The sequence below is a fragment of the Sceloporus occidentalis genome, unplaced genomic scaffold (genome assembly GCF_023333645.1).
Source record: "Sceloporus occidentalis isolate IW3139 unplaced genomic scaffold, rSceOcc1.0.p SCAF_144, whole genome shotgun sequence".
Lineage (NCBI taxonomy): Eukaryota > Metazoa > Chordata > Lepidosauria > Squamata > Phrynosomatidae > Sceloporus > Sceloporus occidentalis.
In genome coordinates this window covers 649,911-721,999 of record NW_028317124.1, presented here as the reverse complement: position 1 = coordinate 721,999, position 72,089 = coordinate 649,911, and positions in this window count along the sequence as shown.

Genomic DNA, 72,089 nt, shown 5'->3' with positions numbered 1-72,089 from the left:
TCGTATTTCGAAAACTCCATTACGCCCCCCAGATTTTCTAGTGGATTAAGTGCCTGCTTGATTTAATATTTTATTTTGTCGCCATCTTCATTTGAAAGGTCATCTCAACCTCTCGATAGACAACTCACTGAATTTCATATTTTCTTACCGTAAATGTTTTTTTTTTGTGCCAGTAAAACATATTTTTTCAAGTAACAAATATTAATCTTACCCGCTCCGTTGATAAATTGAGCAACAAGGAGATCCCCCTATTCATAAAAATCCTATGTGTGTCATTGGTAATCATGTCTTCTGTATGCTCTGTTTTTCCCAAACTTCTGATGATGATCATCCAAAAAGTATTTTTTTCATGGAAAAAATATGCTGTTGTTTACATTTTTGTTTTCCTGGAGGCAGCTTTGAATAAGCAAAGAAACCCATTGGGGGTCTATTCACTAAAGGGACAGTTTACAGGAGAGTTGTGTTTGGGCTCCTTGACTTCACTATAAATAATGAAGATCCACCCTAGGGGGTTTCTGCTTGTATAATGTAAAGGTTAATCAATGAGATGTCTTAATCCATTGAATTATGCATAATACAGCTTTGCTTTCTTTCTGGAGAAACACGCCAGTGGTGGCCAATGTTCCCTTTGATTTTTAGTAGTTGGCGTGTGCAGAAATCTTACGTTGTGTATAGGTTTCATGGCATAGATGTAATAAAGAACACATGAAAACATAGCAATCCATGCAGGCCAGGACTGGGACAAAAAATAGGCCCGGGCATTTAAGCCTGAGCAGCCCATTTTTATTTATTTATTTATTTATTGTTAAAGCCCACCCTTCATGTACCATCTTTGCATTTACTCATTCACACAAATCATTAACACATTCATTAATGCAGTCTCACAAATCATTCAAGCAATTCATCCACACATGAATTAATTAATTGTCATACGCATTCACATAATTCATCCACACATTTATTCATTCATTCTCATACGCATTCACACTACCCCTTCTCCCCATCTTATCTGCCCCTTCTCACTGTTCCCCCTTTTCACTATGTACCCCCTTCCCCACTTCTCAATATGTATCCCCTCTTCCCATTTCTCACTATCTAACCCCTCTCTGCCCCTTCTCACTGCACCCCCCTCCCTCACCCTACTTACCTTGTTGCCGGAGCAAGCAGCAACTGCAGCCGGGCCTGCGGCAGGGCCGGATTGACTTAGGGGCTGATGGAGCTGCAGCTCCAGGCCCCTACCTTAAAATGGGCCCAGTCAGGACCGAACTGACTGGGCCTATGTGGCCTCTACGGCCGCATTAACGCAGGGCCCCTTAAGCCCGCCGCAACTGCGACCGGGTCCGCCACTCTAAGGGGCCGGGAAGCCCCCACCAGGGCCGCACAGGGTTTAAATTAAAACATCGGGGGTTTTTTTTAACTTTATTTAACATCCTCCATGTTAAATAAAGTTAACAAAAACTTTATTTAACATGGAGGATGTTAAATAAAGTAAAAAAAACCCCGACGTTTTAATTTAAACCCTCTGCGGGTTTCTCTTGTTTCTCTATACCTCGCTCTTTCTCCGTACCACTGCCCTCTTCTTCTTCTTTCTCTTTATCTCTCCCCTTTCTTCTCATTTCTTCTTTCTCATTGTCTCTTTCTCGATTTTATTACTCTCTATTCTATGCTATCTATCTCTCCCTTTCTCTTAATCTTATATTGGTCCTGTGGTGAGACCCTACCGTCTGTTCTCCTCCACTGGAGGATAGATCATGGATCTCCCTCTAACCGGCTCAAAATAAAGTGTGAGGTATGTTTTTACAGACCTTGCGTTTCACTGGTCTCTCACCATTGTGTGAATAAACCCAACTGAATCTATTTCATACCACCTATGAATTGTAAGATTGCTTGCGTCTCGAAAAAAAATAAAAATATTTTTGATATATACATTTGGTTTTTTTTAGTAGTTTAACTTTTTGATTGAATAAAAATAGTTCTCAATCTTCGGAAACCCTGTCATCTGTGACTCTAACAACTCAATTATGACAATTCTCACTTTTCTTGCGCAATTACCAAATTGCCTTTTTTCAAACGGATCGAAAAAATACCACTTTATAATAGGGTACCAGCTCAACACGTGCACGTAAAAAAAAAAGGCGCACCGGGCTAAAGACAATGACAGGCTCCGTGACAGCGTATTAAGAAAAGTGCTGAGCGGAAAACAGATTATGTTCTTATACTCTGTCTCAACTTCTTTGAAACATGACATTTTAATAAATAAAAACATTTCATGAATCATACGCTGTCTACCTCCCTGACCTTTTCCTCTCCCATTTATTGTCATATATTTTAGCTTTCCTGCTTTTATAATTTGATTCTATAAACCATACTAATGCTAGTCCTCATACATAAATTGCCCATCAAATTTTTTTTTTCACCTTTCCAACCCGCATTTCTTTCCAAATTGCAGCGATATGTTTTTTCTTCGAACATCCTTTCATTATTTTGCGGTCGGCCGCACGGATCTTCTGATCGTAATATCGTCTTTGTTTGTCGTGAGGCTTGTTCCGTTGATAACACGCGCCGCAGTTAGATGGCTTGCGGTGACCTGCATTATGTATATGCGAGCTGTCTGTGCTAACAGGCTCTTGGAATAATATAACGCTTTGGGGTTCTGTAAAATATTTTATTTACGCCAAATCCCAAGGACTTCCATAATAACAATTTTTGCAATCATTTATAAAAAAAAAATGTCTTAAATACCATAAAGACGAAATTAATAAAAAAAAAAATAAGCATGATTGTAATTTAAAGGGACATTGATGCATATTTATCCCACCCAAGGAGTAGATGGAATGCCACACATGGTCCCAACCATAATACCTGCGCAACAATAATATGGGATCTATAGAATGGCCCAACCTCTCTTCCCTTTTTCGACAAGTGGATTGGATGATTGGTCTTCCAAGCAATCGGAATGGAAGTATTCATTATACACACCTACTAATTGTCCCAGTTCAAGGAAGACATGGCCCAGACTGGCCATCGGGCAGACCAGGCAGATGTCCATCTGGTGGACCTTACTGATGCTCCAGTAGTGGTATGGAGGCATCAGGGGAGGAAAAGAGGTACATAGGTTTGGCTCTCGAACCGCAGGGCCAGAGGGGGCTTGACTGGATGGCCCTGGCATTTAAAGGCCAGTGGCCACTGAACGACCATAACTGAGAACTTCAAGAAGCATGCTACTCGGAGCCGTCCTTCTTTGGCTTCCAGCCTGCCAAGCTCTCATAAAAAGAGACGATTGGGGGGTATGTCCTTCCTCCAAGCTTTTGCTGGGGCATTTTTCAGTTTTATTGCTGGATACAAAAAAAACAACATAGTGTAGTCATTCCAAAATACGCTGCTTAAATGCATCACACCGTAGACAAAATCTGCATGCGTAGCTATTTAGGATACCAAGGAGCTAGATGCATATTTTTCATTTTGTAAAATGCAATGTTTAATAACACACTCACCAGAAGCTATCTTTGCAAAATTTCCACATAGCCCATCATTCTTTATTCATTTCAACAAAAAAAAATTGTGCTTATTTTCCATTTGATGAATAGTTTAACCTAAAGGACATGCTTAACTAAAGCAGAATTTTCTGCCGACTGGTGTGTGCTTAGCACAAAATAATTTATTTTATTGTTATTTAGTTCATCACCACAGTAACCTCTGCATGGTATTGCAATCCGATTTACCTTAATATTAGAATATTTGTTATAATATTTTAATAGGTGAAGAATGACGATTTAACTCATTACTGCTTTCTATATATAGTTTTTTTTTACTTATTTGGTAATTATTCATAATTCTGACATTCTTCCCTGTATCAAGATTAAGTCATATGCTATCTATCTATCTATCTATCTATCTATCTATCTATCTATCTATCTATCTATATATCTATCTATGCAGCTGGCAGAGTAAGATTGGGCCTTACACTTTAAGGCTGTTGGTTACCATGGCTTCTACCCATAGGAGTGTGGAAGGCATCCATTACCCCCTCGCTTAATTTAATTACAAGCTGCGGTTGGTGGGGTACTGTGCATAAAAGCCACCTAAGTCCCCTGCACCTCATCCATTGCCCTTTAGGATGACTGCTTAAAGAGTATTTAAACCTTTGAAGAACACTGTATTGAAAACAATAAAAAAAAATGTTTAAACCTTAAACCTTTAAGGAGATATGTGCACACCATCCATCGCTATACACAACTCCAAAAACAAAATTAAAAAACCTGGATAATTACTAACAAGTTATGAAAAAATTGGCACTCAGTGGCACCGGATTGATAAATGGCTGCTGATTATATGTTTATATATACTGTCATGCAACAGCAGCCCCCAGTGGTTGGTGGATGTATTGCATCCCACTACTTACCACCAACTCCAAGGTTGTTTGCAACAAATTTGCATCAAATCAGCTGTGCTGCAAATGAATGAATGAGTCATGTGCAGTTTCTTCAAACTCATTTTTTATTAACTTGCATGCGCTCAGATGTGGTTAATGAACCTCTTTACATCTGCCATGTATAAGAGCGCCAGCCATCTGCAGACTTCTACCATATGCCTTTGTCCCTCTCCCCAAATGCTACCCCCCCCCAGTGCAGGAGTTTCAGCGCCCCATGCGTATGTGCAGCAAGCGCTCTCATTGGTTGCCTTTCTGTCCCTGATTGGCTGCTAATCAGGGGCAAGAATTGTCATGCCGCAAAAGAGGAGGCAGCGACAGTAATAGGGCTGCAGCTTCTGTTTGAGGTAAGTAATTTTATTTTTATTTTTTTGTTTGGAAGAACTCACAGATGATTAGAGTTGACTTCAATATGCATTCTTCAATAGTGGAGGTGTCATGGTCATTAACCCCTTAAGGACAATAGGCGGTCCCTTTGTCATTAAGGGGTTAAACTGTCCCTTTAACACACCCCGCATAGGAAACTGAACAGACTGCCAGCATAGCAATTCATCCTTATTGAAAAATATTCCGAACAAGGCCGCATCATAATACCAACTCGGTTTTAAATGAAGCCGCTGAAGTTCATTAGGATTTTTATATTGTCGCTCAGCTGAATTTTTATGGTTAGCAACATTGTAATTCTTTAGCGCTTCATATACTTATTGCTTATTAATACAGGAAACTATTATAATTTAATGTTGGAAAGGGCATTCAGTAAGTATTGTGCAATGAGTTCAGGGCTATAACAATGCAAAGTGTCCTTCTAGCGTAACTGTTCCAACATTAAGTTGCCACACTTCATGAATTTTACTTCCGAAAAATCTCTTTTGATGTCAGAGATCCATTTGATGTATCCACATGGCTTACCAAGCACTTCTATCGTATCTAAATATTTGGTGAAATTACTCTTAATCTTTTGAACATATAGTTTTCTTGGATGGATGCACTAGGCAATTATTTTTAATCTAAAAACTAATTCCAATTCTTTTATCTGAAATCTGCAAGTGCCAAAAAAAAAACAAAAAAAACCACACACACAACCAACAACAATGTGTTTTGATCTCTCGCCAGGTCCAGTGTATGGTAAGTATGTATATAGTCTATGTCTCTATATTAAGGAGATGTTTTCAGTAAATGTTAAACTTCATGTGGGGAAAAAAGCTTAATAATGGAATTGTATGCTTTAATGATGATTTAACCCTTTCGAGTGTCGGGCCACTTTTTTTTATTTTATTTAGCAAAACCTATGTATTTTTTTTATTAAGGACAAATTCATATGTACCTGGGTTAAGGAAATCTGTGTATCTGATCACATGATATGGAGGTAAAAAAAAAATAAAAAATTATTGAATTTAACCCTATTTAATGGGTGCCTAAACGGTCACCTACATGGTCTATATGTGCAGGGGGGGCAAGTACAACGAAATCCCCCCTATCCTCCATAACATATACATTTATACTTCACACACTCATAACACTTGCACACTCTCTTCCGTACATACACATCCACTCTAACATACACAGTAATACACACTAGTGAAATTTAGTATTTTTTCCCCAATACATGTGTTTGCTCATACATGTACATTACACATGGGCAGGGGTAGCAGGGCCCAATGGGACAATTGCCCTTGAGCTGTTCCAGAAAAACTTCAAACAGGTGATGGCTCCAGGCAATGTAAAGGTGTGATGTGTGATATACAGAGTAGGTTTTATTGTGTTTGTGTTAATGTGTGTGTTAATTTGAGTGTGTATTACTGTGTATGTTAGAGTGGATGTATATGTACGGATGAGAGTGTGCAAGTGTCATGAGTGTGTGAAGTGTAAATTTATATGTTATGGAGGATAGCGGGGGATTTCGTTGTACTTGCCCCCCGGGACAGAAGGTGCCAGCCTTCCCCTGCACATATAGACCATGTAGGTGACCATCTAGGCACCCATTAAATAGGGTTAAATTCAATAATTAACCTAAAGACACAAAAAATAAGAAGAAAATATACATGGCCACGAGCATGTGAACCTTTTTGCACCACTAGCGTACCCACATTTGAGGGATATGATTAGTCAACGAACACTCATCATCCCATTTTTAATTGAGAACAAAACTGAAATATGAGTTTTCAAGTGGAAGCTCTGGAAAGAGTTTCAAAGGTTTTATTTTAGGTTGGTGGACATCTTTGTAACCATAGGCTAGGTAGTAGACTGGACCCAGGATCTAGAAAGTGTAACCGTAGACAAGGTCATACCAAAGCAGGGTCCGCAACGGTAGCTGAATCAGCTGAGCTGAGGAAGAAGACCCTTAGCGGGAATTGTAGTCGAAATACGAGCCAGGAGAACACACACAAACATACTAGTCCTCAGTTGAGGAGGACCAGCTGAGGAGGAGTTGAGGACCAGCCAACCATGGGTGATGAACAGCGTCCCCATATGGCTTAACCGGGACAACTACTGGAGTTAAGTGTGACAATACCGTACCGCCTTCCAGAGAAAGCGGTTGGAAAAGGAAAACTATTCCGGAAATCTATTTTACGGAACAAAAAGACAGAAAAACGTGTGCTAACCGTTAGCCAGTTATCTTTTATTTGCCAATATCGTTTAGATATATGAATCAAACTCCCAAACAGTTTTTATCTGCATAGCTAATTAAAATCTGCATTCATTAAAGAAAATTATTATTATGGACGACAGTAGAATTTTATTAAATAAAGACAAGATTCTTAGGTTAGAAACCATATTTTATATTTGAAATTGGAAATATGTAAACTCACGGATAAGCTAAATAAAAAAGGTATTTTTAGATGTTATTTTAATATGGAGATGATGCTGTTGAATTATACTGCCAGTAGCTGATAAATGATGCCGTGTAATGCCATACCCGATAGACTATTATCTTTATTCAATCGGAGCTCGGCCGCTATGTGTGTTAGTATGATTACCGATGAGACGATGAGGCTAGGAGACATTTTTTTTTTTTTTGCCAGTTGCCACCAAAGCCAAGGTTAACAGCATAGAAATTGTGTTTCTGTTCTCTGATTGCAATGACACTTAGTCTCTAGAAGAAGATACACCAAGTTATTTTTTTTCCGAATGCGTCTAATAATGGCAAGCCGTCTTCACCTTTATTTTCAATCCCGTGGGGCATCGGAGGATTTATTCAAAACCATGCAGCTCCTAAAATAATCATTATCTGCTATATAATGGATAACATTATAGTCGCCGCACTTTCACTTACAGGCATGTCTGTCAAAAGCTCAATTTTTCAGCCGTACGGCTCCTATGACTCTTTCTTACTTACTCTGCCCCAAAATGGAAACAATTTCTCTTTTCATTATGTGCTGTCACTTTTTCATCTTGGCATCCGATGATAGACTTTCATCCATCTTCAATATTACCTTGCCGGGGACTTTTGACACTTTGTGACATGATGCAAAATGCGAGGCATTTCCAAACATATGCTAGGAACACCAGGGAATATCTGTTTATTCTAGATATTTATTTTGAGGGTGTGCGTTGGGAAAGTCAAACTCGATCTGGAAAATGTTCAAGAAACTTTTTTCTCACCACTTTTTCGTAATAAAGAAAGATCAGAGATACAGAGATAGAGGAAAAGATGTCGCAACGTGAATAATTGGGCCCAATGGAAAAAACATCGGTTTGGACCACTTTTGTAGACCCGATAGGACATCATAATTTAAAACTAGAGTGATTTAGGCTTAGATATAATATAAGGAGGTTCTACTCTACTGTGATGGTGGTCATTCAATAGTGCCTCCCTACAGGATAGGTAGAGGGTCATACAGTGAGGGTATTAAACAAGCATGGGATAGACATACGGCTCCTTAACCTAAGAAGAGACCAACGGCTGATTAAGTCGGCAGAGTCTATGTTTTTATGATCTGTGTTCATGTATTTAAAACCTCGGTGCAGATGAAGATATGATAAGACATGGTTAGTTTATAAATCATTTAATAACTAGCTTTTTAATTTTTTTACAAAATTACTGTACAAGAATGAAGAGTGTTCATAGGTGATTCATGGATGAATAATGTTTCTGCCTACAGCCAGTCATGTAATTTGCATGCCTTGTTTCAAGCAGTAGAGTTGGTGACGGCAATGAGACCTACGAGTTATACTAGTTATATACAGCACTGTAATGCTATGACTTTACCTATACGTCACCCTCTACTTCCTAGATTGAAAGCTCTGTGGGGGAGAAACTATGTATTTCTAATGTACACATATCTTGCCCCGCTATATAGGAGGTAAACGTTTCAAGTTGAGAGAAATGAACCAGTGAGCATTCAAAATGCACCAATGCACCAATCCGCGCTTAAACAGATACAATTACAATTCTTAAAGGGAAACTCACACAGGTTTCTTTGGGGTGGTATAGTTCTGTGGTCAGGAGGGTGCTTGGTTTTGTGTGCTTAGTAAGTAGGTAACACTCATCTGATGTCTTCCATGGGTGTCCTTGCTTGCCGGTTCACAATGCACAGGCCGCCATTTTTTTATCTCCAGCATGGCTTCTTCCAGCCGGACCTCGGACCAAAGCAAGAGGTGATCTGTGTTTAATATCCAGGTAAGAAATACTTTATAAAAACGTTATACTTTTATAAGATAAAAAATGGGCAGGATTTCCATTAAAAAAAAAAACATTTTAAAGTAAAGTTTTAGATAAAAGAAGCTCTGCTAAAATGATTCATTGGATCCAAAAATCACGGACCCCTTTAATCGTCATTGTAAATATCCCAGAAGCCTCAAACCTCTTTATTAAACTGATTGTAGCTGTAAGAATACACAAAAAAAACCATTCCAACACACATATCAACGCAGATTGAAGATCGTGTTGAAGGTAGAAAAATAAAGCAAAATAAACATAAATTTCAACCTTGAGCTAAAAGGCTTGATGTCTTTTTTATGCAGTCCCATTTATTGTCTGTTTCATACCCCTGGATTTTTATTATCTACTGTATTTTTAACAATGCTCTGTCGCGTCAAGATGACTTTTTCTAAATAGCAAGGACATTGATAATATAACATACGCCCGTAGCCTTAACTTTGTAGCCAACTGTTGCACCGATACCATAAATGCTTAAAAAAAAGAGGATTCCCGTCGGCTGATAGAGAGATAACATATTGTAATCAACATGTTTGCTTCATTCACGGGCAAATTAGACAGATAATTTCTTTCAAGGCACAGCAGGGTGGAGTATCCCAGTGATATATAGTTGACGATAAAGTGGAAGTTGTCTTTTCGCAGTAGAAAACCTCAAAAAAAAAATCATCTTTGTTTTCTCGCATATTATCATACGCCTCGATGTTTGTTGAAAAAAGTATGTGAATCCCCTCGTTGACAAATAAAAACTGAATATAATTTTTGGAATGCAGTCAAAAAATGTCAACTTGTGAGGATCTCTGTGGTTTCTGTTTTTCCATACTCAATGGGTTCCAGTTGTGTTGAAAACATGTTTACAGAAGTAAGAACTTCATAGTAGACCCTGTTGCCTCCCTGCTCCCCTTTGTCATCCTCATTAGCGCTCTTGGACTGTTACACGGGACTGAGCCCTCACAGCCCTCTAATCGTGTCAGGGCCCTTGTGGGCTTTGGGGCCCAGATGGCTCCTTACTTAGATTGGGGCCGGTCGGACTCGTTGAAAGCTTTAGAGCCTGGTGGCCCCTGCTAATAGCTGGGCTGCAAGAGGAGCAAGAGGGGTGTGGGTAGAAAATGGGGTGAAATGGGACAGGAGAGCCTTATCTTTAGGTTTGCACCAATATTTCTGATGAAAGTTCTGTCTCTGGGTCAGTTTCTTCTTACTTCTAGCAGGAGAGCTGGCCACATTAACTCCCCACCAACTTTCTTCACACTACCTACAAACTAAAGGCCATCTCTACACACAGATAACCCCACTCACAAATGACTATCCTTGCCCATTCTAGAAGCCGCTCTCCCAGAAGAGGGAGAGCTCCAGGTAGACTACCCTTGGAAGTCCCCATGTATGACTATTTTACTGGATATTGCCACTCAGTTAAATGGCGGTGAATCATTTTACATTAGATGTATAACTATTTCAGTCGTTTGGTATTATTCGTTTAACAACGAGAAAGGTAAACCTGTTTTCTCAATGTTTAATGAAAAAACTTTTATTGTGTTGTACAGAAACATCTTGAACGTTATGGAAACACGTGAGCTTTTGGACCATAACTGGAATGTTATTAATTTAATATATTTATTAAATAGTGTTTTACATGAACTTTCCAATCTTAGAAATATTAGGACCCGTGTGAAATAAGATGCAGAGCTCCATGGCTCCTCCCCCGCTATCACGATATCTTGGCTCAACCACCCCACTTGGCGGCAGCAATGTAGGCGCCATTGTCTGGTGGCCTAGAATACAATTGCCCGGCGCGCTAGACGGCCAATCAAAGTCTTTTTAACTCTAGTGTCCCAATGTATATTGCGCTTCCATTGGTTTCTGTGGTTTTCTTTTGACAATGGCTTCCAGACACTGTGAGATGTTCAGTTATAGAACTTGGAACTTGAGTCAGTCAAAAGCAGGATTGTTACTCTAAGCAAAAGATATTTGGACTTCCTCCAAACTGGCTTTCTCATCACTATCTAATGACTCTTTTTAGAGGAAAAAAGTAAGGAGAATTGATTACAAATAAATAGATCTCTCTATAATGTATTTCAACACAGAAAAAGTTGGCGTTTTCCAGATGCTCGTCTGCAGTAAGTGATTCTGGCTGGTAGTTCTAGTAGGTCATTACCACATTAATTTGGTGGTTAATTAAATGCCTGTGCAGCAGACCATGTATTTGTTATCTAATATTAGCTTTACTTCTTATCAATTAAATGCCAGCTGGGGGCTCGATTCGCATACTTTTTTTTATGTGTTCTTACATCTTCTTTACAAACAAACCTGTTCCCGGAGGAATACATTTGCTGGAAATGATAAATAGGTTGTTGTTTTGCCGTCTTGGGTCATCGTATATGTAGATATTAAAGACAAAAGCAACACGAGGCAGGACAGGCGACTCGATAATTGGAATATAAAATGGATATTGCCGCCATAGGGAAGAGAGAGTCCAAAGACGGTAATGATACCTTTTAGTGAGTTGAGTTGAGTCACGTAAGCTTTCCAGACCCTAAACATTCCTGAAGACAGGACTTGAGGTCTTAAAACAAAGACATAGACTTTAACGGCAGATGAGAACCATTTGGCCCATCTATTCAGTCCATTTCCCCCGATGGGGGAATCAGTCCTTGGTTTTAGATTCTGAGTAGCTTTACGTCTATCCCATCTATGTTTAAATGTCCTCACTGTATTAGTCTCTACCACTTTTTCTGGAAGCCTAGTCCAACTTCTCAACCAACTCTCTGTAAAATAAAAATTCCTTCCATCCCATCCAAGCCTCTGACTCTCTAGTTTTAGATTATGACCTCTTGTTCTAACATGTGACTTCACCTCTTTGCATCACTAAAAGCTATCACACATGCGATAGTTGGAAGATTGGTTTTAAAGGGGACTTTCACCAATTATTTTGAATTACCAGGTTGTTGTCAATGCCAACCTGTATTACTGTATAAAACTCTGGATTTTTCTTCCATGGAACTTCCCCTTTAAATTACCACAAATTACCACAATTTTTTAAGTGGATCTGTCATTTTGTCCCTTTAAATCTTTCATTTTGCGGGTCTGTTCACTAAATATGCAGTTTTTATGCATTAGGAACATGCCTTAGGTTTACACCTAGGGTCGGCTGCCAGACTCTCCACTGTCTCTGGTGGGTAGGGCTGCGATCAACGCACAGGATTATGAAAGAAGCAAACTCTGATATGATTCCATTTATTTCAATAAATAAGTGAGGATCATAAAGCTAATTGCAGTATATTGTTGTCACGTTAAGAGACACTCAGGAATCTAGTCTCTATGGTTGGCAGCCATTTTGTTTTCTATGTTACTGCTGGTTTCCTCAGTGTGGTTCATGTGCTCTTCGAGAAACTGTTGTATCTTTAATTGTGGAACGTTCCTACCTATAACACTAAAGGTGCTTTTTAGAAACATACCATATTGGCAGAAGTATTTTAATTGCAAGTCGCCTTAGAAACAGTATAGTAAAAAAAAGGGTGAATTTAAAGCATGCTTAGGCCATCAGAGTCTCTAATTCAGTGCGTATGGAGATATTGTTATGATGACGTTCTGCAACGGTAATAACTGCTGGTCCTGTGCCTAGAACATGTATGTTTGAAACATCAGACACTGGATATTAAATGAGTAACCTTCTAAGGAGAAACATTTATGACCAAGGCAGCATTGGGATAGGCATATGGTTCCTGAATCTAAGACGAGACCAACGATTGAAGGTTTGAGTCGTTACAGCAGGAGAAACGGACAACTAGATGGGTCCAAACGGGTCTGATCTTCCGGCAAATTCACCGTGGAGTAAGGTTATGTCAGCTTTAATGAGAGATCAAGACTTTATATTAACCATTAATATTAATTTATAGAAATGTTTACAAAAATGGCATTTTAAGGGGTTGGCAAGATACATACATGGCCATTTTTATTACAAATACATTATTAAAACAGCTGAAATATTTATTACATTAATATTACATTCCGCTCTTATATATCATATCTTCCCCAGGTTCCACATTATTTAAAAGACTTGTTAGTGGCTTTTGGGGGATTTAGGTAGCTTTATAGCTTTATAAATTGGCAGAAGAGAGGAAACATTTTCTATTTTAGATAAAGATAAGATATCATGTTCTTAAAGGCACCCTCCTGCCATCATAGCCTCCAATTTCCCATGCTAGGCCTACATGCTAAGTTGAAATAACAATAAAGACACAACAACCAGAATTGTGTTTGAAAAGGCCACAGCCAATTTATTCACCAACTTAGGGAAGCACATACCCTGATGCCTAGACCCAAGGTTCCATACTTGACCTGTCAGGAACGTGCCACCAAGTTTACCACCGAACGCTCTCACCAAAGCACGAACCCCTGGATACCCGGAAAGCTTCCGCCCCACAACTGTGACGAGACATAACTCCACCAGAGCCCAGTGAAACAAACAAGAAGGGCGGGAGGCACAAACAAAATGGCCCCTACATTAGCAGCACATTTCCTTAAATAGCCTCCCAGTAACTCCACCTCTCACTTTAAAAAAGATGCCACCAGGCCTCCCTCTGCTCGACATTCATGTCCCCAGGATTTTGGAATCGGGCTTTTCCTGTACTGGTGCCGCTGCTCTCTGAATTGGAAGTCTCATGCTTCAGTGGAGGTATACATCCCCACATAACCTAAGGGTTAATAAGTTATTGCCCCCCATGGCATCTGAATTGTTAGCTTTCTTGTTAGCAAGGATTTAAAGAAATACACACCCCAAGTAATTGCGGAAATATCCAACGTATGAACCTAAGGTAAATCTTTTATCTGGTTCAGCTGTTTGTATTTGTCGCTATTTGATGCTCATTGATATTTGCTGTCGGTGTACAGAGAACTTATTTGGGGACTATTGTGGTTTCAGGAACCCTGTACCACATATCCATGCAACTTATCTCTATTGTGTTGTGAGTTGTGGTTTTAACGCTCTTCCCTTACTATTCTTTATGAAGGACCAGTGCTAACAAGTTTCTCCACCATGAAGCACTGAGCTGGCCCTCTATAGTTCATACTTTTTGTGGATTTAGCTATACATTATCCAGAGCCAGCCAAGCCAGAAGCACACTTTGCTTGGACCTTCATAATTTATAGTGAAATATTTAATAGTGAAACATTTGCGTTGCACATGACAGTCCTGGTTTTGCCACTCTATCCCGCTGTCTCGCGGAGCTCTACCTTTGCCCCTCCCTCTTCAAGGACGCCGGAGAATCCATACTGCGCAAAAGCAGAATTGTGTCAATGACGAGTAGTGCCGCCATTTTGAGTGACACTCTACCTCCCAAGCTTTTCCCCTACTGGGAATCCCAATATGTTGAAGGAAGAATTTGGGAGGTATGGCAAAGTGAAGGAAACACAACTCTCCCACAAACTCTCCTGACAACTCTCCCTTTAGTGAAAAGACCCCAAAGTGGGGACACAGTTACAGGGTCTGAGTTCCCAACATTTCCTGCTGTTGCCATTCATAAGGCATTGTGAAGACAGTGAGCTAAAATGTTCAGCTCTTCTGCCAGTTTCCAATATAGTGAAAAATCTCTTTAATTTTCCTTAAAAATATATTTTTTTGTGGTAATGCTCTTGGCAACACGTTACAAAGGATTTTACTTATTTGAAAAAAATACAGAAGCACGAGGCAGTAAAAATATCACACTAAGGGGTGGAATATTTTAACTGTGATAAAGTGATAACTGTTTCTATATCTTAATTATGTACTGACGCCTAATGGGATATCTAGTGCTTAAGTAATAAAAACAATAAATGCGTGTGTTTAATTTTATTTCTCTTGGCATGGCCATTGAAATATAATGAATTATTATGTTTACTGAATTATTTATTATGCGTAATGGCTTTAAAATGAGGTTATTACTATAATAGCAGAAAATGTAACATATACAGCTGTTTTATCTAAAAAAGAACAATGTTTAACGTACAAATCATGTCAACAAACAGTGTGTGCCTCATCTACAGTTTAATACCCGAGATCTCTTGCTCTGTATTATTTAAGTGACTATGTTTCTCGATTTTGTGCGTGATATGTGGTAAAGCAGAATTAATACCTGCCCAGCTTATCGTCACTGGTTGATTGTCGAGATAATGGAAGCTCTAACGATTATGAAGGTTAACGGTGGGCCACCTTCAGAAGTTCTAAGCTTGGAAGAAACTTCAGAAGAGCTAAGGTGGGACAAAATGTTATTTACTAAGGAAAACATGTTGGATGGGTAATATTTTGTTAGAAATTGTATTTGTTTAGAGGTCCATGGGCAAGAAATTTGTCTAAATTAATTTGTGACTGTCCATTTTAGGTCAAGACAGTATCAACAACAGGTCTTTGGTTAGCTGTTCCTACAAATATCCAGATTTTCAGCAGTCAATGTTTTACTTGTTCAGAGACAAGATAGGAATTTAGAGGGGCTATAGGAAACATGAACTATGGCTTTCTAGGCAAACTGTACTTCTGGTTCTGTACCAGCCCTGGTTGCCTTCTAACAGCTGAGCACTAGATTTTTCATTTTTCTAACAAAATTTCTTGAAGAGGAATTCACTCATACTCTCTCATGCTCTCACATTCTCATTCACTCTCTCTCTCATGCTCTCTCTCAATATCTCCGTAACCTTCTTCGCAGACCACTTTGGTGTCTCCTTTTCCGCAGCTCTGCTTTTTCCCTTCCTCTTCTTGTTCTTCTGTCTTCTTCTTAATCTGCTTCTCCTTGGTATCAGCTCTGTTATCCAGGTACTTCTGCAAAAGGGCGGAGCCTCTGCCCACACCGTTTCACCCAATTGAAGGAGCACAAAAGGGTGGATCCATGGCACGCACCCTGGGGACAGTCTCTTTCATGTTTCTCCAATCAAGGGAGAGAGTGTTCACCCTTTTGCGAAAGAACCTGGATAACAGAGCTGATACCAGAGAGAAGCAGAAGAAAGAAGGCACAAGCAAAAGTAGAGGCAAGAGAAGAAGAGGAGCTGCAGAAAAGAAGACAGGAACACGGAGAGCAACGAAAGCAATGACATCAGAACAAATGCTTGATTTCATTTGGGGTTCCTCCTCGTTTTTGGCCATTCGTACGGACTAAGAAAATTGCCAATGTTTGCTAAAATGAAAAGTCGTATGAATCCGAATGTTCCAGTCTATTTTGTACCCAAGTTTGCCAAGTTTGTCTATGTGGTAAGGCTGGTGCTGCATGGTTGAACCAGGCCCCTCTACTGATTACGTTTACCAGAGTGGATAAGAAGTGGGTAAATAAAATGTGTAGATATTAAAATAAAATTAACCCCTTAAGGACAATGGGCGGTCCCTAACCCCATTGAAAACAATGCATTTTGAGCCCGTACATCCCGTACGGGCTTTGTCATTAAGGGGTTAAAAAAAAAATAACGAAAGCCCTATGTCCATTGCGAGTGTTTTATATAATTATGTAATGGTTAAACATGTTTATTTATCCATGAATGAGAATATATATCTCAGATTCTTTTTTTGCAAACTAAAATAAAAATTAATCGCTTTAACCTTTGCATAAAATAGGAAAGTGCTAACATAATTTTTAATCTCTGTTTGCTCATCCCTCGTCCCAATCCTTCAATGGTTTTTAAAATGAGCCAATCATCTGCATAGCATTGTATAGCATGAAAGTTGTCAGCTAATTAAATTATTATTACTTTTTCATTTGTTTTAAGCAAATCTATTACCATAGTTTTTGGGGTTTTTTTAAAACAGCTTTTTATTGAAAACATTAAAAAAATGTAAAATTATTGACAAATATGGCAATGATCCCAAACCTTTATATTGAAAAAAAAAAATGAATATTATCTTTGAACAATGCATTAGTAAACTTCTTTTACACCAATTCCGGATAATTTCTTAAACATATTAGCTCTCTCTTCTCACGGTGTACTTTCTGTTTCTAAAATTATAAAAATTAGCCACACATAGAAATTGTAAACAACTTTGGGTTTCCACATTTATTCCGTCTGATATAAAGGGAAAAAAAAACTCGAAGAAGGAATCTTTTTTTCAAAAAAATTCTCTTTCAGCCTTAAAGAGTTCAACTAATGCTCCATGAAAAACGTCTTAATAAAACGTTATTGCAAAGCTTCAGGCCCTTGACAGATTAAGTACTATTAAATCACTTTGCTTTGAAAGAACTAAAAGGTCACTAGATATATTACCTTAGTCAGTGTTTGCTTGGTCCTTCACACATAAAAAGCCCAAAAGGGAAAAAAAGAGGGAAAAAAAGGAATTAGGAACCTTAAAACAGCTTCAAACTAAGTAGCTGTCACATGTAGGCTGATGGACAGTAGTCGATACTTCGCAAAACTATCTTATTTTAACACTTCTGAGCCAGAAATAGTCTCTAAAATCCTTTGAGATAGAAAAAAAATATTTTTACTTTTTTTATATTTAATAATTAGCAAATAAAATTAAATAAATACGAAAACTTTTTTAATTTTATTTTTTGTTAAAATGTCAGTGCAAATAAGATGAAATAATATAAAAGCATACGGAATTTAAAATGAATTACAGTAATTTGAAAACTATAAAACATTTATATTTTAAATTTTAAAATACCGTAAAACTTTAAAAAGCTATAAAAGAGGATCATTTGTAGAAGTGTCTTTTTTATTTCACTCTGTTGGAAAAAAAGTGTATCCTTATTATTTGATATATAATAATTAGAATTTGCCCCTGAATACGATAATAATACCGGAGTTTATCGATATTTGCGGTACTACATTGTTGATTTTGCTAAAAAAGTCTGATAATTATAGTACAAAAATGTTTAGTTTTCCTTCTAAGCTGACAAGAAAGTCTATGGAATGAAAAGTGCTGTTGGGCCAAGTTTGAAGCTGACATATGTCATCATGATCCTTTGTGTAAGCTACTTTCTGCTGATTTGGCTGACGGTACACAAAATAACGCTGAGTAGAAAATTGGTGGAAATTGAAAAAAAATTACACAGTTTCTCTCACTTATTTGTAAACAGATGTTCGGAGGAACACATCTCCATTTGGTGATTCAAACGGCCAAGTTTTTGGAGGTTGCTGGATCAAATTTATAAGCTTTTTAGCTTTGCCATGCTGTGATCCAGAATTATGTTTTATTAATTTTTATTGTAACTTTGCACTTAGTAAATTAGAACTATAAAAAAAAAACATTTAAAGAAAATCTACAATATTTTTTAAAGATTTTTTAATATATAATATATACAGTCATGAAAAAAACCGTGATGTAAGATTATTTTCATCTACTTTTTTGTATTAAAAACTTTTTTTCTTGGATTAGTCAGCAACAGTGTCATGTACTCTTTTGAAAATAAATCTAAAAGGCTCTGCCTCTTCTTGCTTTACAAGGAATGTCTGCATAATTCTTCAATTGATAAAATATCACTAATGTTGCATTGATATATATATTTTTTTTAATGCTGTCAAGGTCAGTGTATCACAGGAGACTCTGGTGCGGGGTAAGACATGGTGTCCCAACAAGAGAAATGCCTTCGGTTCTTCGCCAACCAACCAGTTCCCCCTCAAGGTTGAGCCTTTTCGGCTCAAACTGCTGTGGGACTTTCTGATGCTCCTCGGAGATGGGACAAACTCTAGTCAAGACAAGCCCTACTCAGGAAGCCAGAGTTCAGGGTAGTTTATATCAGAGCAGTGGTCAGGTAGCCGGAATTCAGAGTAGTCGTATAACAGAGAAGATCAGTAAGCCAGAATAGTCTGGGTCAAGCAAGGTCAAACACGGGATCAATACTTAGAACCCACAAGAATAGGATGCTGCTGTGGGAGGATCCACCGGACAGTGTGGGGCACAGGATGGAGGTTGACCCTGATGAGGTGGTGGAGGAGCAGACCTTGTAGCACCAGATGGACCAGGGGGGTAGGTGACAATTACTTGGTAAATCCTTACTAGCAGCCTTATTATTTATTGGATGACCATAGAATTAATAAACCGCAAAATATTAATATAAATAAAACGTGTTAACTGCACATTATTAGCTGGTCCTCCTTCTTAACTAGTAAGGTGGCCGCTCATAGAGACATCTGGACAGTCATTCACAAAGAGACACAATAGTTTGGTTAGAATATTGATATATATAGAGAGAGAGAGACCAAGGACTGATTAAGATTTGGGACCTTTCCAGCAGGAAAATGGGCAGACTAGATGGTTCTAATCCGCTGGTAAATTGGTTTTTATGACCATGGGAAACTGTTACTTACAAAATGTTAATTGTTTTAATTTGTTATAATCCTTTTTTTTATTTTATGATTTTCCATATCAAAACGACAAACCACAGCTCGAAATGACATCAACGTTGGATTCCAAACTGGTGAACAATAGAATTAAAATTATATTTGATTGTGACAAATCAGTTTAATATAATAAATTAAACTCATATATGGGTTTGTAAAACAATCAGATAAATTATAATTATGTATGTGATCTAATGCTTGGCTATAATTCATAATTATTCCATAATTATGTTTTATTAATTTTATTAAATAGAGTTTGAAAAAAATAGTTAAAAAAATTAAAAAGGCCTTGGTCACAGATTTTCACCATGCCCGTAGGGAATAAATAATTTAATACGGTTACTCTCAGATTTTACTTATCTTAAACAAAAAATTCAACATAATATTAAAATAATAATAATATGCTCAGTGAATACAAAAATAATAATGTTGTCTCTCCAATGATAATATTTGATTTGGTTATTGCTGGCTGTACAGCAGTTGAGGTTATTTTTTTCTTTAAATACATGTATGTAAAGAACATAATAACCTTACCTGAGAACCTCCCACGCCAGGATATTCTCTTCCGGTGGGGGCAGGGCCAATCCATTAAAATGCTATTTTTGTAAATGTTCTACAAATTAATATTAATGGTTAATGTAAAGTCAGATTCTCAATCACTCGTAAAAGTTTTTTGGGGGATGATGTAGGCGGGATCAGGGGGAAAGTGGGCAGGGAATAAACAGAACATAAGCAAGGAGTGGCGTGGTTATAAACCACTCCCCTGAGGAGTGTTTCACCCAGAGACTCAGAATCAAAAGAGATATTTTTTGGCAAATAGTAGCCATTTATAATTAGTCAATTTTGCACCGTGCCCTTTCTAATTATATCTTTGATTCCTTCTTTATATTACGCGTCTTGATGTCATACAACTAGTATAATATAAAAATAACATCCCGTACTTAATAAAACAGATCAAGGAGCTTTTACATAACAGTTAAGTCTATATTCACAAAAAATGCAAGCAGGTTCATTGTTAAGGAAGCTAGAGATCTTTGCCTGAGATGCGCATGAGTCACAGACATTTTTTCCAAGATCTATCAAAAAAGAAAAAAAATTGAGGAAAGCAAACGCTTCTCATCACTGACACTAAAAGTCAATAACCATAAATAAAAATATTTTTTTTAATAAACAGGAAGAATACTTAAGTACACTGTCTCCACATTCGTTGTAACACTCTCACTGAGTTCTTGTTGAGCAAAAGCAGCCAATCACATGGTTTTAGTAATCCTCCTTTTAGTAGAGGCAGTCAGGGGTAGGAGGAAAAAAGGAGAGTATATTGGGATAAAATGCACTGGAGTCCATGGGAAATGGACTTCGATATGTATTTTAACTTATGATGAGAGCCGTCCTTTAAATAAAATAAGATCTCCAGAATCCCCTAATAGGGGTATTTTTCCCTGCCTCCCACCTAGTTTGCATTATGGAGGAGGAGCTAGCAAAATACATTTATATTCAATATTTAACATTAATTAGCTTTAGTATTAACTATTTCATTAACGTCAATTAAGTTCTACAGGTTATTCGTAAACTTGTATTTACCATCATTTATAGTTGAACTTTTTATCGAATTATAATTCCTGCAATTGCAATATTATCTTTTTTGAGGTCTCAGCGTAACTCACTTACCTGGAATAATGTTCGGGAAAACAACCCAATGTTTAACTACCGATATTTTTCCTCCCGTCATATACAAAAATTTGCTGCAAAACATCTTGACGATAACATTCTACGCGCTAACCGTCTTATGTCTCTGAGCATTCTAAGTAAATAACAGACATTTAATGCAAGATTGTGCATTATAAGTTACAGTATTAACAATTTTATTAACATTAACTCTGATTGCCTTCCATTAGCTCGTTGCGTTCTAATAAAAATGATAGTGCCTTTCAGGAGTACAATTTGATATAAAGTGAAGTGATTAAACCCTGCTTGGATATCTATGCCTGTGTCTATTCCATTTCAACAATAAGGCTGCAATTTTATGCATGGGTAGCCTCAAATGGCATAAATTGTTATAATACTGAAAATTATCAGGGCGAGCTGGCTGGTGGAAAATTAGAAATAGGTTAGAATCAAATAATTAGGATTTCTGTGCATGCCAGAGGAATGCGTACTGTACGTTCAATTTTCTATTTCATTAAAAATATATGCATTGGAATTAACATTAAATGTTCTGCTCAGCAAGTCGGATGCACAAGATACCTGCTTATTAGAAAAAAGTAAACAGGCAGCGTTCTTTTTCTTTTTTTTTTTTGTCGTATAAAAGTGCAATTCCGTAAACAACACATTAAAAGAATGCTAGATAAATATAATGGACGGAATACCAAATTGCATTTGCTGGAATGGATAGGGTGCTTTTTTACAGCTTATTTCTCTATTAGGATGTTACAAATGGTTGGAGAAAGTTATTAGTCTTACGTTACGCTATATATATATCTATATATATATATATATATATATATCTATATATATATATATATATATATATCTATATATCTACAGTATATGTAGATATATATACCGTATATATGTATACATTGTGTATATATATATATAAAATATATTGCATAAAGTAAGGCGAATTACTATATATATTTATATATACACCGATCAGCCATAACATTATGACCACCTGCCTAATATTAAGTAGGCCCTCCTTTTGCCGTCAAATCAGCCCTGACCCGTTGAGGCATGGACTCCACTAGACCTCTGAAGGTGTGCTGTGGTTTCCAGCACCAAGACGTTAGCAGCAGGTCCTTTAAGTCCTGTAGGTTGCGAGGTGGGTCTCCATGGATGTGTTCTCCAGGTAAGCGACGCTCCCGGCCTTCTTCCACTGCTTCATAGTCTAGTGTTGATGCTCACGTGCCCTTTGTAGGCGCTTTCGGCAGCGGACGGGGTCAGCGTGGGCAGTCTGACTGGTCTGCGGCTACGCAGCCCCATACGCAACAAACTGGGATATGCTGTGTTTTGACACCTTTCTATCAGACCCAGGAGTAACTTTTTCAGCAATTTGAGCTACAGCAGCTCGTCTGCATCAATGAGCATTGGCCGCCCATGACCCTGTTGCTGGTTCACTGCTTTTCCTTCTTGGACCACTTTTGATAGGTACTGACCACGGCAGACCGGGAACACCGCACAAGAGCTGTAGTTTTGGAGATGCTCTGACCTGGTCATCTCGCCATCACAATGTGGCCCTTGACAGAACCTCTCAGATCTTTACACTGCCTGTTTTCCCTGCTTCTAACACATCAACTTTGAGGAAATGTTTACTTGCTGCCTAATAGATCCCCCAACTGACAGGCGCCATGATAACAAGATTATCCGAGTTATTCACTTCTCCTGTCAGTGGTCATAATGTTATGGCTGATCGGTGTATATATATTTATCGCATACTCATGCTAGAATAGAAAAGGGCCTTCCCCAAAGCAAAGAATTGACCAAAATGTCTTTGCATGCTGAAACATTATGATTTCCCATCACTCTCTCACACTCTCAGTCACCCACTCTTATTCATACTCTCTTAACTCTCACTCACACTCTTACTCTCTTATACGCTCACTCATACTCTCTCCTTGCGCTCTCACACTCTCAAACTCTCACTTTTAGGCTCTCTCACTAATGCTCTCAAACTCACACTTGCTCTTTCATTCTCTAACACGCACTCTCTAATGCTTTCACTCACTCTCTCATACTCTCTCACCATCGTGTTCCCACTCACTCACTCTTATTCACTCTCTCACACTCTCACTCATGCTCTCACACAGTCTCATTCTCTCACACTCTCGTTCACTCACTCATGCTTTCACACCTACACTCATTCATTCTCTCACATTTCACACTCTCATTTACTCTCTCACACCCACTTATGCTCTCTCACGTTCTCACTCGCTCTCTCACACTCTCATGCTTTCTCACTCACACTCTCACATTTACTCTCTCTCTTTACTCTCTCTTTACTCTCAGTCACTCACACTCTCACTCACTCTTACTCACACCTTCTCTCATGCACACTCTCTTACACTCTTACTCACTCTCTCACACGGTCTTACTATCCGTGTACCCATCTTTTTTCCTGCAGCTTCACTTCTTCTCTTAACTCTTCTTCTTCTTCTGTCTTCTTTCATCTGTCTTCTTTCTTGTTGGTAAGTATGGAATTGGGTTCACATTTTCGTCATCACCTCTTGATTACAAATAAATGCAGCTTATAATGTGATGATTGATCCAGGGCATATAACATAACATAAAATGCAGTCTGCTTTCTTATACCATGGATATGTTAGTCCAAAAGGCTCCACAAGCTAGTAGGCACGCTAATTCTTTTAAAGACTAGTTAAAAATCCATTATTTTATTACTTCTGTTTGCCTCGTAATAGAAATAAAGTGATTCTGTTCTTGAAGATTCCGTATTCCGACAGCTACAGTGCTTCGATTTGAAAAAAAGAACCCATATTTATGTAAAGCATTTCTTCAAATGGTAATTGTGGCTGTTTTATGTGGATACATTACTAATAAAATTCTCAATCTTTGAAGCGTTTTTTCGTACTGTGGCATCGTAACTATCAAGAAGTTATTTCTCTGGTGGAGTAGAAAAAGAACCTGGCTCACTGCAGCCAAGTTTATTAGAAAAAGACAAAAATGGTTATATACGGCAAATTTAAATTCTGGAATAACCTTTCTCTTTTTACGATCTTCACACTTGACTGTGTCACCTTTGCGTATCTTCCGGAAGCTTAGAATGAGTTTCTGCTACAAGATGTTCGATATCAATCAACATGATAGCCGAAGAACAGAAAACATGTTTGGAGAAATGTTAACTTCATACCTGAAATATTTTAATAGTATGTTCACTGAGGCTTAAATAAGCCCCGCTGACCATGAAACTTCCATCACCTGACATTTTGACAAAGCGTCCACGTCCTAGAAAATATCGGCGTTTCCTCATCCTATTGGATTTTCTGAGTCATTGTGAAGACGGAACATGCAATCGCAGCTGTGAAACCATGACGTGTTATAAATGCATGTGGATATAATATGTGGATAAAAAAAATATTAACCCCTTAATGACAGCCTGTACATGTACAAGCTCAAAATGCATTGTTTTCAATGGGTTTAGGGACCGCCCATTGTCCTTAAGGGGTTAAGGTTCAGGCATAGCTTATATATATTAGTTTTTGGCCATTTGAGATTTTTTTTTACCGCCTGGGGTGACATTATATACAGATGATAAGACTTCAGGATAGTTGAAGATAACTGAAGTGATTGACTTGTTATAGCGTAATGCAATGCCTTTGCTCAACAGTCTTTATTTGAATTAGTTGGGTTGACAATGAAGCCTTAAAAAGGGACACTCCAACCATTATGTGTATTTAATATATCTATGATAACTTGAGTATTGTCCTTACAAGTACATGGATGGACTCAGCAGCTCTTATCGTTAAAATAAGTGCTTTCATATCTTTAAGGTTAACAAATCCATATTAACCCCTTTTTGAGGACAAGTACGGGCTTTGTCATTAAGGGGTTAAAATAATGGCAAAGTACTTTAATATGCCTTCTTCGTTGGTGGGGCTGCATGGGACACCATGTCGTTCCTCGAAAACCTTCTAATACAATGAAGAATACTTCACCAGTCACATCTTTTAATGGTGGCCCATGATCTTGTTGAGATCAGTAGGCATGATGGTTGGAAATGGCCTATTATTTACTTAAGAAGAGCGTGCCAACTGAAAATAACCAAAATCAATTCATAAAACAAAAACATTGGAATAAATAAAATACATTTTCTATTAACCCATTAATGACAAAGCCCGTACGGGCTCAAAATGCATTGTTTTCAATGGGTTTAGGCACCACCCATTGTCCTTAAGGGGTTAAAAGCTCCATTTTATGTTATAAGGTGCTCCGTAGCGTATCTTAAGAACTTGAGCTTTAACCACATTCCATCAAGTTGATATTTTTACAGCTTGCTCAAGGGTTAGGTAGATAGGAAGGTACATAGTGAACCAAATTAATACAACCCGGAAAGAGATAGTAGCTAAAAATATTGATCTTGGTGCTGATATCAATTAGTCAAGTAAACTGATTTTCTAACGAATTAAGGATCTGGGAGATGCTTTGGTCTAGTGTTCAGATATCATGACATTAGACAATTAAAAATTAAAATTGTCTGAAAGAGCATTCTGTAAAGCGGTTCTTTCGTCAGATATCTCCAACAGTCCTGGTATTATTTTACTAAGTAAATTGTACAACCAAGACATCTTGAACCATTGATGGCCCTTCAACAATAGTCAGTAGAACTTCCTTTGTGTCCAGTATACTTACAGAGAGGACATTTAATCACTTATAGGAGGGCCTATTCAGAATATTCTGGGATTCGATTAATAGTGTTGCCCTTCTGGAAACATTGGTAATTTTATTTTCCCATATGCCATAAAAGCAAGTCAAAAGATTCCATTTTCTAACCCTATCCAAGTTATTTTATAGCCTGGATAATGTGCCGCGGGTTTTATTTGCTTTCACCCAATGAGCATCCATTGTTAGGTTTCTCCTATGAAATTACAACGTTGTAACATACATTAAATCTGCCAGCAGATTCTCAAAATATATTGTCTTGTTTAATTACTAGATGCTGTTGGTTGCGTTCCTTTATCCACAGCATGAAAGGGCCACATGACACTGTTTCCAGCTGGTTGTTGAGTTGTATTATCGAGAATCCTCCAGGGTTTTTTTGTAAATGTACGTAATAATAGCTTCTTCCGTCCCTGAAGAGTGCCTAAACTTTAAGGCGCTGACAAAAAAAAGAGCTTTCATGTTTCATTTTCTCATCGGATTTTAACACCCAGCAGTAAAATCAATTAGCTTTAACAGAAATGTAGCCTTTGTACCTACTAAATAATGCAATGCAACAACTTGCGACAAGCACAATGGTTCCGTCTCAGAAACAGGATTGATTTACCTATAGGTTTATTTTCTATGTGTTCTAAAAGGTTCCAATAGGAAAGAAAAAGTATAAAACCTACTGAAGAAAAAGGCGATATTTTAAATGAATTAAATTTATATATTTAAATTATTTACGTTTTAGAATTTTGTACTGACATTTTTAGAATATAATTTTGAGTTTATCAGTAAAAAATATTTATGAGGTGTATATGTCTTCCTGCCATAACTTTACTTACAATAAATTCATCCAATTATTTTAGATTTTTTTGATTTTCAAAATGATGAGATATGATTTTAAAGGGAACTTACTTATGACATTGGTTCAATTATAATTTTTCAGGTTTAATTTTTTTTGCCTAATTTGTTATTCCTTATTATGTAGAATGTGAATGGGGCGGTGCAACTATGAAGGTTTTTACAGCAAAAATATTTGATTTATTTATTAAATGACTAATATATATGGTGGATTTCAGTATGATGTCCACACAGTTCGTACGGACATTTAACTGATAGAGCAGGAAGACCAGTGGTCTCTCCCGGCCAAGTTACGGCACCAGGAGTTTAAAAGTCTGTACGAGCGACTCTATTGGTCGCCAGCAGGGGGCTCGTCTGCCATCAACCATTTAAACTCCTGCGGTACGCGTTAAACCCGTATTAACCCCTTATAAAAAAACCGGAAAAACGAAGAAAAAACGAACACGAAGAATGTCCACGAATATGCGCCTGAAGAGAAGACAGGAACGGGCGAATATTCGCGGAATACAAAGATTTATTTTTTTTGCCGAACACGAGCACGAAGACGAACACTAAGAGCCCCCTGGTGCCCAAGTCTACTAGTTATGGCTCCTTCAAGCAGCCAATCCCTTGTCAGTAAATGGCTCCTTCAAGCAACCAATCACTGACAAGTGCTTCCATTGAAATCAATGGAAGTACCTTCTGCATGCCTACGCTAGTTGGTCTCGTTAGATCATATGACTTTGCATGAGCACTAGCAAGCAAGAAATGTGTTTGGCCAAATACTTTTCCAGTGAGCCAAGGACCTGTGTGAGGAACCTGGTATAGCCAGGGGCGAGCTTGCCCTGGGGGCAAATTTGTCAACAGTTTTGGACCAGCATGGGGAGGCAGGAACACAGCGGGATCACATAACACCAGGTTACTGGGCTGGGCACTAAAAGTGAGGCCACTGGTGGCCAGAAAGAAAGCTGCCAGTGAGGTAAGAGTGCGTGGGGGGGGGGGACTGAAAGGGTAAAGGAGGGAGTATGTATGAATTTGTGTACGTATGTATGTTAGAATTAGAATGTATGTTTAATTGTGTGTTAACATGAATTTTTAAGTGTTTCTCAGCACGAATGTGCATGTGTAAGCATTTGTGTGTGTGAGCATGAATGTGTAAGTGTTTGTGTTAGCATGGATGTGTATGTGTGTTAGTACGAGGATGCGGGGGACAATGGATTATGCAAGGAGCGTTCAGCGGATTGCTGAGAGGAGAAGCAGCAATCCGCCAGAGCTCCGTGTCACTCACCTGAAGGTGGATAGACCGGTGAGGGATGCGGTTGCGTGACACGAACCGACAGTAAGTGTATGTTAGTGTAGTTATGTGAAAACATATGTATGTGTGTTAACATGAGTAATTTTGTGTAGGTGTGTGTATATATATATGTGCCAGTGCATATGTTGAGGGCGTGAAAAAAAAATTGTGTTCTTTTAATTCTTTGGACAGTAAATCAGTATGGAAAATACTGCCTGTAGGGTAACATTATCAAATTTTTATAGTTTTTATATTTGACTTATCTTTGTTTTTAGTAAATTTAACGTACACAAAAAATTGAGGAGCTCCATACATCGGTAATTAGTTTTCCACTAGATGCCACTGTTGGTCTTAGCTGGAGAAAAGAGAAACATAGCATGACTTTGCATTTATACATATAATTCTATAAGAAAAGGTCTGTTACTTTTAAGTAACTCTTGTATAGGTTTAAACCGACCAATATGATTGTAAAAGAAATGAATAGAATAGGAGGAATGTAGATGTCAAGATATATAGATCCTGGACAGTACTTTGTAGCTGAACAGAATTATGGTTAAGACAATAATCTTAATTATTTTACAGAATGAATAATAACCATAAAACCACATGTAAAAAAAATAATAGCATTCAGAAGCAAAGAATAAAAATTAAACTGCATTAGAGATCTTATTATATTAAATGTATTAATAGAGCAGCAGCAGATTTATTAGCGCTATTACAATAACAGGACTGACAATAAGACATGCTAAAACATAATGGTACAGAAGGAGAAGAGGGTCCTGTGAGCTTATAATCTACACCTGATGTTCTGCAGGGGGAGGATTGGTCATTGCCATTGGTGGTCCACCGAAACCTCAGTGATACACAGGGTCAGGATTTACTATTGGTGTGTATTCACTAAAGAGGGAGTTAGCCAGAGAGATGTGATCTGACGTCACATACTGAGTAAAGTCACCCTCTGGGCTGCTACATTAGGCATTTTGTGTGTTTTACTTGCAATTCCACATTCAACCACCAGGGTGTAACAATGAACTTTAGGCAATATTTACCTGGCAACATGATCTTTTCTATTCTGATTTAATGGGTTTTCTATTTAACCCTTTTCTGGATGTGTATCTGTAGGACTGGACAGTACCCCGGGTTTGCTTCAAATGAGGCTGATTTATAACTGGGACACTTAGTTGGACTTACCTGTGGCACCCCATAGTGTATCCCTACAGCTTTAAAGAAACAAACAAAACATTGCTGAACATGTATGTAATTTTTTTTACCATTTTTGCATTTTTTGTCCCTGTCACTATATCTGGCACCCAAATCATTTTTCGAAGTACTTATTCGTCATTTCTCTGTAAAATATTTGTTTCCAAAGTACTAAAAACACTTAAAAAAAAGTGTTAATAAAACAGCTTTACAAAAAAAACAAAAACAACAAATGTGCTTATGGTACAAAAATCCAAATTAGTGTAGATCGAAAGCTCTTTGTCTTCCTTTGCCTCTGTACTTTTATGTACGGTGCAATTATTCCAAAATTGAATTTGCATTTGTTATGTTTTTAATAATTACTAATTCACAGAAAGCACTCTGCATAATTTAAATGAGTCACATTAAGTAACCCCTTTCATATAATTTAATTTTGTTAGCAGAGGAACAGAGAGATAATGACTTGTTTCAAAACATAAATGACTGACATTGCTTTTCAAAATAAGTTCTCTTCCAAATTCCGTTCGTTTCTAATCCAATCTTTGTTTACTCGTGACACTAAACAACATCATCGACAATTTATTATTGGCGCTTATTATGCCAAATATAATTACTACCACTAATGCTATATGTATACAAAGATTAGTGGATCCGAAGGAAAATTGAAATTCATTTTTGGGTAAATTAAGTCATTTGAGTTTTTATACGAATAATAATAATTGGAATTCAATGTGGTGTTGTGAATATTTGTTTTCGTTACTGACTTAGTATGAGTTATTATGTTTATGACAATGGTTATCTTAATACGTTTCTCAAATAAGTTTGCAAAGTTCCGTCGTAAGACAATCATGACATCTGTTGTGTCATTTGAATTGTAGTCTTTTAATATAATTAAAATTGCTTAGTTTCAACTACTAATCTTGTGTTCTTCATTTCAAACCAGAATTCAGATTTGAGACACTGTTGAGTATTCAAGAAATTAAATATTATTAAAAAAGTTAAGAAAAAAAGAAAGAAAGAAAAACGTAACAAATAATAATAAATAATTTGAAAAAAAGAAAAACCATTCATCTGTAGATTATAAACTTTTGCAAAATATCAGACATATTAAATACTTAAAAAACTATATTAAATACTTAAAAAGTATAGGACATAATAAATACTTAAAAAACTTTATTAAATACTTAAAAAATATAGGACATATTAAATAAATAAAATACTTTAAAAGAATACTTAAAAAACTATATTAAATACCTAAAAAAAATAGGACATATTAATTACTTAAAATACTTAAAAAGAATACTTAAAAAAACTATATTAAATACTTAAAAATATAGGACATATTAAATACTTAAAATACTTAAAAAGAATACTTTAAAAAAACTATATTAAATACATAAAAAATATAGGACATATTAAATACTTAAAATACTTAAAAAGAATACTTAAAAAAACTATATTAAATACTTAAAAAATAGGACATATTAATTACTTAAAATACTTAAAAAGAATACTTAAAAAAACTATATTAAATACTTAAAAAATATAGGACATATTAAATACTTAAAATACTTAAAAAGAATACTTAAAAAAAACTATATTAAATACATAAAAAATATAGGACATATTAAATACTTAAAATACTTAAAAAAACATATTTTTTATATTTTTTAATCATCCATTTGTAGGTTCTCCAGCATTTATATTTCTTCTACTTTTTGAAGCTTTTGTATAGCTGTATGTAAATTGCTGCCACTTATAAATAATGACATTAATAGATCAATGACTGCATACACCCTTAGTTCAGTGTAATTATCAAGACAGATGTACTGAACGTCACCCCTAAAGGGGGCATGATTATGAAAATCATGGTGTCTGAGAGCTTGGAAATGAATTGTTTAACCTTCTGACACCCAAAGGGTTTAAACGTATTAAAAAACAATGAAGGCAGGTCAACTCAATTTAGAACATATTCTGATGTAGCTTGAAGCGTCGAGCAATACTTGTCCAAGGCGCTAAAGATTGAACCAAAGTATCAACTGCTCCGAGTTGATGCCTTACAAGGAGGTTTGAACATTGAGGTTAATGCTTGAGATTGAGTTAGTTTACTAATCTTGCATGCGAACGCACATCACTCAATCTCAAATATCCAATGGAAGTGCTGTTGAAAGTTTTTAATTGAATTCATGCCAGGTAAAGAGGTATCAAGGTCAACTCAACTTCCAGTTGAAAATTATTCTCACTTCCTTGTGCAAGTCAAGCACCACTTGGGCAAATCTTTATTTTTCAACTTGATGCAAACTGATTAATAGGCAAACATTTGAGTAATTGTTGAGCGTGCAGTTAAATCGGCAAATTCTTGGCCATCTGAAGACCAGGATATCTGGAAAAAGCTTACTTCCTGAGCTAAAGGAAGACATTAAGAATGGATTTACCATTTGCAGCCAATTGGAGATATGTCATCTACCTTATTAACCCCTTAAGGACAATGGGGGTCCCTAAACCCATTGAAAACAATGCATTTTGAGCCCGTACATGTCATTAAGGGGTTAATTTGTTCTTCACCCAAGGAGAGCCATTCACACTGGAAATCTCAATACAATTTTTCCAGTTCTCTCTCTTTTTCCATTCCCATTTCCTCCAAATACCAATTGTAAAATCTTGCCAAGTCAACGTAATGTGAATATTTATGATGACCTCCACTAATCTATAATGAGATCATGCTATAAATACAGAAACAGGGATGGAAGGAGAAAACATAACCTCCCACACTTTGGAAGTCTTCCCAAATGTTGTATTTTTTCCCCCCCTGAAACTTAAAGTTACAATTTTCAAGTATACATTTTTGAAATGCTTACAGGCATTGCTGACTCTAAAAGTTGAGAAGTCAGTCGACTTTGATGGCACACACTTCTCTTATTCCAGATAGAAAATCCTAAATAAAAAATCATTACTTTATATTTGATGTATTCCCAATATCCCCCTCGAGTGCTATTTTCCATTGACTTTGAATGCTAGGAAGAAAACAATAACACAAATGCATTGTTATTTTTAGCTCTTTGCCTCAGAGTTCTGGAAAATGACCCTGCTTTCTCAGTTGACATTTAGACTGAGTTGTCGTGTCGTTTTACTTATCTCAGGAGGAAAAAGACACTGAGAAGTTTTGGATGCGTCGAAGTAAACTACCCAAGAAGATTTGTTAAAAATAAAAAATATTTCAAGGATGACACTACAAGATAGGAGAAAAAAATGGAAAGGAAAATGTTTAAAACAAAAAAAATACAAAAATAAAAATGTAAATAAATTGTAAATGATTTTTAAAATGAGTATTAAGTTAAATAATTAAAACGTAATCTAAATGGGATACAACTCTTGGTCCTGTATCTATGGTTTTACCATAGGATTTTGTACTGCATGGTGTTCTGTACTGTCTGACTGCCATGTTTCTTCCAATAAATGTATCACCAAAGAAATTAGTGCAATTCAGTAATGAATAATAATATGCTTAACTAAAACATAGAGAAAATGACGAAGATCTTGTACCTAGTTGATCTGGAAACCATCAATACTATGTTTATAGAGATATGGTTGACTACTTTAGCTGTCATTGTGGACATTGTACAGTCTATGGTATATAGGGTTATCAGTGGCCAAAAAACTAATCCTATGGTGACCAGGTATATATTGGGTCAACAAGCTACTATAGTTGGATGAGCAGATGTGGGCTCTGGTTGGGCTGAAAGCCAACATCTGGCTTAGCCTGGCCCATCACAATAAAAAGAGTATGAGGTGGTGCCAAACCCGTTCAAACTCCTCATTGCTTGTTTGGTCATCTGTATTGATGTTTGCATGAATCTCAGTACCTGATGGGCAAATCGAATGTTGATCGACAAGTTGACCCCTAAGGTCTGGCTTGGCCCTACCTTGAGCTGTGCCAAGACCAATTCATCCACCTCTATACGCTACACTATGGAGCATTTTTCCAGGAAAGGAACGTAGAGGACATAATTACCGCCATTGCCCCACATTTTACACACATACATCACACGTGGCATGAGAAATGTTGACTGAATTGATATTTTTGTTGTCTGCTCAATTAGTCTAGATGCCCCAAATTTCTATCCATATTAACACCAAAACATTTTTGTTGTTTTGGAAATTTTGTTAAAGAAATGGGGGATATGTAGTATACCAATTGTGTTATTATTTAACACAGCTGATATACTACATGAAGAAAAGAGACACACAATTCAAAGCGATATTATAATTGTATTTAACATTATATGTATTTTCATATACATCTCTTTATCGGTTATCTATCTTTATTTATCATTTTGCTTAATTCCTGCTTCTTCCTACCAAAATGTTGTAGAGCTCTTTACAAACGTTATCAAAATAGGGCAGATGTTAATTAGTTAAGACAGAGCAAGTCACAGCAAGCACTTAATGAAGCTGAGATAGTAATCGTTAATTTGTCCAAAGAACATGTAATTTACATACAGATGTTTTTTGGCTTTTCTCAACTCTTTCCAATCCAACAAATATGCTAAGCAAAAAGTGAAAAATGGTAATAATAAGGTATGTTAAACATAAATTTGTGGGGGGACCACAAGTTTCAATGAGTACTAATCAAACTGGTCTGTCTATGTCAAAAGGGCCCTTTCTGAACAATTTTGAACTGGCACGAGGCGACAGGAACAAGTGATCACAGTTGTGACCCCTGTAGATACGCCACTGGTCTACTAGGATCCCCAAACCGTTCTCCAACAGGGATTCTCCTAGTATTAGCCCCATTTAGTTTATATGCAACATTAATGCTTTTTGCTTTCCAAGTGCATTATATTACATTTATCCATGTTGAATTCTATCTACCAATTTTTTTGATCTGTATATAGTGTATATTCTGTATATTCAAAATGTATACACTGCAATATTCTATATAATTCATAAGCATTAAAATCATTCTGCAATGAATGAACATATGGTTATTTAGTGTATAGATCCATACAATGAAGGATTTAGGAAAAGATCGACTTTAAGTTTAAAGTTTATTATATTATAAGATTCACACCGACTAAGTCAAGCTTCCTTTCGAGCAGTTATTTTAATGCCATTTTATTGCAAACTATAGTGGTTGATCAATATCTCACTGAATTTTTGGTGCCTGGAATCTAACACTAAAATGCAAAAGGCTTACAAAAATCGATTGGCCAGTTGGGAATTGCTTGCATGTCAAAGTGGTTGATACATCGTGGAATATATAAAAATAATGGTGTTACTTCTAACACTTAGTCACCCTTATCCTTCTCTAAGGATAACTCTAAAACCTTACTTTGCCTCTGTTGTGTATTATAACCATGAATATATACCAAAGGGAAACTCCCACAATCATTTCTCAAAAATATAGCATTTTCTTTTTTAAAGCAGTTGTAGTTTTTACCCCATAATATAATGTTTTCAGGCAGCTGCATATTAGCCATTTGTTTGAGTTCTCGCTCTGTTATCTGAGCCCCAATCTACTAGAGTCCAGTAACTGGACAAACACCCCGACTCCTTATCATACTGTCAGTGGGAAAAAAATAGAATGACTTGGTCTTAATGACCCAGCTGAACACTCTGACTTAATGTCTATGGAGAAATAGACTTCATTAGCATTTCCACAAAGCATCAGCTTAGTGTGGCGTTTAAGCATGGAAGGTCACCCAAAATATCACATGACTGATAACAACGGCGGCCTCCAGGTTGATTGGAAGTTTTCTTCTTTACCATATAACTGCATAGTGTAGCCCTCAATTTAATTAAAAAAATAAATAAAAAATACTTGTTCCTCCATGAGGCTTCTCCAAGGTACAATTGGTACACAAGGGGTTTCTTCATTTATATAAGACAAGGCAAGACATTAATATTTACATTTTAATTTGAAATATTCATATCTGTAAGTTTATCCAAACTGAATCAGTACCCAAAATTCATCAACAGATGAAATGCATTAAATAATTCATTTAGAACACTTGGTAACCCAAATGTATGGTCTATAAATTCCTAATCGCAGAGTTCCTTAAATTCATAAAAAAAAAACAAAAAAAAACAAGGATTCATTTTACCAACATAAGTATAAAATAGGAAAATATAAAAAAAATGATATATTATATTACTATAAAAATTATAATAGATGAATATGTTTCAGATGTAAAAAAAAGTCGTTGAATTTAATAAACTCAGATTAGAAATGTTATTGAGTGACAACTTTTTATACTGCATATAATATATATATATATATACTGTGTATATATATATATATATATATGTGTATATATATATATATATATATATATATATATATATATAGTCAACATTTTCTTTTTGTTATTGCGCAGATGTTTTTTTTCTGGCATTAATCATCTGATGTGTGGATTTTTTTGACATGTCCCTTTTGAGCTATGTGTTAACATTACGTGTAAATTGTTGCTAGAAAACCAGGTTTGTTGGATTTTACTTTATTACACTTTTGATGGGCTTCCAGCTCATCACTTGTGGAATCCAATGTTTCTTTCGAATATCCCGAGAAGCGCTTCAATATTTCAGGAAATAACAGATGTGAAATGAATGAGTCCTGGATAAGGTGGTTGATCTTTGCCATCTGTGTTTTAAGATCTGATGAAACGAGAAAGCCTGAAGATCTCGACTTGTCGTGTAACGTTCTTCCGTGTTTGTTTATTACATACTGAAACTGTGACTTTATGTTTGACGCTTTGGAACTCCACTGCACAATGCACTGATTTAAAGTTGCCATTCTACCGATGGATTTAACCCGATTATAACTAAACGCATTATTAGAAACAGCATTCCTTAGACACCTCCCAACATTTCAGGTGTCTATATTGGGACACCAGAGTCATGGGATATGCCTAGATGTGTGGAGGTGATGTGGATGGTCCTAAAAGAGCCATGGCTGGCCCTGGGGGGGAACATAGTTGAGTCCGGCTGCCCACCACGCTGGAAGAGTTGTCTCAAGACACACAACTGCAGAGCATTGTGAGAAGGCCACCTAAGAGCTGCAATGGAGCGCCATTGGTTTGACAGCTCCTTGGGCTGGTCAGGAGAGATCGGCGGATGTCCCCAACCAGGCCACGCTCCCCAAAGCCCCTAAAAGCAGGACTGAGCCTGAAAATCAGGACTGTCTTGCAAAAAAGGTAGACTATCGGGAGCTACAGTATGTCCAAGTATTGTTGAATGCCCCAAAACCTTTGCTGAAATAACTATTCAATCATGTAAAACACAGATTACATATAAAAATATATAATATTATATATAATATATCATATATTTTTGCATGCTAGGGTGCTTTGCTACACAGAAAAGTTACAAATAGAAAAAAATAATGAAATAAATAAAAATAAAAAACACCCAAACACCTGAATCATACTGAGATGTGATAAATTATCCCTACAAAGGGAATCCATCCCGTGGAGGTGTCAGTTTTGAGTGATGGACCGTAGACACACATTGTAAATTGTTATTTATCTGACAAAGAATTGCCTTTCTCTGTGATGTCTGCTAAGACTCACCAGCCTATCGTGCGCATAACACCCTTTCTATGCCGTGTTTAGCAATATATTTAAAAAGGTGTCTGGTCCTTGTACTTATTTACAATGTGCAAATGATGAATAATTAAACAGGCTGACAGATGCAGAGATATATAAAGATTTTGTGCATTCTTTGTTTTAACCCCTTAATGACAAAGCCCGTACATATACGGGCTCAAAATGCATTGTTTTCAATGGGTTTAGGGACCGCCCATTGTCCTTAAGGGGTTAATGGCACTAACTCACACACAGACACACTCATGCACAGACACTAACAGACACACAGACACTCAATGTTAACACACACATCTAGACACTGACACAACCAGACATAACATTAACACAATCAGACACATTAACACACATGCACACAAACACTAACACACACAACCAGATCCTCCCAATAACACACATGTACATACACTCACACACTAATGTACTCTGACACTAACATACACATCCAGACACTCACATTAGCACAACTGGACATTCAACACAAACAGACTCACACCCAGACACTGACACTAATGTGCCCAGACACTCAAACTAACACACATCCAGACACTAACACAACCAATCAACTAGACACACATGCTCATAGACACTCACATTAACATAACCAGACACTTAAGCTAACACAACCACTCAGACTAACACTAACTCACACACACTAACATATCATAAACAAAAACACACACCTAACCAGATACACAGATATAGAGGCTACCAAGACAAACACTAACATACCCAGACACACGTAAATGCACATACCCTAACATACACACACCCACATACCCAGACAGACATACACACGTACAAACCCAGACACAAACCCAGCCATGCACACAAACCCAGACAGACACACATACCTAGACACAAAATGATAGCATACCCAGACATAAACTCAGACAGACATGCAAACCCAGACAAATGTACAAACAGGACAGACACACTTAGACAGACAAACACAGACCCAGGCATGCACATAAACTGAGACACACATACACATAACCAGACACACATGCTAACATACCTAGACACGCACACACAAATGCAGGCAGAGACACAAATGCAGACAAACACATGCAACTACCCTGTCTCCAGTGTGCCTTGCTTGCAGCTCGCTGCCTTGCTACCCCTGTGGTCGTCACACAACACAACGTTACGTGACCCCGCTGAATCACGCCTCCTTCTCGAAACTATGGTCATAAATAGGTAATTTATGAAATTTAAAATTGGGTTTTATTTCATTAGACACACTGATTGAAGCCAGCCCTGTAGAATCGAAACATGAATTAAATAGAACTCTTGCAAAGTGAAGTCGGCTAAAAGGTCTCCAAAAGCAACACAGATGTGAAACAACGTAATTGACAACTACCAGTCTGGAAAGGGTTACGCAACAATTTCTAAGGCTCCAGGACAGTGGTGAACCTTCGAAAGAGTCTCCGGCCTACTAAAATGTCTCAAGATGTCATAAGATAACCCAAACTAACTAAAACCCTGTAGAAGAACGTCCGGCCATCATCTGTGACCTAAAGCTCAAGGGCAGTTGGGTTACGCAGCAGGACAATGGTCCGAAACACACAAGCCGGTCCATCTCTGAATGGTTCAAAAGAAACAAAATGAAGGTTTTGGAGACCAAGTCAAAGTGTTGACTTAAGTCTGATTGAGATGCTGTGACAGAAAGTTCATGCGTGAAAACCCTCCAATGTGGCGGAATTAAAACAATTCTACCGAGAAGAGCGGGCCAAAATTCCTCCACAACAATGTAAAAGACTCATGGCCAAACATTTGATTGCAGTTGTTCGCGCCAAGGGTGGCACAATCAGTTATTATGTTTTGGGGTAAATTATTTTTTTTTATTAGGTTTTGATAAACTCTTTACCTTCAATAAATGAAATTATTATTTAAAACCTGTTTTTCCTTTAGTGAGGCCACAAACGGGATCGTGTGTTCAAAAACATATATTTTAATATTTTTTTTCTATAAAATTCCATATACTTTAGCTGCCTGGAATTTTATTATATTCACTGGAATTTTTATTGTAGATTTAAACATTTGCTTCTTATGTGTCACTTTTGCTGTGTTTTGGATAGCATTTAAAGTATTTTATCAAAATGTAATAATGCGTCACTTCATGATACATTACCTCATACAATCGCATATCCGTCAGGTTAGGAGGAATTAAAAATCAATTTTTAATGAGAAATATTTTGCACTTTCAAATAATTTTCAGTAGATGGCAGCATTGATACACAAAATGGGTAATTGTTTAAAAATGCATATCTGTATATATATGAAAACATGAAATAAAAAGATCCCTTTTTTCTACATATATTTCCATGCTTTTATATTCTTTGTATTCATACACTAAGAAAGAAAATGCATGCTCTTTTTTATATGTTTTATGATGACAAAAAAAATAAAAATAACAGTAATATTAAAATACTGGCCCACTTACGTCAAAACCTTTAAGGAGAAAAGGGAATGAAAGTAATGAGTTTATTCTGATGTTACAGCTATGGTCCCTTCTGTTAATTTTTGCTTGACAAATCAACATTTCTATATTTATAATTTAACATTTATTGTTACATTGAGATTCATAGATTTTCACATCCTCTCGCAGTCCGTTATATATATATAGAGTTAATGTTCTACTGTTTTTAAGATCTTTTTCTCGATGCCAGGTTAAACGTGGCGTTCCATCTACTCTATCATGATATATTGTTTTAGAAACATCATTCTTTCTACTGTTGGATGCCTGAGCCCAGCCCAGAAATGTCTTTATTTGTGACTTAATTGTCATGTGACACCAAAAAAATGGTCGCCAGACAAACAGATAATGCTTTTGCAATAGATCGATGGGTCACTTTTGAAGGAGATGTCCCCACCAGCCAATTGATAGCTGACACAGAGTAAAGCCAGTAGCCCAGTCGGCAAATGGGCCCGTAGTGAAGCAGACTGCTGGCTGTCCCTCCATCCGTGGATCCAGCACCCTTTGGCGGACTTCGTCTAGGTCGGAATATGCCACTGGACATGCCATGCGGTGCAGTATGAGATGCTACAGAGATCTTTTGTAGACCACCAGACCACGGTGGCTGCAGCCAACTCTGGACTCAATAAAATCACCCAATAGGACTATTCTGACCATATTTAAAATAATCTTATGGGATTTTCATGTAGCACTGGGTATTGGTTTGGGCGGATCTAACAAAGGGGTTCCCAGACCAAAAATGAATCGTAACACATGCTCTCCTTAATATAGAAACAGGCACCATATGACTAGAAAAGGAATCTCCGGTCACACGGAGACCATTGTATGTGTTCTCTGTACATTGTGCCAGATACTTCAAACTTTTTTAAAAAAAAAATTAGGTTGTTCCAAACAGAAGGACCCTCTAGTTAAATCTCATATATAGAGGGAACAAAAAGAATATTGGAAAAAATCAATTGGGAAAATTAATTAAAAAAAAAATAAAAAGTTGGCAGTGCTGTTTTTTTCTTTTGTAAACTAACAGGAACGGGTAAAACTGGAAGGTAGTAACTTTCAAAAACAGGCTGGATTCTGGAAAGCAGGGGCCGCATCAACAACAAATCAATAAATCTGTTTGTACAAGAAGTCCTGTACCCATCTTAATTCTCTGGCCTCGCAGCTCTAAGGTGGCTGCCGGACATACCTCTCAAGCGTCCATTTTCAGGATGGAGGGGCTTATCTCGGGACCCAAGCACCTCTTTGCCCGTCTCTCCTCCCCTGATGCTGTCTTCTCCTCCACTGATGCCCCTCTTTTCTAGGTGCTCAGAATGTTTGCCGGGTATGAGGGTATCACAGGGTTCTACAGCCCCTAAAAGCCCCAATAGAATGGCTTCATAAATTAATCTAGAAAACACCATAGTTTTCTTTTTTTTATTAGTAAAAACCGCTATAAAAATTAGGATATGTATAGACAGTGATTTTAGTCGGCTCTGTGTAATAGCGAATGTCCTCTATATGACCTCCTACAGTCAGCACAAGTCCACTTTTTGTCAGTGTTAGTAGTAGCCAACTAGGCCTAGGACTGCATGTACAGAGGAGGATAGGAGTCTTCTAAAGAAAAAGTGCACAGCAGACTGTTCTCTGCTACTTAATGGACCAATTACAATGTAATATACAATGCTATGTAGTGAGGACGACTGCCATGGTGGCAAGAGCTGGAGTGCTACCTTGGGTCAGGCCTAGTTACCCTAGGCCTGTCCCAAGGTAGCACTCCATCTAGGGGTCCATACATTTTGTCTTCAATTCAAAAAATCCTTCAAAAACCGACTTCAATAAATATTTTTGAAAATATAGCTTTAATAAAATTGAACTAATTATTAGAATTTTTTTGTTTTTCAGATGTTTTTTTCTATAGAGGCGTCTGCTACAGGAGAACCCTAGCGAAACCTATTTCCAATGCATTTTCCTTTTGTATTTATTTGTCCTGCTAAGAATTTGAAGGTGTGCGTTTGCCAGTGAGAACGAGACCAAAAGTGACATTAAGAGGACATTAAGTAAAGTAAGACTGCAGATTTCCATAAATAAGTCGGATACGTGGAGCTTTACATAAAATATATGCTTATGGCTGAGCTGCTGTCAGACACCTGCCGTGTGACATGAGCATTTATGCTAAATAATGTAACTGCGGTATGAGTTTAAAAATGAAACAATATCTAAAATACCTTATATCATGTGTGAAAGAACACTTTATAAGATGTAAAATGCATATTTAAAAGAGAAACGTGACTTTTTTTTTCAAATCCCACATTCTCCAGTTCTATACACTAAATGAACTACCATGGGGGCAGCCATCTTGACTTTCTGAATTCAGTATCTGCGGTATTTTCATCTTTTCGAGCTGCCGCTCATTGCTTTTGCCATATTTTACTGAAGAATATAAAAAAGGATAGACTTAGCAACTGTCATATGCCCAGTGGATGACCATGTCTTGAGTGTTTGGGGGGGGCATTATAAAATAATTTCTAGAAAGACAAATAGTATATTTTTTACATTTTTACTACTGAGCAATATTTCAGCCGATATCGTCTGGCTAATTTTTTTGAGAATCTTGGAAAGTATGACAGCTGAATGTGATTTGAACCCAAGCCGGATTCATAGCTGCGAGTTATTAACACATTTTGTTGTCCTTCAGTAACTTGCCCAATAGTTTCTGTTTCAGTTGGAAAGGGCTCCCCTTGGACCAAAAGGAAAGGGAATCATGACTGCTGGCCCATGCACAGGGCTACAGTCAGGGCCTCCTGTCATTGGGGCAAGAGGTGAAGCTTACCTTTTTACCTTTTGTCACCAGCAACCTTGCAGACGTTCCCCTGTTTGTTTACACTACACGCGGTCTGTTCATGGTTGTGATAAGTTTGTTATTTTTATTTAACCTTGTCTTGTCTGGATTGTCCATGCTGGACAGGCATGGAATGTTTGCCCATAATGGGCTTGGGGAGACGTGTCCCATGGGCGGCTTATGGCAGCCACAGGGTTAGGACTTTAGAGTTAGGTAATTATCTGCCTGTTTGGCTTACTGTTTAGCAGCTGGCAGATCATTTCAGGATGTGGTTATGTGTTGTACCGCTGGCCTTGGGAATGTTTAATATTTAATATATATAATATTTAATAAAGCTGTGACCAAAAAGTCCCACCCCACTAATGGTGTCCTGTGTCTCCATTTGGGGGTAATCTTGGTATTGAGTGTTTGTTGGGTTATGGCCATAAGCAGTCAAGTGGCAATTTAAATTAGTGAGCCTATGGGACTTGAGCCTTGATTTGTATATATATATATATATATATATATAATTAAGAAACAGATCACTTGTGGCTAATACCTTAAAACTATAATTTAGGCATATTTAAGTAGACACAGTTGTTGATATTTACAGTAAATACAGAGGTATTTACAGTTGATGTCAAGCTACTATTCTATAAAAACCCCTCTTAAAACTATAACACATAGAAAACAGTGCTAAAACACACATGCATTTGTTGATTTTAAGACAAATAAAATCAACAAATAATAATTAAAAATAATTAGCCTTTTGGAATGACCTATTAAATAACAGATGATGGTTTCATGTGGGTATGTGGTGTCGGTTTTATGCCATATGTAGTGGTTTCATTTAACAATTCTTGATTGTTTTTGAGATTTTTTTGTAAGGCATGGTTCACATCATCGTTTGCTTCTTGATAATAGCAAATTCAAAATGTTTGAGTGTTTTTCCTTATGTCAAAATAGCTCTAAAACACACCTCCAATCCTGTTTCATTGATTAGGCTCCAAGTTTGCTAACTCTTGACTCCAATTAGCTTTTGTTGAAGTGATTAGCCTGGGGACTCACATACTTGTTTTGGTAACCCACACTGTGAATGTTTAAATTATGTATTCAATATGCACAATAAAAATACAATCATTTGTGTGTTGTTAGTTAAAACAGATTGTGTTTGTTTATTATTGTAACTTAGATGAAGATCATATCATAGTTTAGGCAAATATATACATAAATGCTGGTTATTCCAAAGTGTTTCTTTTTTCTTGCCACTGTGTATATGTGTGTGTGGGTGTATGTATATATATATATATATATATATATATATATATATATATATATATATATATATATATATATATATATATATATATATATACAGGGATGTAACTAGAAACCACAAACCCCTGGGCCCTCCCATCTTCAACAGCTGCTCTGTGCCATCATTGCCCTTGCCCCCTTCTAACATACACCAAGACACACATATGTAAACACACTCACACACATTATGTGTACAATGTGTGTTTTTGAGTATGAATAAGTGTTATTCATACTCAAAAACACACATTGTACACATTCATTTTAACACACACACTCCATCTCACCCCACTTACACATACACACAATTACACATACATGCTCTCTGCCAGAGGAGCTCCCTGCCGACGACCAATAGAGTCTATTATATGGACCTTTAACTCTTGGAGTGAGGAAACCAGGTGGCGTTTTGCAGTCAGGAGTTAAAGGTCCCTAACTTTAAATCCTGGAGCGGGGAGACCAGTGGGTACTGGCAGATGGCTGGGGCTGGGTGAATCGGTAGTCAGCTGGATGCTGACAGACTACCAGATAATCAAGTATTTAGCGGGGTGCTGGCAGACGGATACCAAATAGACTGTAGCAATCGAGGAATAGATGGACAAATCAGAAGCTGAGGTTAAGCCAGGAGATAGTATTGGACTGAAGGGCTAGGCAAATGCATCCAGTGTCAATGCCGAAGGATCATGTTACAAGGGATATCCTGGTTAGAAGGCTGGGCACAAGAGCAAGTGCTTCTCTTCGCGTCTCCAGCAGACTGCATGGATGGGAGGATCCTCAAGCCATGGCCACCTACTGCCCAGGTAAGTTTATTGCCTGACACATTGTCATGGACCCTTCTAGTTTCTAGGCTGTAGGCTCAGATTGGAAATCTAGCACATAGGCGAAATGGCCCATGGGCCGACAGAGCCCTACACTTACATTTATGCTGCTTGAACAACACATCAAGGCCTTCAGTGCCCAGCCACCAGCTGAATACACTGCAAGAGTAAACAAATGTAGCCTGTGGGCGCCCATTGTCCAGCCTGCGGCCACACGGAGAACATTTAGCAAACTTTGACCTAAAAGTGCCAGGACCACTTTTCATCCTCAGTCTGCCCATGCTAGATTACATTGTTAACATTCATTTCACCGACTTTAGGTCATCTATGAGTCTGTGGATGAATGAAGATATAAGAATGATATACAAAATAGCTAAAAATACACATGCTCCAGAAAACCGACGATAAAAGGAAAATATTTAATAGTACATAACTCTTGTGACTGGCGTGACACTGTAATAGAGCAGAACTGGCATTCAGAGCATCTGTCACCGTGGTACATTTAATATTCTGAAAAGCACAATTCACAATACTTGGGATTTGATTGATCTGTTGGTAAACAATAATGTTTTTTTACTTGACAATCTTTTCCCCATTCATTTTCTTTGCCTTGGCAGGTCTGGCTCTCAATACCCTATAAATAGCATGTGTGTCTCCCTTTTCTTTTTTACATTTATTAATGAGTTACCCTTTTCAAAGATGTTGAAGATTTAGGGACAGTCTTTGACATTTTTTTGCTGTGAAATGTGAAGAAAAAGGAAATGACAGAAAACAAGCTCAGAATTTTCAGCCAAAATTCATGGATCCACATTCAGTCAGGCTGTCTCACACTCTCATTCTCGTTCACCCTCTCACGCTTTCTAAATGTATTTATTTCCGCATCTTCTTCCGCATCTTTTGTCTTTTCCCTTCTCTTCTCTTTTCAAGTCGAGGGCAAAATGAGGACGATTTCGGTGACGTCCGCTCCTCCTATCGGAGGATCGAGGAGAGGATGTCACAGCAAGCGCCGCGTTCCTGCGGGTTATTTCCACAGAAAAGTAGACGAAGATAACAAATTGAAGATAGAAGAAACAATAGAAGAGAGAAGATAAAAAAAGATAAAATTTTCAGCCGAACCAGGAAAGGGCCCCCCTGGAAAATAAGGAAAGGGGGAATATGACTGCAGGTCACTGGGAGGTCAGGTTAACTTTTGCCTCATTGGTTAGTGGGCGCAACATTGTTGCATGCTAGGGTGTAAAAGTGCAGGACAGATGCAATCCTACCTCTTTTCCTGCCTGGAGCTTAAGGTCAGGCATTGTCCCACCCTCCCTCCCTATTTTGCTGTACTGTACTTTTCATTGTGCATGTGTTGGTTTCTGTTTTCTTTGTGGTTTTCTTTTAGTCACAGCGCGGAAGATTCCCCCCCTTTTTGGATGGAAGTGGTGACATCTGGAAGCGGCGCCCGAATGGGCTTGGGGAGGCGGGTCCAGCGGGTGGCTGATGGCACCCACTGGGCCAGAACTCTTGGTATCCCGTGGTTTGTAACCGCCTGCTAGGCTTAGGCTTAGCAGCTGGCGGGTTGTTAATGGTTATGTCAATGTTGTGTTTTACGGGAATCTGTTAATAAAGCTGTGGCCAATGCCCTTACCCACACCAGTGAGTTATGTCTTTATTTACGGTGGGTGGGTGAAGGTGTTGGATTGGGTTGTTAAAAGCGACTGGGCCTAAGCAGTCATGAAATGTGTTGCCTGAAAACAATTGGGCCAAAAACGAACCAAAAAATGTATCCAATAAAAACGTCCATTTGCACGTCTAAACATTAATAAGACAAAATATTTTGCTGTTGTAGCATCACATAGAAGTTGCAGGTAGCACATCGAAAAGAGTTATCTACAGATTCAATATGCTCGCAAATCATAGTTTTACATGAAAATTACATTTAAAATGTACACATTAATTTGATTTCCTGATCTTGTTACCATAATGCATGTTTTAAAATGTTCTTTCTCGCAAAGTTATTAGCAGTAATAGCCTTAATGCATGATTGTAAACAATCTCAAGCACTAGAGGCTCATGTACAGTCTGCTAACAAAACAAGCAGATTACATGACAGATGTAGCTTCGACTCACGGGCCAGGCTTGGCTCATTTGCTCAATTAAATAAAACACCAACACACAAGATGGGTTTGAAAAGGCCACAGCCGTTTTATTTAACAGTCATTGTCCTGTAAAACCTGAAATAATAAACATAGATGCGTTAACAGAGACAATGACGTAACCAAAACCAACCTAGCTTGCCAAGTTATCCAGGTACCATACCACACACCAATTTTGGGAGGGGACATACCAGGATGCCCCAACCCGGACCTGAGGTTCCGAGCACCACTCCTTGCAAGGAACCTCCCACCGGTTATGACCACCAATGATCATACCACCACATTAACCCCTTGGATACCTGGCAAGCTACCGCCCACGACTGTGACTAATGCAGCAACACCATACCACACACCAATTTGGGAGGGGACATACCAGGATGCCCCAACCCGGACCCAAGGTTCCAAGCACCATTCTTTGCAAGGAACCTCCCACCGGTTATGACCACCAAGGATCATACCACCACATTAACCCCATGGATACCTGGCAAGCTACCGCCCACGACTGTGACTAATGCAGCAACACCATACCATACACCAATTTGGGAAGGGACATACCAGGATGCCCCAACCCGGACCCGAGGTTCCGAGCACCACTCCTTGCAAGGAACCTCCCACCAGTTATGACCACCAAGGATCATACCACCACATTAACCCCATGGATACCTGGCAAGCTACCGCCCACAACTGTGACTAATGCAGCAACACTACTCCACAAACTCAACCACATAATGGGAGGGAGGGTGGGACAAACACCACCAGGTAAGGTTAAACAAAATGGATCCTTACCCCTGTGATCACCAAACTTAAATATCCTCCTACCAAAACTCCTCCCCTAAAATCCACAATTCCTGCCTTAGCCTAGCCCTGCTCAGCACTCTGTCAGGGCCCACTCTAGTCCATTCTGGCCCCCGTGGGCTTCATGACAGATGTAGCTTCGACTCACGGGCCAGGCTTGGCTCATTTGCTCAATTAAATAAAACACCAACACACAAGATGGGTTTGAAAAGGCCACAGCCGTTTTATTTAACAGTCATTGTCCTGTAAAACCTGAAATAATAAACATAGATGCGTTAACAGAGACAATGACGTAACCAAAACCAACCTAGCTTGCCAAGTTATCCAGGTACCATACCACACACCAATTTTGGGAGGGGACATACCAGGATGCCCCAACCCGGACCTGAGGTTCCGAGCACCACTCCTTGCAAGGAACCTCCCACCGGTTATGACCACCAATGATCATACCACCACATTAACCCCTTGGATACCTGGCAAGCTACCGCCATGAGCCCATCCATTGACACCTCAAGCCGGATGGGCTCCCCCCACAAAAGAAAGCTTGGCCCGTTCAAAACCCACCGCCACTCACAGAATCAAGAAATCTGCACCAAATGCCTACAAAAACCTATCCAGCACCACAAACCAGCCCATCCACCTTTGCTGCCTCTGGACAAAGCACACCAGCAGCGTAACCATGACGCCCAGGCAATGCTCAATACCCCTCTAACTCACGTAAGGTGCTAACAACAGGCATGGCACCTGTACAAACCAAATCAACCGTCTCACGGTGACCAACCCCCACATCAGCAACATAAATGAACAAACTCATAACTGAACAAGTTTTGTAATGTTGAGCCACCAAGGTCCAACAACCCACACCAAAATTTCCATCCCACAAGCACCAAAACCCTCCGGGTAACACAGCTGCACAAACGCTATGCCCAACTGCGGCCCCCACCGACGGGCTCAGTTCTCCAACCACAGTTCCGCCACATCCCAAAAACTAGTGAATGCCGATAGGTGACCCCCACAAACCGGCACCCCCCCAACAAGAAGAAGAACAAAAACAATCTTACTCATAACCAAAATTGTGTAATGGCAACCACCACCAAAAACTCCATCACCAAGCACCAAAACCCCTGGGAGACCCAGCTGCAAACCGCTATACCTAACTGCGGTCCCCGTCGGGGTCATTACTGTTGAGAATGGCTGATAACCCGCCTACCAAAAGAGGCCCGAAGAAAAAACCCACAGAGGGGAGAAGCAACCCGAGCCCCCCCCCCCCCCCCCACCACCACCAGCCTCAAACACCATTTGCATGGTGAGGCGGCCAAGCAGACCGAGCCAACATCCATCCTGATGTACCCGGAAGAACACAATCCGCTGATATAACCCCCAAAAGCCCATCCACATGGCATCATCGGGCACAGTAGACAAACCAAACCAGCCCACCAAGACATCCGCACCAGCACTATCGCACAGCAACGTCCAAAGCAAGATTAGACAGTGAAACCTCAGTAACCGCCTCCCACAAATCCCAATAGGGGGGGGGGTAGGAACACCCACCACTTGATCCCACATCCACAAACTAAGGAGCGCATCACCCAGCTCTAACCCATAGACCTGGGAAGGGGTCGCCCCTGCCAGGAACCACCCGAACATGGCTACGTGGGCCACCCACTGAATATACTGCCACCGCAAACAATCCCACCAATGCCAATATTTGTGACCTCGGGAGTCCACTATACTGCCAGGCAAGCCCCCGAATGGCGTACCCCCAACTTCATCTGCCGAGGCCACTTCCAACGAAGCAAGAACAAGAATCAGCGATACTTCTATGCAACACCCGAACGAAAACAAGCACCACCAAGCACAAAAACATCCACCAAAGCCACCAACCATAAGAACCAAAGTGCCCTTCCTCCGATATAGCTCCATCAAAACCACCCTGCCAACTCCCCAAAAAACAGGGCCAACACTAAGTGGAACGGTTCAAAGAAAACAAGGAGAGGGCGAATATATCCCAGACCTCAGGCCATACTAACATGAACCAATGGCCCCCTGGACAACCCCGTCACCAATTGTCCCAAACACTTCCCCGCAGCCTGTGCAGCAAGAGCTCACTGACCAGCAAGTCAGCCCTCAGCACCTGCTTAACCCCACCACACACAGTTACCCGAATCAGAGCCCTCCAGCTCCCGAAAAGCCAAACCAAATCAAGACCAGGGAAATTTAACAAACCTATGCACCAGCAAGTTTCCAATCGCACAGAGTAAGTGCACGAAAAACCGAAGGAACCCAGAAAAGACATTAAACACCACCACCCCTCTCCAAAGATGGTGACCTCTTAGACGTACCAGAAGCAGATCAAAATCAGACAGCGGCACCCAAAACAGGAGACTCGCCCCGCAGCCCGACTAAATCACCTTGGGCCATGTAGTACATACCCCAGCCTGCTTGAAGTCTTCGGACAAACCGTAGACTCCATGGCCCCGGGAAATGCTGACAGGCAATCTTCCTGCAACGAATCAACCATCCCAACAGAATCAGCTTCAAACCCCATGACGGAACCATTTGGTCCCCCACCGCTATCCCCTAGGCACCAACAAAACAGCTCTCTCTATGGCGACCCCACCAAAAACGTTACCCCCATACAACAAACCTGACAAACAGAGCAGATCCCTAGTCAGGAGACTACCTCCAATACATCTCACCCCAGTCATGCCGAACCCCAGTACCGAAAGTTCCAGAAAACCGCGGTACCGTAGCCCCCTTTCCTTAACCCCATCCCATCCATGCTTCCCAGAGGAAGCCAGAAACAATTTCCCTCATGCCTCTTGTCCCCCTCCTCCATCTTAACACAACCCCCAGGCTAACCGGGGACACCGTTCAGAAAAAACAACCATCAACATCGCCTTACTGCTGCAACCCTTCAACGATGCAATTTGTCACATCAACAGATAACCCTTACCCCCTCACCCCAAAACCCCAGCATGACCCTACGTGATTGCAAGCGACCTGGACAAATGCAGCTTCACACCACAACAAAGCAAGTGTTCCCTGTGTAAAGCTGCCTTTGCAACCCACTCAAGAAGCAGCTACAGGAGGGGGCAATAAAGGGGGGGGACACACAAACATTTCCAACACACCGTAACATATAAAAACTTAGAAAGTGACAGCAGATAATAACCATTAGGCCCATCCAGTCTGCCCAATCTCTGAGTACTTTCCTTAGTACCTGCCCTTATCCTATATCTAACTCTGTCCTATGCCTATCCCATGCCTGGCCAAACGTTTGCACCGTATTAACATCTACCACTTCTGCTGGAAGGCTATGCCATGCATCCACTACCCTTTCCAGTAAGTAATATTTCCTGATGGTACCTTTAAACCATTGCCCCTCTAGCTTATGAATATGTCCTCTTGCAGTGGTAGTACTTACTTTAAAAGAAAATCTCTCCCTTTAACTTGTTGATTCCCCTTAAGCATTTAAACGTTACTAACATATCCTCCCATCACGTCTGTCTACCAAGTTCCACCTCCCTCCAACCACCGATTAGACCGACAGCTCTCAAGAGCCATGCTTTCCCCCTGCAGTTGTCCGTCAGTAACCGTGACCTAAAACCATTCCACTGCCTCCAAATAAAACATTGCTACGGAACCTGCCAGAACCACACAAACAAATGCAATGTAACCTGCAAAGAATCTCAAGCCCAGCACATCTATAAACTTCCCAGGAAACTCCCCACTATACACGCCATAGATACCACACTACAGCCCCCGAAAAACATCTCAGCATCAACCCACACATGTGCACCCGATGGAAATAACACGCAAAAAAGAAACCTTAATAATGGACCCCTTGGCCGTCCCGTACAGCAAGGTCGTATGATCCTGTGCCGCCGCAGAGAAACACCGCAGGAGTGGCAGCACCAAAACCACCTCCTTGGTGTGCAGATTCCCACCAACTCATCCCATCCTGATGGATGCATCAATTAGGGTGTGCCTGCGTGTGTCTGTGCGAGGGATGGGGTGCTGCAGCCGGAAACCCCCCATATGCCACTTCAGGATGGAGATTGGAAAAAAGAGGGGCCTCCCCAGCCCCCCTGCTCCACAGCCAAAACCTCCTGCCCCACGGCAGCTGCCCCAGGTAACTGCCTAGGCCTCTCTCCGGTGTCTCCCTACCTTGACATCTGCACAGGCCGCAGTGCAGGCTGCACCCGGCCGTCCTGCCAGCTTCTCTGCCTCCCTGGACGACTCCTGGAGGACCCACATCTGGGGAAACACTGCGGTAGGCCTCAGAGGCCTATACCAGGCCGAACCACCTCCTGCAACTGTTGACTCCTTGCACTCTGTGCCCCCTTTTCCATCTGGGGAGCGGCCAGCAGCCACAGGACACCCAGCTGGGCCATCTGAAATCACTGCCTTCCCATGGGCCCTTCTGGCCCGCTGTGATGGAACGCTGCGAGGGCCAAAGCCTCCTCCATGCCGTTGCACTGCACACTAGTATGCCTCTGAAGGCCTGCAAATGGGTTGCTTTGACTCCCAGGCCCCGTCCTGGGCTATCTGCGTCATCCTCCTCAGGTCTGCCTCTGCTCCTATGCTCCAACGCTGCTGCAGTCCTCCATGCCAGCCTTCAGGAACATTCCAGCCGGATCCAGCATGTGGCCTAGTCACTCCTGCAGCCACAAGGTCCAACAGCTGCTGCAGAACCTCAAATCCATACAGACACCTGCAGGGGACAAGAAGAGGGGAGAGAAAAAAGGGGGGAACAAAGAAAGAACAGACAGGCACACAAAAAAGAGCCCCAGATAAAAAGGAAAAGACTCAGACACAAAAAACACAGAAACAAGACAGACCCAAACACAAAATGACACAAAAAACAAAGACAGGCCAGGACACAAGAGAGAAACAGACAGCAAAGGAACACAAAAGAAACAGCCAAGTATACAAGAGAGACAACAAGAGATAGACAGGGAAAGACAAACACCACCAGGTAAGGTTAAACAAAATGGATCCTTACCCCTGTGATCACCAAACTTAAATATCCTCCTACCAAAACTCCTCCCCTAAAATCCACAATTCCTGCCTTAGCCTAGCCCTGCTCAGCACTCTGTCAGGGCCCACTCTAGTCCATTCTGGCCCCCGTGGGCTTCAGGAAAGAGGTTACAATTTCCTGCTTCAGCTGAAAATACAGTTCCAATGCAATTTGTGAAACACTTTTTAGGTGTATTCACTAAAGTAGGAGTATGCAAGAGAGATAAATATTTAAACTCCCTAACTTCATTATGCCTTATGATAGGTCAACCCCAGTCAGAGGGTAGTAGATAAATGGAACAGCCTTCCAGCTGAAGAGACAGAGATGAGTACGCTAAGGGAGTTTGGAGGCGCACAGGATAGGCATAATGCTCCTGAATCTAAGACAAGACTAATGATTGATTTTTTTACAGCAGGAAAAATAGGCAGACAAGATAGACTGAATGGTTGTGTTTCTAATAAAAGAAATATCAACATAAAACAAAAAGCTAAATGTTTATAGTGGGAAAAGCTTTTATAAAAGTTTCTAAGCCTTAGTATTCAGTTAAACATTTCAGTGAAGAAAAATAGTAATTGACTTGTGCATTCGGATGTGTACAAATGTTAATTTTTAACAATTGAGAGATAGAGAGTGAATGTGAGTGTGAGAGAGTGAATGAGGAAAAATAAAATGGAACAGAAAAGGCAGGAAACAAAATCGTTTGTCTTAATTTGGACTAATGGACCAAATTATTTTTGGTCCATTTGCACAAGTCTAGCTGGTTAAACACTGTGTGCTGCTTGTTGTAAGGTACATATATTCTCCAGAAGGTTACTGTGCAAAAAAAAAAAGAATGAATCCATTTAAGAAATTCTGCTCCATTTGTATTCACAATTCTTTGAAGAATAAAGGTATAGCATATAAACCAAGTATTTGTTTTGGTGTGTTATGACATTTAACATGATAAAATAGTGTATGAAAGCATGACATTGCTAACAGTCTCTACTGGTCCCCAACAGACAATATAATATAGCTGTGAAGCTGATTCACTATTGTGTTAGAAGTAGTGACTGACTGCCAGTAGTGTGCTAGAGAGAGGGGTTCTTTCCCCCGGTTGTGCACCCCTCCAGAGGCAGACTATACTGCCTGCCGCTGGACAAGCAGGGCCGGTTATGGAGATCATGGATCTACCTCTAACTGACCCCAAATTAAGGGAGTGGGAGGTCTGTTCATACACTGTATCCGGCTTCCTTGAGATGGCCGCTACTCATGCTGAGCACCAGGATATTATATAATGTCATATCTCGACGCTCAGCACTGAAGCCCTGCCTACTCACTGAAAGGCAGAATAAGAAGAGAAGGAGAGCAGGAGGAGGAACAAGAAGAGGAGCTGCAGGAAAGGCAGGCATGTGAGAAGGGAGGCATTGTGAGGGTGTACCACAGTCAAAGTCTTGCTCAGTATATATAGTGGTGGGAGTTATGCTGTACCGCCGTCAATGTAGAAGCTGATTTTTTTTCCCTTTAAATTTAGTTACTCTCACTGGTTTCTTTTATTAAATGGTTTTGCTGCAGGTGAAATAAACGGGCTATCCAGGATCTCTGGTGCTCAGTGAAGCTGAAACTTCAATGCGCATGCGTGCTGCCCATATTATTTAATATATATTTAAAAAGAACTATATTCTGTGTGAAAACCTCAAATTGTTTACACTGATTAAACGTTGTTGTTTTTTATTCATACAAATGATAAAAAATTAGATATGTGAGGGCTTAACCAGGAAGGCTAAGGGAGATAAATCGCCATGGGGGACACATGACTTTTTGTCGCCCGGGCCCTGGATAGTCGCAGTCAGCGACTATCAGAAATTAGGCTCCTGGATGCTAATAATGAATTGTAATGAGCGGTAGAGTACCTTTGTTTGAACCCATGTGAAGAATGGATATGAAGGAAGGAATCTACTTATTTCTGACAGCTAACCTTTGGTCCGGAGAATGAATTATTTAGCAAGGTGACCACAGAAGAAGCTCATTGCTCACAATGTAGGGTTAATCCCTTCATGGCTTGTAAACTAACCACAGGCCCCTTCTTTAGCTTCATCTTGCAAATGCCGAGATATCCTTGATAAAGAATACCCAGGCTTACAAAGACTTCAATTGAAAACTTGACTGGAAATAAATTACCAGAGAAGAGGGGCAAATGTCATTAACAAAGCATGGGGAACATACAAGGAGGTATTTTGTACTCTGTTCTAAAAGGGTTAAAAGTAAACAAGAGAGATGACACTGAAGGTTGCAATAACATAGTAACATAATTTATAAGGTTAAAAAAAGACCTAAGTCCATCAAAAATCAAAAATCAAATGTTCTAAAAGTGAATGTTCTAACTTAGAAAATGTTGTGTATCCAATAAAGTAGGAAAATGCTTGTACTCCATGTACTATTGGTTCTAGGCAAATTATTATGGCCCCCGTACAACATATTCTACAACTACCGTTGCTTCCAATACAAACTGCCAGATATATAATCCAGACAGCCCAAAGGAATATGACCTCTCATGTTGTTGTCAGTTAAATTAATTTTAAAAGATATTTTAATTACTTTGTAGGAGGGGGTGCAGAATTAAATGGGTGGTTCACGAGTGGACAATAGGGAGTATGGGAGAAAGGAACAGGGCCATAATGTGGATGACTAGGTGGCCCGGCAACTTTAAGGCCAGCAGCCATCGACAGAAGACAACTGGCCCCGCATTGCATTATTACTCATACGGTGTGGGGTGGCACATATTCAGATGGGACCTTACCAGGCAACTGCCAGATGGTCCTTCTGCATACTTGGGGACATCAATGCTTTGACTACCCTGATCCCTCCCTTTTGGGGATGTGGGTGGACGGGTCTATTGACATCACTGGGTGGTCCAATCGACATCATTCTGCGGTCTGTTGACCACTGTTTTCAGTGGGTGGGTCTATTGACATCAGTGGGTGGTAAGTTGACATTAGTGAGCGGGGCCTCTGTTGTCAGTGGGTGGGTCTATTGGCATCAGTGGGTGGTAAGTTGACATTAGTGAGCGGGGCCACTGTTGTCAGTGGGTGGGGCTGTTGACATTGTGGCCAAGGCTAGCCCAAAACGCATACATACGTGGCAGGAGGGGAAGTGCAACCCGGAGACCCAATCATGCTGTGTTTCACAAGGAGTTCCCAGGTATGCCAATCTGGACCTGGAACCTACATCCCACCACTTGCGTCCACTTCCAAACAACATGAATTGCATTCTCTGTGGCAGCTCTGCTATTGTTCTCATTCCCCCGAAGAGTTAAACTACACAGATTCTTTTTATGGTTTCTGTGGTGATATCAGTGACTGCTTAAGTATTACATTCCATTTAAGCGTTCCCTGGAAAATTATGAATACGGAAAAAGTTTACATGGTTAAACAATTATTTCTGGGAATCGCTTGGATATTCAGCGCCATAGACAATCTTTATTAATCAGCATATAGTCCTAAACGTGTTAAAGTCAGCAGAGTATAATATTTATGTTTAACATTTGATTAAAAAGGTATATAAACATCCTTAAGGAGATAATAATTAGGCACATATCACGTTATTGCCTGGTTTTAGTGTTGGCACGCTACATCTTCTTAATATGCAATATGAGAAAGTGGCACAATTTTGCGAATGCTCCTTGTTTCTTATCTCCTTGTATAAATACATTCTGGGATCCAGGTGCCTGAAGCATGACGCTGGCAATTAGATTCCCGTGTTCTGATTAAGAAGCATCCTCGAGGATATATTTTGCCTTTTTTTTTTACCCCAAGTGCGATGTCAAACACGTCCTCAATAACAGGAAGGAAATGTCAATTTTCCATTATACATTATCTTGATATATATATATATATATATATAAAATTTGCATCCAAATACGTCAATCTTCAATTCCCCACATTCCATGCAGATGTAATATATTTTATTAAATTATCAATTAAATGGTGAATTATATAAATTACAAAATTACCACCGAGCCAAAAAAAAAAACCAACAAAAAAAAATGTGCGGTTATGTGGATTTCCACCCGGGTGGTATATTTTAATCCATTTTTGCTAAACACTTATTAAATAAATGTTAACATGTGAAAGCGATTTACGGAAAGTGGATGGTTTTATTCATTATCCATCATAAAATGTAGCTGCAAGGAGTCCCTTTCTTTCCTTAAGATATACCGTTAACATAAGTCTTTCCAACACATTCCCCACCCGCGTACTTTGATTTTATTCTTTTTTTTTTTTTGTTTCGGAGTGATATATTTTGTTGGTTTTTTTCTTAACAAACAGATTTGTCAAGTCTTGTCAATGATCTAAGGGTGTTCGGCGTACTGTCTTTTTTTTTTTTTTTTTTTTTTTTGTTTCTACCGGAGCAAATGCAGAACAAATCTCAGATAAATTATGTCCCCCTTTTTTTTTTTTTTTTTTTTGCGCTAAGCTCCCCTGAGGATTTTGTTAGCTTTTTCTCTGTAGAGATATGTCACGGAAAAAGACAGAATGAAAGTGTGAGAGACAAGGAACTAGCGGGGACCCATCTATTCTAAAAATACCAATTATGCAAATAGTTCCAAGAACACATTGAACGTTTGCGGCTCTTCAGGGATAATAGGTTATATTGCAAAATGCAACAAACAATTATCAATTTACCAGGATACAGCCATTTTTGCTAAGCATCCGAGCAATCATTTTTTCTTTCCCCCCTCAGTGGAAAGACATTACAGCGAATACAGTTCCTTTGATAAATGTAGGCATTTATTTGCTTTAATCTTTGTCTGAAAATAGAGTGACACTACACGATACAATGAAATGAAATATAATAAGCGTTTTTTTGCCATTATGCATATTAGTTTTCTTTCAGTTGACACGTGGAAATGTTTGTTTTTTTTCTTTTTTCTTTCAAAGAAACATAAAAAGTGGATCATAAAAATATGTAAATAAATGTCAGCTGAAATTCAAGTTTTTTTTTTTATATACTTGCATACGAAACTTATTTAGTGAAAGATGATTTGTGTTTATTCGCATACAAATATAATTAATCTGTATGGTGAAAATGTGTATTTATTTCGTAATGGGAGGAAATTGTATTTTCTTTTATAAAGGCAACAATTTATCTGAGAACATTCAATATATATATATATAGCCCAGTAAGTTAAGAAAGTATACAGTCTAATAGATTGTAAGCTCTGAAGAACAGTAATAACCCCCAGAGCTGTATACAGTAATGTAGGTCAGAATTGATGATAAAACTGTTTTTTTTTCATTTTGTCTCAATAAACTTTATCTGGAGACCTGGTGGCCACCATTGTTGTCAGTCATGTGATATTTTGGGTGACCTTCCCTGCTCAAACACCACATTGAGTAATGCTAATAAAGTCTGTTCTTCCATAGACTTTAATTAGCCAGAGAGTCCGGCTGGGTGATTAAAACTGAGCCATTCTAATGTTTCCCACAAGAAGTATAATAAAGGTGTCAGGGTGTTTATCTAGTAGCGAGAAATTATACAAATGGATGACACACAGCTGCCTGAAAACATCTTTAACCCCTTCGAGACAAAGGCTGATTTTACTTTTTGTACCCTTTGTGACAATGGCCTTTTTAACATTTCTGCGCTGCTTGTGTTTAGCTGTAATTTTCTTCTTTCCCGTTTACTGAACCCACACACATTAGATATTGTTTTTTTCAGGACAAGAAGGGCTTTCTTTAGATGACATTGTTTTGATTGTATCATATTATTTACTATTAAAAAAAGTATAAAATATGGTGAAAAATTTAGAAAAAAATGACTGTTTCTAACTTTTAGTTGAAAAATCTTTTACTCATCTATAAAAGGTAATGAAAAAACCTGCTAAATGGATTCTACTATTTGTCCTGAGTTTAGAAATACCCAATGTTTTTATGTTTTTTTGCTTTTTTCTACCCATTATGGGGCAATAAGTACAGGTAGCGTTTTGCTATTTCAAAGCCATTTTTTCCAAATCTGGTAATTCTTCCCCCCATGTGCCATTTCGGGTATCTTTGAACCCGGCCAATGCAATTTACCCCATCAAGTCATATATTTTTGAAAACTAGACAGCCCAGGGTATTCCAAATGCTAGTATTTTAACTCTTTCCATGCACCATATCTACCACCAGTCTTTGTCAAACTTTATGGTAGTCATTTTTTTGCATTTGTTTTGTCATACACATTTTACTTCAGGTATGAATTAAAATGTTCTAGTTTATGTCACTATCACAAAACACCCCAATATGTGTTCAGCAACATCTCCTGAGCGCAGCGATACCCCACATGAATGATTTTGCCTGGCTGTTTGGGGGCAAAAGGGCCACATTTGGGGCATGCGTATTTTTCAATGTTGAACTTTGGCATTTGGGGATCCACTGCCCATGCCCTATTTGGTACATCTTTGAGCCGGGCCATTTCAGTGTGCCCAATAAACCCATATATTTTTGAAAACTAGACACCCCAGGGTATTTCAAATGCTAGTATTTTAACTCTTTCCATGCACCATATCTACCACCAGTCTTTGTCAAACTTTGTGGTAGTCATTTTTTTGCATTTGGTTTTCCACACACATTTTAATTCAGGTATGAATTAAAATGTTCTCGTATATGTCACTATCACAAAACACCCCAATATGTGTTCAGCAACATCTCCTGAGTACAGCGATACCTCACATGAATGATTTTGCCTGGCTGTTTTGGGGCAAAAGGGCCACATTTGGGGCATGCGCTTTTTTCAATGTTGAACTTTGGCATTTGGGATCCACTGCCCATGCCCTATTTGGTACATCTTTGAGCCAGGCCATTTCAGTGTGCCCAACAAAACCATATATTTTTCAAAACTAGACACCACAGGGTATTTTAAATGCTGGTATTTTAACTCTTTGCATGCACATATTTTACCACCAGCATTTTTTCAAAGTTTGCAGTAATATTTTTGTGTGTGTATTTTTCCCACACACACCTACTTTATGTATGAATTTACAGCTCCTGGTATATGCCGCTGTCACACGACACCCCATAATGTGTTCAGCAACATCTCCTGAGTGCAGTGATACCCCACATGCATGGGTGTGTCATTTTTTGGGGGAACTAAAAGGCCACATTTGGTACGTGTGCATTTTTCTAATTGGAAATTAGATGTGTGGCCATCCTTCCCCCCGTGTTAATTGGGACGTTGTTGAACCTGGCCCATTCAATTTACCCCATCAAATCATACATTTTTTAAAAGTAGACACCCCACGGGCATTTAATATGCCAGTATTTTAACTCTTTCCATGCGAGAATTGTTTTAAGCTAATATGCTAATTTTAGGACTTGCTCACAAAAATATATTTTTTATATATATATATATTTTTTTTTTATTATTTTTTTTAAAAAAAAATTTAACATTTTTTTTCAACTTGGAGGTTCCCCTGATAGTGACATCAGTGGGAAATGATTTTTACATTTTACTGTTTTTTTACTATTTTTTTCTAATTATTATTAATTTTATTTTATTTTTTAATTTATTTTTACTAATCACACTGTGATTAGAAAGCTGGGCTCCATTGACTTGCATGGTGAATGCAGTACCTGTATTCAACCTGCAAGTGGAGCCAAAGTTCTCTAGATGGTCTGGACCATCTAGCGAACTTTTAAAATTTGTGGTTCCTGTTACAGGACGGCGGCCATCTTCCTTGATGGCGAAGATTGCCGGCAGCTGCGGCTGTGACCGCTCTCCGGAGCGGTCACAGCCCATCAAAAGGTTAGTGTTTGGTGTCGCTGGATGCCTCTTGATCGAGGCATTCCAGCGACACCATTTAAGTTTAGGAGGCGATCGTCGATCGCCTCCTAAACGCTTTTAAAACGGGCGTCCGCCGCCATACAAAGTATGGCGGATGTTGACGCCCCGTGGAGGGGCCAGAGATGGCCCCTTCGTGCCGATCGCGGCGTTGCTGAATGCCTCGAGGTCGAGGCATTCAGCAACGCTTTTTGGGTGCAGAAAGCGATAGTAGATCGCTTTCTGCACCCGTTTAAAGACGTGCCGGTCCTGGCACGTCAATTGTCGTAAAGCACATGCTTTTCCGTGCCGTGCCAGGACCGGCAATTGTCATTAAGGGGTTAAAAGAGCAATATTTTTGAAAACATACAGTATATGGACAAAAGTCAATGTATTTGTATGTCCCCTTCAACATACCAAGACATTTTGGACAATGCTCTGGTTCTAACTTTGTAGGAGCAGTTTGGGGAAGATCCTTTTCTATTCCAGCATCATAAAGACATGATTGAATGAGTTTGAGGTGGAAGAACTTGACCGGCCACACAGAGCCCTGACCTCAACCCCATTGAACAACTTTGGGATGAACTGGAATGGAGATTTCGAGCCGGGCGTCTCGTCCAACATCAGGGTCTGACCTTACAAACGCTCTACTGGATGAACGGGTAAAAATTCCCACAGAAACTCCTCAAAATCTTGTGGAGATCCTACCCAGAAGAATGGAAGTTGTTAGATCTACAAAGGTTTTCTTCAAGGAATGAGAATCTCATTTGCATTTTTTTGTTATTGAAGCCCTATGTCCATGCCTCACTGTGGAGAAGTGAGGAGGTGATCCAAACATGCTTGACAAAGAGGCACAGTGGAAAACCATACTGTCCAAAGTAATATTCCCGACTTCCCTTCCCTCCCAGGCATAAACCTGAAGGTTGGCCGGATTTTCTTGGTTCTCGTCAGACTCTCTTCAAGGAGAAACGGAAAAGAAAAATGTGTAATTTTGAGGGCAAGTGTGAAATAATGAAAAAAAAAAGTGCCCATGGCAGGCCCCAGTGCCCTTATTCACCACTAGATTTCACCATTAGCCACTCATCTCTCTCTTGTTGCCCTTAAGGACAATTTGACCCTGGCCAAGTATTAGATTTAAGAAATTCTGATCTAATTTCTTATTATTCTACTTAGAATATTTCTGTATAACGTGGTAGAATTACAATTTCATAGCCATTGCCTTTTTTTTTTTTACATTTACTTTAGAATTCCTCCTGGCAAAGAACAAATAGACATTATTCAAATATTATTCTGTATTAATCAATGTAGATCTTCTTATAAACAAATGTTTTAAAGATGTTTTAAATCCAGAATATGTTAGAATATTTTTAATGTATTTATGCATGAGATCGCAATAGGCAAAATCCTAAATGCAGCATGTATTATTCTGCTTTCTATTAAGAAACAACAAATCAAACATGTCATAATACATAGCTTAAGAAACAGATACTAAATAAAAAGCACAATAAAAAAATTTAATTTGTACAATAAAATATTTTAAGGGTTAACAGGGGTCTACGACATAGTAAAGCTTAGTTAAACCACCATCAATAAAAAGTTTCATTTATTTTATTTTTTTGTTACTTAAATTAGCGATTTTATCTTTTGAGGGCAATAAAAGTAAATAAAATTAATGAAAAAATGGTAAGATAAATCAACTTAGTAAAACTAGCAAAAATAACCAAAGAGGCTCAACTTTCAATTAAGAGCATTTTGACTTTTTTATTATAGTTCTTATATTTTACTAAATTTATCTGGATTAATAATTTAAAATTTTGCAACATGGACAATTTAGATCGGCTGCTTTGCTGACAAAGAAAATTATAGTTGTTTGACCTGAGTTAATAATAATAAAAAAAATAATAATACATTGATTTCCGCCTTCTTTAGATGAATTTAGGACTGGAGGCTAAAGTGTTACGAAGAATCATTGAATGTTTTAAAGGTCAGAGTAAAGTCTGTTGAAATTAAATTATTCAGGATGTAGGAAGTCGTTGCCAATAATGACAGGTATTCCGCTGTACAAGAGTTTGGATGGATTAAGATGGCAGCCGTCAGATCAAAGGGATATTGTTTAAGAGGAACTTCGTGTCATTGATGTCGGAAAAGATGAATGTGAGAAATTCAAATTTGGTTGCGTGTGAAATACCCCAAAAATACTGTATTCTAGAGATGTTATACGGATAAAAGTGGAAGGATTTTTTTGAGAATTTAAGGGCAAGGCTGAGCCATTAACCAATCCAAAGAGAAATCCTCTGATGTTGGGATAATAGTAGAATTTAATTTAAAGTGTAATTATGGTAATTAAAGTCTCTGGAAAAGTCTAAAAAAGAAAATAAATAGAACTTAACAGGCTAAAGTAAATTTTTATGTAAATATTTATCTTAAATTTTTTATTTAAAAAAAATTTTTTTGTACTTCATGAAATTATAACATTTTGGAAGTTATTCATAAATATGTAGATAAAAAAATAATTGATATAGACAAAAATTAAGTTACTTAGAGAAAAATAAAAGATAGACAGTGACCTTGACTACAGATAGGAGCCATTTGGCCCCGGAAATCTGTCCATTTATTTAGCTGCTGTAAGGGTTAACTTTACTTTAACTTTACTTAAGCCTTGGCCTTATCCTCTATTTCGGATAAACTGCACAAGTGAACTTTTAAAGTTTGCATTAATGATAACAGTTCCAAAATAAGTATGTTATCGTATAAACGGCTTTGTTAATCACACCAGCAGGACAACATTGCTCTTTGGGAACCTTGTCAGTAGTGTACAGAGGCAATACAGTGCTTTACCGCCCTGACAGGGGCAACACCGATGCTTATCCCCAATAACGAGACAAAACTCGTATCGAGGTAAAACAGGAACTAGCTTTATGGAGGAAACAATCACCACCAGTCTCCAAGAGCCTTTCGATAGCCTTTCGGTGAGTTATGACCACCATGCATCACACCATATGTAAAACACAATATGCCACAATAAACCACACCAACTTACACAATCCTGCCATCAGAACCAATCATATTGGTCAGACAGGCAGAAGGAAGGGGGAAACTGGGATCTAGAGAGCTCAATCACTGTTGCCACCCTGTACCCCTAATCAGGTACATGGTGACCTAAACAAAAATCCAAGCAAAGGGACCAGATATTGTACTGCAATTAGTGTCCGCTGTCACCTGCTGGATGTATGTAATGCAATCCAGGGGTCTACCGTCTATAATGAATAATACAGTCTCCAGGCGCCCCCCAAGTCACGGAGGCTTCCGTGACAATGCACGCAGTCTCATGCTCCAAGAAATAACCATTTAGATCCCAGCCATAATAAATTCATGGCGATGGGACCCTCAGCACACTTTGCAGGGTGGGCAGCAGTTTATATACAGTACTTTCATTTTTTTTTATTATAAAAAACATCCATTTTTCTTTTAATACGTCTGAATCTTGTTTTTTTCTTCTCCTCTAGGCTAGATCCCCATATGTCAATAACCTGATTCAATTAAAATGCCTTCAAATTACATAGTGCTATTATAGTAATGCCCTAGAACTACTCATGTTTGGAATTACTTTAGTTTTCAAAATATATATAAAAATATGAGCTATTTCATGGGGCGGATTCGTCCTTGAGTCAAAACAATATTTTTCACATTTTTTCAGAGGATTACAGGTGGGGGGGAAATCACAAGAAGATGCATTTGTTCTTTAGCGACATGAAGAAATTTCCAGTGTTTGGGGTATTTGAAGACAAAGAACATGGATATTGGTCCAAGAGGAGATGTTTAGAGGAACGTCTAGTCAAAGGTGATATTTTTCAATGGGACATCATAAAAAGTTTGCTAAAACTTCCAGGACCTCAACGGTTTTGTCTTCAAATTGGTATTTGAAAAGAGGCCAATTATTTTTATGCTTATTCTTAGGTCCAGTATAGATGACTTTCCAGAGATGTATTTACCTTCCACGCTCGGCCTAGGGAAGCCCCACCAGCAGCCCCCTCCCCAGTCAGCGTCTTCCCTTCATTATAAGGAGCAAAGTGGTGGGACGTATTTGATTGACTTACCACCATTTGATGGCTGTTACAATGTAAAATAATAATCAGCCATTGTTAACTCTTCAAAAAAAATGTACTTTTTCAAAAATAATAATATTTTAAAATAACAATAATAATATAATAAAATAAATAAATAAAATAAAAATAATAAAAGTTTTTATTATTATTTTTTACTGCAAGAAACCAGTTTATTAGCACAATATCTTCCTTGCTTTGAGAGCATCCAAGTTCTTTGTAGTTTTCAATCATTTTCAGCAGGTAAGCTCTGTTATTCCATCAAAGATAAATTGTCGAATCCTCCTGGAACTGTAGCAAATAAAAGTTCCTCTTGGAAGCACCTTTCGCCGTCTTTGTTTATAAAACTAATGAATTCTTGAGATATAAAGTTTATCTGTCGGCGCTAAGTGCACCAACACGTTTCATGTACTCAATGAAAGATACGGATGATATATTTTTGATGCACTTTGATAATATACATTTCTGATCTTCCACGGGCTATATGGAGAAGAAAAAAAAATCATTGAGACAGAACTTGAAGGTCTTTCATTTATTAGAAGTTGCTAAGTAAGTAATACATTTCATACTAATGTATTCATGAACATCTTGTATTGGGGTATTTGTGTTGTAGATAATTCAGTATATGTTTTCTTTTAACACAAGAATATAGTATTTGAGTTCTTTCTTTCTTTCAACAGAAAAGTGATACATCCCATTATGTTTTATTGCAGAATACTATTTAATATATGCGACCAAACCTGCCTATAAATACTTAAAGGGACACTCTAGCCTTCCTGCTCCCTTGACGTGGTGTCCTTGCAACTAAATGGGGGATTCATTTGCCCCTTTCCCCACCCTCTAGCTATTTTCCACGCACCTGATTTGTTTTGGCTGAACACATGTGATATACTTACCGCCAGGCAACTTTAGAAACCATGGCGAACTTTGAGAGGGGTTTTAAGGCCCTCCAACATTCGCATGCATGGAAAGTGCTCCTATTGATTTCAGATGGAGTGCTTTCCTGCCATTTATTGGCTGCCTCAAGCAGCCAATCAGCGGTGAGATCTGTAAGGGCAACAAGGGGTGCTGCAATGTTTCCCTAAGTAAATGTTATAATTTAAAGAGGGTTAGGGTCACTCATAGAGTAGCTTAAGAGTACTGTGCCTTTAATCTTGGGAACAGTAAACCTAAAATAAATATATTTGCGTTTACCGAATAACAAAAATGTAATAAATTGTGCCTTGCAAAAGTATTCATACAAGTTGCCAATGTTCTCATATTACTGAATTACAAATGGCACTTTTACATTTTGTTCAGTATATGTTAGGAAAAAAAGTAAAAATCAAATTCAAAATCTTAAAGAGTTTATGGAATTTATGAGAAGGCACAATAGTCGCTGGATTTTAGGATCAAATAAGACCAAGATAAAGCATTTGAGCATTTGAGTTCAAAGAGAGCAAATATTTTTGCTTCAGAAGGTCCTGCAGTCTCTCTGCCGCAGTCTCACATTGCCCGGGCAGCCGACTGCCAGAATGATCAGAGGAGCCCAGAAAGTAGGAGCCAACCAAAGGTATTAGCGTGAGTGGCGGGAGCGTTGTGCTAGTACCAAAGTCCGGCTCCTTCTGAGGCTGGAGGGGCAGCTGCACACAGCAGGAGAGAATAAGTGGGCTTCATGCGGAAACAAGGATAAATAGCTGGACTCTTCATAGAGGGTACAGCAAGAGCGGGGACAGAAACAAAGTGTTGTAACATTAGGCAGATTCAAATTTTGAAATAAAAACCAGGGACATATTCACACCCCCCCCAACATTTTAGTTGCCCAAAGCAGGACACCATCATTGGGGTGGTGGTAGGGGTGATTGGAGGGGGGGTACAGATTTGGTTCTTTAAAAAACGTACATTAAAAAGAATAAAATGATAATAACAATAATTATAGATACGTATTTTAAAGAATGAATTTGTTATGCCAGTGGGAGGAGCCATTTTTTTTATTTAATGTCCATTTTACACCAGCAATGATTAGGACACTAGATGTAATGATGTAATGTTTGCTTGGACAGCTGGAACATAAGCCCAATTGAATGTCCTGGCAAACTGAGGTCTATTGGCAGCTGTAATTAGGGCCAATGCAGACAACATGGAGAAATTGCTGCGGGGCCCATGTCTCCCAGCAGCGCCAGCTGTGATTCTCCTTCACTCCTTCACGCCTGGAAGTGACGTCACAACAGTACGGCCAAGGAGCTACCGGCCATGAGGAACGTCCATGAGGCTAGTGATGGACTTGGCTTTGACTATAGTAATAGTTAATAGTCAATTTATTGGTTATAATACAAGGAAACATTGCAAGAACTAGTAAGAGGTCACATAACTTGTGTATATAGCTATATTTTTTTAATTTTTAATTTGTGACAGACTTGAGAAGAAAAAAAAAAAAAAGAAGTTCACGAATACCGAATGTGGCAAAACAGTCTCGAAATCAATGTCTGTAAATTTTAATTAGACCTTGTGTTTCATGCTTATTCATCCAACAGATTGGTTTTATACTTTTCATAGTAGAGTTTTTGTAGTCTGTAGATTTGTATCAGGAAGTGTAGTGTTGTTTCTCATTAAATAGTTTGGCAAAGGAGAAACTTTTAATTAGTAGACATTGGGGGGGGGGCAGAATTATTAATCATTCACTCATTTATTTCTGATGCCGAGTTGTGTCTGTCCTTCTAAACCTGTATTAGAGGAACTGTTGCCGTAATATTCTTATTTTATTGTTTAAAATAATTCTCCCTCTGACCTCATGTGCCCTGTAGAGAGTTTCTATGAGAAGCATTTTGCAGAATGTCTACGCTCCTTTCTTTTCCTATCCCCCAGCATTTCAAATGGTTGGAGAGGGGCTCCTTTGTTAGGGATGCCATTGATTATTTGTGACTTCTATGTGATCTATTGTTTATTGTAAATAGGGCATTTAGAAGAAACATCAGGAAAGGGGACATCGTTGCTGGCCAATGCCTTATTAGCTGTTTAACATTCTAAATGTTTATTGGACTGTTACAATGTTGTAAAATGTTTAATTTTAATGGCTTCGTTGGGACCTAGCTTGTCCTCTAAGGTGCAGTGTCCAGATTTCTACCTGAATTTATTGCTTGTCTCTTCTCTTTATTTCTTCATGTAGTCACAGCTTGGGGTATTTATGGCCAGTGTTCCTTGATTGGGAACCCCAGGGTCTGTTCGGATAGCTTCTGCCTGCAAGGGGTGCCATATTGGCTGTTTCTTCATAACACATGTGATTATCACATGTTGTTGACCAAAGAGAGACACCATCGAGGAAGGAGGAACTCAAAGAGCCCATATTAAAAAAGGACACCCAGGAGGCATTATTTTGGATATACGAACGCCTCCGCCAGTCTAGCAGATAACTGTACTGATAGGTCGGACTGCATTAGCATGCCTGAAACATCCAGGAGCTCTCCCTCTTCTGGGGGAGTGGCTTTGTGAGGGGAGTAGAGCTAGCATCCTATGTAGGCAGAGCTAACTGTGCAGGGGTGGGCCTAGCTGTGTATTGGGGTGGGGCTTACTGCACAGAGGTATATACGGCATTGATTTTCTCCTACATTAAGGGATGTGCTGGCCCTGTACAAAGCATAGATTATGTGGAGAGGTTTTTTTTAAAAAAAAAAAAAAATAATTTCAATAACTGAACTATGCATTCAGCAGCAAGTACAAGAAAATAAACCGAAAAGATCACTGCTACCCACACACACATTAAAAAAACATGACGAAGGGACCTCTGAGGTCTTCAAGCTCCATGTTTTTCCTGTTTTAGGACACAGACGTGGGGCGTGTATTATATCAAATCACAAAATGTAAAATTGTTATTATTATTAAATTATCTGCACGTATATGGTATATAACTCTACATCTTACTCAGAACCATGGTCCACTAAAGGTCTTAGAAACTTCTTCAGACAAACCTTCCTTAGACAACATTCTATGGGGTCCTTCCATAAGCTCCTGCTCATAAATGAGTACAAAGGGCTACAAGGTCCAAAAAATTGCCCAGGAAGGAGCCTTGGAGTTCCGTCTTGGAGTGTTCCAGCTACATTTTGCAATTTTTTTGATGTGAAGGTTAGAAAGCACAAGGAAAGCTTGACTATCTTTCCCTTCTCGGTTCCTTGTAAAACGAAACTTGTTCTCAAGGACATTCTTTTAGATCTATGACAATAAGATCAATATATTCTTTCCACTACTCGGTATTAAAGCTTAAGAAGACATATGTTTCCCAAATTCCTATGGATCCTAAAGTTAAAAATTGCACTCTAGTCTACGTTTCACAAATTCCTACCGGGGCGAAACCGCCATTGCTTGTCTGCATCTAAGATCTATTTATTAATTTGTATAGTCATGTAGCATTCCCCCCCCTGTGAAGCTTTTCCCATGAAAATAGAACTTTTCAAGATTTTTGTTTCCATCACATAATGCATCACATCATATCTTGTAATTAGTGTCAAAATATCAAGCTGATAAATTTATCAGGGAATTGTCAGCGAAAGAAAACAACTTTCTGGGATGCCAAGAGGGACTTTGTACAAAATAACACTTAAGCAACGAGCCTGACCTGAATGTATTCTCATTGATTGATTTGTGTATTCATCAAACATTGATGCTATCCGTAACGCGAGAGATGTTCTACAACAGTTTTATAGTAAAAAAAAAATGTATTTAATCTAATGCATGGTTTGCCGTGCTGTATAAATTCAGTAAGTCCTACGAGCTTTAAATGTTTTATGTAAAAAAAAAAAAAATTCTCCGAACTCTTAGAAAAACCTTATAAAGAAGATCTCTCGGCCACGGAATGGGGGTTTGTTGCAGTGCACACTAGTACAGAGTACCATAAAGCAGGGAATACGATGAGGCTGCAAACACAATATGCATTCATTCCGAACCTTGTAAATGAGGATTTCAAAGATTAACCCTTCAATAGTCCATCAAAAATGTACTTGTAATGATTTGCTAATGGTGGTAACCAATTGGTTCTAATAAAAATCCTTATGGAAACCATGGCTTGTCAGGTGGTAAAGATATTCTGAAGGCACCTGTGTTCAAGCAGAGATTTCAGCTGTGGTATAGCAGGGAGAAAAATATTAATTAGGATGATTAGAAATCCTAAAATGAATAGTAGAATATGAAGGCGTCGGCACCAGACAGAGAGTGGAAGCTGGACACTTCTGCAAAAGGGCTGAGCCTATGGGCACACTGTCGTCCTCCCCCATTGGAGGAACGGAGGAGAGGCTGTCTCCATGGCTCCACCCTTTTTCTAAAGTACTCTGAGAGGCCAGAATCAGAAGACAGATTTGCTACTCTGAGAAGGCATCTCAGAGTAGTTCCGCAAAAGGGCAGAGGCAGTGGGACGGCCTCTCACCTGTTCCTCCTATCCAATGTGCCCAGAGAAGCGGACAAAGGAAGAAGACTCCTGGAGAAGGCCACTAAGAAGAAGAAGCAAGAGAAGGAGCAAGAGAAGGAGACAGGGACATAGGGAGACATTGAGAGGGAGCATGTGAAAGAGTGAATGAGAGTAGGCGAGAATGTGAATGAGCATGTGAGAGAGAGTGAGAGTGTGATAAAGTGTGAAAGGGCATGAGAGTGTGACTAATTTTAATGAACATTTAGCTATATTCCATAATGGTATTTACTTTTCTAATTATCTGCAGTGTTGAATACTCATAGCTTAAGAATGTTTCATTTTTTTTAGACTGGGTGGGTGAGAGGGACATGATTGCTTACTATCTAAAACAAAAAAAACTTCTCTGCACCTACCAGCATTTGTCCATGAAAAAAAAATCAACATGGCTTCCAGGGCTCCTTTTTTTGCCTAGCCCACCAATGTCTGGAAGGTTGCTTAGACATGTCCGCACTAGGAAACACATTTGGAGTTAATGAACATCCACTTCCAGTCCTACCGCAAACAAGCTCATGCGTGGATACCCAACCATGTCAACTGACAGATATCATCTTGCAGCTGTTGATTTAGTGAACAATAATATTTGCTTCACTAATCCCCAAAAATAAAAATATCGTGGCTGACGGTCCCTTTAAAAATCTAAAACCCGTTTGCCGTTTCAAAACGCTTTTAAAGGGTTAAATTAGTGATGGACACACAGAAAAACATGTCTGTAATGAGGTATTTTTATTTTTTTTTCAAACAAGAATACATTTTCTGCAGTTATTGGTATGATATATGCAGTGACATTTTGAAGGATTATTGAAAAGCTTTTTGTAGTTTAGATAATGACTTTCAAAGCACTTACCATCGTGTGGCAGGCAGAGCTAGCATTTTTATTCCTCACATAGGGAAATTAATAATAATGTTAGCATCTGGACTGTGAATGACACAATGGTTAATGGGAAAACGCCTGTCAGTTAAGTGTGGTCCGTTAGCTTGTTGCTATGGAAAGTTCATAAATCACTCAAATATTTGCCGTATTTACTTGTAAATCATTATTAATATTCAAGAATAGTTCAACCCTGAATTTTGACATTGAAACAAGTCATATGTTCCACGTCCTGACAATATTACCAGGCTACCTCAACTTAATTTTTATGTGATATATTTTAGCCTTTTATTTTAATGAAGAGGTCTCTTCTGCTACCCATAATGAGAGCAGCGCCATCATTCCTAGAGGAAGCTGCGTTAATCTTACTTTGACCGCCCTTGTCATTATCGTGTTTATTAAGAAATATAATTAGAAAGTCACGTACTTGATAAAGTTCAGAAAAGTCATAAATCCATGAAGTTTGTCTTTTCCCAATTAATTTTTTTGTTAAATAACAAAAAAAAAATACACAATTAGTTAAACTTTCATACCGACCTTGCTTCCCTAAAAAGATAAAACCTTTTTTATAACTCTATCTGATATTAAATGTCAATCAAATTACAATACCTTAATTTTACTTATAAACTATTAAGCTGTTTAATCAAATTCGTATACTTGTTTTTATCTATGTTGAACTTCTTCTATGTATGCTATACATACTATACTTTTTCTTTTATTAAACTCTTATTATTGCCAATGGCAATTTGTTTAAGGCTTGATGGATGAAAGTAACATTTATATTCTTTTTTTGGATGAACCGTTAACAACGCATTGACCTCATAGACGATTTTTCATATTTTTTCACTGAAGTGCTAAGGTAATTATGTAATGGCAAAGTTAAGGGTTAGATATAAAGTTTATATGGTACGACAAATGCACCACCGTGGGAAAAAACACTTGACAGAGCTCAGTTTGGACATACCACTGATGGATGTTCAGAGTTTTGGGATCCCACGCTGCTTCAAGTATCATCAAATAAGCACACAAATAAAAGAAAGTGACTGCAAATAAATAATCCTGTATCTGAAAACCCAAATCATACAGACCACCTAAACATGTTTAGTTAAGATTAGCTCTATGTAGGTCTTATTGGCATGTTAAATGCTGTGTTACACTCCAGTAATAGTTCCAATTGGCCCATTTCAAAACTTGTTTTCACAAAAATTAAGAAAATATATGTTTAAAGAAAAGAAAAAATAGAAACTTCTAATGCTGTTTTCAATATTACATGTATATATATATATATATACATAGGCATTAATATGTAGTTTCTGTGGGAATTTTTGGCCCAATTATCCAGTAGAGCGTTTGTGAGGTCAGGCGCTGATGTTGGACGAGACGCCCGGCTCACAATCTCCATTTCCAGTTCATCCCAAAGGTGTTCGATGAGGTTGAGGTCTTAGCTCTGTGCGCCCGGTCAAGTTCTTCCCACCAAACTCATCCCACCGTGTCTTTATGGAGCTCGCTTTGTGCGCTGGGGCGGCAGTCGTGCTGGAATAGAAAAGGGTCTTCCCCAAGCTGTTCCCACCAATTTGGAAGCAATCGCATCTTGCAAAATATCTTGGTATGTCCCCTTCACGTAGGGTCCTTTCACGTAGGGTCCTGGCAAGATATATCTAATGCAATATTCCCTCTTAACAAGGTAACTTGAATTGGGTACTAATACTAATACCCCTGTTAGTGATATCGACTCCACACAAGTATCTCTAAGCACGGTTCCATATGGCTGATGCATCTGTTAACCCTTGTATACGTTTGACTTTTGTGGTTTCATGTAGCTTTTGTAAGTCTCTTTTGGCTATACAACATCTTTCACTCT